The following is a 72089-nucleotide window of genomic DNA, read 5'->3' as shown; positions in this document are numbered from 1 at the left end:
TTTTTAAAATGTTTAAGATTTATTTATTTGAGGGAGAGAGAGAGAGAGCATGAGCAGGAGGGGCAGAGGGAGGAGAGAGAATCTCAAGCACACTCCACTCTGAGCGTGGAGCCTATTGTGAGGCTTAATCTCACGACTCTGAGATCATGACCTTAGCCTAAACCAAGAGTCGGATGCTTACCAACTGTGCCACCCAGGTGCCCCCCAATAAGTTGGATTTTTTTTTTTTAAAGATTTTATTTATTTATTTGACAGAGAGAGACAAAGCGAGAGAGGGAACACAAGCAGGGGGGAGTGGGAGAGGGAGAAGCAGGCTTCCTGCTGAGCAGGGAGTCCAATGTGGGGCTCGAACCCAGGACCCAGGGATCATGACCTGAGCCAAAGGCAGACGCTTAACGACTGAGCCACCCAGGTGCCCCTAAATTGGATTTTTAAATGAAGACAATAATCTTAGGATCCAGTTCTATCTTATGTAAAAATTGTTGGGAGCTTAGTGAATGCCTTTTAGAAAGTGTTGAATCCCTGTAAACAATTCTGCCAAACAAAGAGGAAAAGTCCCCACTCTCTGCTAGCAGTAAAGCATACTTTATGGAGTTGAAATGTTAAAGGTGAATGGACAAGTTTACTGCTGATACAGTGTCCTGTCTCTGCCATTTTCTAAAGCTGCACATAGTAAAGAAAGGAAGGCCTGTTAATAGGAACTGCCCCCTTGGAGCCATGGTTGGGGGTGGAAGGAGAGCTGGAGACTGAGCCGGGGGATGGCCATTTAACAAAACTGGCAGGTGTTATGAAGGTTGCTGTGTTAACAATGTGAAAAGGCCCTCCAGAGCCTATTCACAAAATCACTACAACAAAATAATCACAGCCACAACCTCCCAGGATAGTGAAAGAAGGGAGAAGAACCAGATGGTAGGCCCTCAATCACATCTGATAGGTACAATGGCAACTCTCCCTGAGCACCCTAACACCCCCCAGGGCCTTTCAGGGTCCATAGTCCTACAAGACTAAGTAACACCAGAGTTGGTCTTTATCTGATGTCTGTGTAGTTATGTGGACCCATATCTGAACCCTTCTCTAAGAACTGAGAATGCCCAAGTTCGAAGAGATCTACCCATTCCAATTAGTTTTGAAGATTAGCTAATGAATGCATTCTTCAACAGATACTTATTGAAACTCTACTGAGTGTCAGACTTCTTTGTCTCATAACCCAGAAAAGGTATTTATTTATTTATTGAGCAACAACTGTGTTCCAGGCATGATGCTAAATTGATAAGATGAACATAGGCCCTAGCCTTTGGGAGTTTTTGGTCTAGTGAGGATATAGGCAGTAAGCAAAAAATAAAACAAAACAAAACAAAAACAAATGAAGAATGTATAAATTGTTATAATTATAAGGAAGAAAACATCAAGTACAATATAAGATAATAATAGGAAGAAGGAAAAAACTGGGTACAAAATGGAACATGACTTGTTCTAGGTCACTCAAGAAGTTAATGGTTGACAGGCATTGCTTGTTGAATAAAATCAGTAAGTAGTTATTGATCTTTTACTATGTACTAGGTACTATTTTAGACACTAATGATATAGAACTGAAAACAAAACAGACTGAAGTCTCTAACTTGATGGGCCTTAAATATTATTTGAGGAGATAGCCAACAAATAAATGAGCAAATAAAACATACAGTATGTTTGAAATTTCTAATTATCATGGAGAAATTTAGAAAAACAAAGCAGGGAAAGGGGATAAGGAATACCAGATGGGGAGTGACTTGCTATACTAAGTATCTTGATTAAAGAAGGCCTTACTGATAAAGTGACATTTGGGCAGGTACCTGAAAGAGGTGAGGAAAGGAGCCATGTGAGTTTGTCAGAAAATAGCACACACACTACACAAGCTCTACGAGTAGGCACTAACTAAAGGTAGCTGTTTACATTTAAATCGATTAAAATAAACACAATTAAAAATTCAGTTCTCAGCTGTGCTAGCCGCATTTCAAGTGCTTAATAGCCACAGTTTTCCAGTGGCTACCATATTGAACAGCACAGGTTTAGAACATTTCCATGATCACAGAAAGTTTTATTGGGTAGACAGACTTATTTGCATGTAAAGACCTTCAGAAGAAAGAGAGGGCCTGGAGTGTTTGAACATAAGCAAAAAGACTGGTGTGGCAGGAGCAGAAGATTAAGTATGAGTGTAGGAGTTGGGGGGGGGTCATGGTGGTAGTTGGCAGAGTGATAAGAGCTCATATTGAGCCTTACTGGCAATTGTCAGCCTTTCACTCTGAGTGAGCTAAGAAGCCATTGGAGGATTTTGAGCTAAGGAATCATGTGCTCAGTTTTGTATTTCAAGAGGATTATTCTAGCTATCTCTCAAGAATAGAGTGTAAGAGGCAAGGGCAGGAGCAGCGAGGCCAGTAAGCAGACTCTTGCACTCAACCAGGCAATAGTTACTTGATTCAGGTGAGAACCAGTCTAAGACCCTATAGGATTCTCCAAAAATACAAGTAAGAGGTGATGGTGGTGTGGATTGGGTTTGTATTATTGGAGGAAGCAAAAGTAGTTGCATTCTGATTTTATATTGAAGGTAAAGCCAACAGGATTTGCCAGTAGAACATGTAAGTGATGCGGGGGAAAAGAGGAGTCCAGGGTGATTGGAGTTTTGAGGTTTGAATGCATGGAGGATGGAGTTGCTCTTAACTGATATGGAAAGGATTTGGGATACAGCATGTTTGGGGGGAAGATCAAGAGTTCAATTTTGAACATTGTTAACTTTAAAATGCCTGTTAGGCATCAGTATAGAGATGTCAAGTAAGCAGTTGTATGTTGAAGACTGGAATTCAGGACAGCGGTCTGAACTGGAGATAAAATTTCAGAGCCATGAATGTGCAGGTGACAATTTAAGCTCTGAGACTGGAGTGTGGATGGAAAGGAGTGTGAGAACTGAGCCCTGGGGCACTCTATTGTGAAGAGGTCAGGGAGATAGGAGAAACCATCAGCAGAGACAGAGAAGGACTCGTTATGGAAAACCAAGAAAGTATGGTGCTGTGGAAACCAAGAAGGAAATAGTTTCCGGGAGGAGGAGGTGATTGTTAGAAGGTGGAGGGGGAGGGACCATAAAGTATCCTTCAAACTGAGATGGTACTTTGAAACTGAAAAATGAAACAGGCAACTCCATACAGTTTACACAGTTCTGTTCAGGGCAATTTACTGACAGAGAGGGTCAGGGCTGATCCAGACAGCTCTGCAGTTGTTCTCTGTAAAATTTGGACCATAGCCTACAGAATTTATCTAGCAAGAGGATGTACAGGAGGACCTTGTAGTGAGGTCAAAGGGTCTGCATACACTTAATTGAGAGCTCACACTTAATGACCTTGTGGTGCATCTGTGTGTTAGGAGGAGGGCAGGAAGCAGAAACTATATTATCTCTAACAGTCATCTGAACAAATTTAGGGAAGACCTAAGAACAAGCCTCCCTGCATTTCAGTCAGGGTATACACTAATCTCCAAGGGGGCTAGAACACGTAGCCCTGAGGGAGGTCGTCGTGTGGACATGGACAGGGCAGCGGGCCAAAGATGGAATCTCTATTGTCAGCGTTCCTACAGTGGCCGACTGTGTCAAATGCTGCTCACTGTTCAGGTAAGATTAGGTGTTAAAATCAGCCATTACATTTAGCAGCATGGAGGCCATTGTTGTCTTCTGTCAAGACTAATTTCAGGGAGGTAGATTCAAAGGAGAATGAGAGAAGGGAAAGTAGATAGGAGTTTTGCTGTAAAGGGCAGCTGAGGAGAAATGAAGCGGTAGCTTTTCAGGGGGATAAGTGGGTCAAGATTGTTTTGTTTTGTTGAGATGAAGGAAATTATAGCAAGGATAATTCAGTAGAGAAGGAAATTTTCATAATGCACGAAAGAGGGAACAAGTACAAGGACAATATCCAAAAGTAGGCAAGAGGGGATCTACTGTATGATTAGAGGGAATAAATTTAGGTAGGAGCAAGGATAGTTATTCCAGGAAGCAAACAGGAGTAATGTGAGGGAAAACAGAGCATATGGACCCAGATGCAGATGGGTGTATAGATGTGGTGGTGAGAACATAATGGAGTTTCTTTTCTTTTCTTTTTTTTTTTTTTTTTTTAAAGAAAGGTTTTTGTTTTGTTTTGTTTTTGTTTTTTAAGATTTTATTTATTTATTTGACAGAGAGAGAGAGACACAGTGAGAGAGGAAACACAAGCAGGGGGAGTGGGAGAGGGAGAAGCAGGCTTCCCGCGGAGCAGAGAGCCCGATGCGGGGCTCGATCCCAGGACCCTGGGACCATGACCTGAGCCGAAGGCAGACGCTTAACGACTGAGCCACCCAGGCGCCCCTGGAGTTTCTTTTCTGATTGGGTCTGATTTCCCAGCGAAATAGGGAGCAAGGGCATTAGCTAAGAGTGAGGGAGTGGAGGAGTTTGGGAATGGGGGAAGAGAAAAAATATAAAATAATTCTCTCAGGAGAGGGGGAGAGGGAATGATTGGGAAATACAGTAGGTTTACAGATGACCACCAAGATCCTTTTAAGGGCCTTGTTCTGTGAAAGGGAGGTATAATATGCAAAATAATTTCCAAAGACCTCTGGAGCCATAAGACAGACAAAAAAGATGGACAAGTCCAGCTTGACAAGAAATGGCTTCTTAAAGGGATTTATAGACAGAAGCATGTCTTGGGTAGCTGCAAGACCAATAGATCTCCACAATCCCACTTCCCATAAGACCTACTTTTATAGTCCCAGAGGCTGGGGAGTACATACTGGAGGACCATCCACGAGGAAATGTTTAAGAATCAGTAATATCTCCAGAGCAGATCAAGGACATTATATCTCAGGGGTATACTTAATGGTGGGGTTAAACAAAACCAAAGAATGTTGGGTGCTCAAGAAGTCTTCACGTCACAGAGTGGTCATCACAGAGCGTTTGTCCAAGATGGTGTTAGTCTGGTTCACACAGTGGTCATGAACTTAAAGGCAGAGCATTTCTAGAGTTACAGTTTTTTCCCCAGCCCTGTTCAGCTACACAGGTATAAATTCAGAGCTGTAAATAGTTGGAGTTAGCTAGGGTAGGGTTTGGGTCGAAAGTATGAAAAGAAGAAGACGGGGCAAGGGAATGGGTGTTGTGTGTACCTCAAAGAATGTAATGATCTATCAGGAGTGTAAACTGGGTAAGGAGGAAATGACAACATGGGAGGTGTAGGGGACAGGAGAATGGCATTAGGACTAATGGTTTGCTTGTCCTGATTGTGTACAAAGAATTATCAGAGTGAGCTGGAATGATAGGGGGTAGTAGGTGGGGAGTAGGATATTTGAATTGAGAGTATGGAGGGTTGTTAGGAATGACAAGGTCCACAGTTTGCCTGTGGGGGTAAGTGCCTGAGGTCATGTGGGGAACAAAGTCTTTGGAAGAGAGGAAGGAAGCCAAGGAATTAAGATGCTATGCGATTGAAAGGGTTAGCACATGTGGATATTAAAGTCATCAGGAATTATGATAGGAGTTGTATTGGAGAAAGTGACAAGTGAGACAGGACCTAAGATCTCCAAGAATAATAGAGAGTGACCTTGGGGTCTGTAGAAGCCAGTAACAAGGAGAAGTAGTAAGTGGTATAGTCAGATATTGGGGTATTTTATAGAGGGAGGAAGGAAGGAGAATGGTCTTTAAGTAGAATGAAGCACCTGCCACATCAGAGCCCTATTCTTTTCTGAACGCTTATGACTTCACCTAGTTCCCATGAATAGGGAGTTCCTCCTAGGTGAAGGAAAAGGGATAGGTTCTGCTCCCCACCAGACAGAGTTGGCATTGTTCATGACTTTTGTCAGTTGAGAACAATAACTGTGTGCTATAACATTCTTGGGTCCCAAGGTTAAATAGACACATGATTGTAAGAGATGTTGGAGGGAACACAGCCCACTGGTGAAAGGTTTCATTTCCAGAACTAGAGAATCCTATATTCAAATGTCTCTTTCCCTACTTATTAACTATGTGACTTTGGGGAAATTGCTTAACCTATTTTTGTCCTCCATGTCCTCATCTGTGTAACTAGAGTTAATAGTAGTATCTACTTTATCAGATTATGATGAGGATTAGAGGATTAAATATTAAATCTAAGTTAAGGGCTTTAAATGTACTTTGTGTCGGATGAGTTTTACTATTATTAATATTCAGATTATGATGTTTATCTTCACTCAGCAAGATTTATTTTACAAAATGCATTCCTAAATTGGGAATTGGTTCATTTCTTTCAAAAACTGTACTTGTAATTCAGGTAGGTGCCATCAGAGGAAGTGAGGGCCTATTAGATTTCCCAGATACACCTCCCCAGGCTGGCTTGCTGATTATATGTCCTCTATTCAAAATTTGAGAATTTACTTCTGACCTTGAGCAAACCATTTAATCTATTGCACCTTAGTTTCTATGTCTGTAAATTGAGGTAATGACACTTCTTTTACCTAATACAGGATTATGTGAAGAATCAAATAACAAGTGTGTATTACAATGTAAACCATACTGTTATGTAGATATAAGAGCTTTATACTGTTATTATAACATTAGTCTTTCACTCATTTTTAATGAGTTTTCCCTCAAATATCTAACTAAACTGATGTGTTTGTAACTTGGGTTGATCAAGTTTTGCCCTTGTCCTCATGTGAAAGTTTTATGTAGATCTCAAATAGACAAAAACTCTGATGGCAACCTTGTAGCTAACAGTTCACTAGAAGACAAGTGCCATGAGGACAGAGAAAATGTCTTTCTTGTTCCTCATTTTATTTTTAGTGCTTAGCATAATATCTGACACATAGTAGGTGCTTAATAAATATTTGTTAAATCAATCGATCACTAAACTGATCAGTCAGTTGGTCAGTACTTGGAGGAAACCTACCTTTTCAGAAGCCTGGCTCCTTTCTCACTGCTCCCCATCTGGAAATCCATGCTCTTGTCATACCAGACTATTTGCATTTCTAAGAACATATCATTTACTTTTATCCTTCTGTACCTTGCTTCTATTGCTCTGTCAACTGGAATTTTACCCCTGCTTTTCCAAATGGCAAAATTCTACTTTGCTTTAAGGACCAATCATAAAATAATCTCTTTTTATGTATTATGTGACTAGATGGATTTATTCAGACACTTCAAGACTTAACAATGGCAACGAAAACAAAAACTTAGTTTCCATTGTATCCAAGAGCTACAGAGGGAAATGGGGTAAAATAATATCTCTGTGTGGTTAGCAGGTTAGCCTTTCAGGATTATTGATTGTTCCACTAAGTGAGCAATTAAAATGAAAACCTAAGAGCTGAATATCCACATACAAACAAATGCTTATTTGAAATTTTGTAAAGCAAAGACATTAAAGCACCTTCTATTCTTCAGCATTTCTTTGAAGGAAAAGTGGGATTCTGAAACTTGGTATATTCAGCTCATCAAATTTACAGACAAATACACATGGCCCCTAGAGAGGAAAGTAACAGGGGCAGGAAAAAATAAGACAAATGTGATCAGATCCAAATTGTGGGGCCTGATCATTTCTCAGAATTTTTAAGAGATTGGCTTCTAATTTTGTTGCAACTATCATAATTAAAGAATTTATGTTGAAATTGTGCAGTCCCTAAGCAATGAAAAAATTAAAGAATCTCCTAATTAAACTGGGTTGGAGGTGGGGGCCTACGACATTTAGAACAAGAAATGGTAGCCATAGGATTAATCTCCTTTTTGAAATATTCTCCATTGTCTTTATTAAAAGTTCTTCACTCCCTGCTTTCTCTCTCCAAGGTATTCTGAACATGCAGTTATGCTTGTATTAACCATATGTCATATTATAGTGGGGGAGTGAGGAATAAGCATTTTCATTGTTCTTTATGGGCAAAGATGAGTCTCATTATGATTGTATTCCCAATGGTTAGTTCAGTCCTAAAAGTATCTCAAAAGTAGTACATGCCTGAGAAATATTGGCTCTGTATATAGGTTGCAAGTAGGCTCTGTGTTGGTTATTTTATATGTATTATCTTTTATATTTTTACAGTTGTATCCTATGGGGGTAATTACTATTATTATCTTCATTTTAAAAATGAATGAAAAGACCCAAAGAGGTTAAGTTCTTGTCCAAGGTCTCAGTTAGTAAGTGGCAGAACCTGTATTTGACCCTAGACAGTTTGACTTTGGAGCCTCTACTTCTGAAAACTTTTGCAATTAAAATGAGGGTTTTAAATACAGCACTCTTGTCTTGAGCATCTCAAGTTCATGTTTCAACTGCCAACTTTGCAGATCACTTGTGTGAAAAATAGGATTTGCCGAAACTGTGCAGCGCAGAAGTCTGCTGTTTTCTCTTACATGGCACAGTTATTGCTGTCTCTCAACTTTATTTCTATAGGCAAAATTGAGTCACTTCTTTTAATCTCTTCTTGAAAAGTTAATTTTCAACTCCCAGAAGTACTGTGTTTCTGAAGAGTCAGGGGAAAAAGAGCAAAGCATGAAAGAGGAATTAGAAGAATAAGGTAATTAGAGTAACATGTGGCTGAGCCTTTTTCTATGTGCACAGTTTGGTATGAAGCAGATCCTAGGGGGTCATAGAAGAACCTTGCTTGATGTTTTCTTTGCCTTTCTGAGAAATTTTCCCATCCGTTCTCTCCTTCTTTGAACTCCTGATGTAGGAATCTAGATTACACAATGTAGTGTTTGACTTTGTATTGCCTAGATGTTTCTTAACTGTAAAATTTTCTAAAATTCTAAGGTTTTCAAGAGGGAGAATGTAAGTGACTTGCCTAAGTTCATGTAGCAGGCAAGTGACAGGGCTAGGATCGGAAGACAAGTCTGCTTGTTGTTAGACTAGGAGTTGGGCCACTAGATCAAACTACCTCTTGCCTTCTCAATTTGATTTTTAAAGATCTCTTAAAATATTTATTCTTGCATTTAGCTAACATTTATAGAATGTCTCCTGTGTGCCATGAATGCAGTAGATACTGAGTTACAAAGAATAAGTGATGGTGCCCCCTCAGAGTTCAGGTGTAGAGACAAAAAAATTCCCTGAAAACACATCCTCACAGGTAGTGAGCATTAACAGAGATGTGTACAGAGTGCTCCCAGGGCCTCTCTGTGTGCCCAGACAATAACCGGAGCAGGAGTTTCCCAGACACATTGGGAGGTAAAGAGCACCCTGGCAGAGGGATGGGCTTTGGCAATGGTGTGCTGCACGAGGGGATGGTGTGAGGAGGAGGTGGGCCACCTGGAGGGAGGCAGCTGCTCAGAGAGTGGTGGACAAAGAGGCTAAAGACTGTGGACAAGGGCCAAACTGTGAAGGGTGTAATATGGTATACCTAGAAGGACAGACTTTATCCTATGAGCAAATTACTGCAGGGTTTTAAGCAGGAAAATAATACGATCAGATAATGTTCCCTTTACTGTTTCTAAAACCCCCACATAGAGTCAGGTTAGTGCTGGGAATATAAAGACATGAAGCTAATTGACTTAAAAACAGAAACTAGATCCAATGATAAGTTTCCAATCACATATGCACTTTCTCTTTCAGGAATTTCTGGAAAATAGGATACATTGTAAAATTAACATTGTTTTTAGACAACTACAATGCTTTATACATGTGGTGGTTGCTATAAAAGTCACAGACTTTAAAGTAAAGGTATAGTCCATTTATTCTGTCTCTCATTTTTTTTTTTTACATTTTTATTAAGATATAATTCATGTACCATAAAATTGACCCTTTTAAACTGTCCACTTCATTGGTTTTTATTTGGGTATGTCTGTGAAGCTGTACATCCATCACCACTAATTCCAGTGGTGGAATTACTGTAGCTTTTTTTCTGTAGCTTTTTTTCTAGAGATTAGCCTATTCTGGACCTACATATAAATAGAATCATACAATATGTGGTCTTGGTGAATGGCTTCTTTCACTTAGCCTTAATGTTTCAAGGTCCAGCCATGTAGGAGTGTGTATACTTCATTCCTTTTTATGGCAGAATAATATTCCATTGTGTGTGTGTGTGTGTGTGTGTGTGTGTACACAGTTGACCCTTAAGCAACACAGGTTTGAACTGTTTTTAGACAACTAAATAAGTGAGTGCACTTATACATGGATTTTTCATAGTACAGTACTGTAAATGTATTTTTTCTTTCTTAAGATTTTTTTTTTTAAGTAGGCTCCACATCCAGCATAGAGCCCAATATGGGGCTTGAACTCATGACCCTGAGATCAATATCTGAGCTGAGATCAAGAGTTGGACTATTAACTGACTGTGCCACCCAGGCTCCCCAAGATCTTCTTAATAACATTTTCTTTTCTCTAGCTTACTTTTTTGGGAAGAATACAGTATATAATACATGTAACCTATAAAATATGTATTGTTTATATTATTGGTAAAGCTTCCAGTCAACATTAAGTGATTAGTGGTTCAGTTTTGAGGGTGTCAAAAGTTATAGATGAATTACTTATTTTGTGGGGGGGTCAGCACCCCTAACCCTGCATTGTTCAAGAGCCACCTGTGTATGTATGTATGTATACACACACACACACACACACACACACACACGCCATATTTGTTTTCTCCACTCATCAATTAAACTGACATTTGGGTTGTTTCCACTTTTTGGCTATTATGAATAACATCACATCTCTATATAAGTTTTTGTGTGAACTTATGTTTTCAGTTCCCTTGGGTGTATGCCTAGGAGAGAATTGCTAGGTCATATGGTAACTCTGTGTTTAACCTTTTAAGGAACTGCCCGACAATTTTCCACATCATCTGCATCATCTTATATTTCCACCAGCAATATACAAAACTTTGATTTCTCCATATCCTTGCTAACACTTGTTATTATTTATCCTTTCTTCATGTGCAGTGGTTCTCCACTTGGCACAAACACCAGAATCTTACTATAATACTGCCCTACATGCATGCACATAGATGAAGTAAAAGTGTAGAAAGAGACAGCATGGATTGATTAGTGGAAGATGCTCAAAAGGAACTTCAGAGATACATATTGAGCACTCAATGATCAGAGGTTTGACAGTGGATATTTCAAACTCACTTTGGCCTTCATTTCCCTTTGGGTTATTTCCTTATGTACTGCTTATATCCTACATTCCCTTCTATAGATAGTGCCATATAGTAAATTCTCCATTTTTTTTTAAAGATTTTATTTATTTATTTGACAGAGAGAGGCACAGCAAGAGAGGGAACACAAGCAGGGGGAGTGGGAGAGGGAAAAGCAGGCTTCCCGCTGAGCAGGGAGCCCGACGTGGGGCTCGATCCCAGGACCCTGAGATCATGACCTGAGCCGAAGGCAGACGCTTAACGACTGAGCCACCCAGGCGCCCAATATTCTCCATTTTTTAAGAGTATTTTTATAGACTTCTTTTGTGATTATAGTATAAATTAAGATCCTTTATTTTTCTTGGGCTTGCTCTGTAGGTGTTTAAAAATTGAACTTTTGTCTTATCTGTGATACTTGGATATTAAACATCTCAGGCGATGTTGCAAAGCTAGGTTTTATAAATGACACCAATGTATTATAAGCCCCTGTCCTTATCTAGGGCCTTTTTCAGGTAATAGACAAGGGCATTTATCTCAAATTGCCAAGAATCCATAGCAAGAAAGTAACATTCTAAGATGAGATTCACAGAGAGACATCAAAGTGTGATTTTGCCTCTTTCAATAATATTCCTCAATCCTTACTCTATGATTGAATTGCTGTGGCAGAAGAAAGGGTGTTTGCTGCTCTGGGAGGAGATTAGGAAATAGGCTGCAGTTTGGTGATATAATAGATGCCATCAGTGTTCCATCCTTATGTGCTGGGTGCAGACCAGCCTGAGGTATAGATGCCTACATTTGTATCTCTTTTTCTGAAGGCTTTTCTCACCTTAGTTCACTTACCTGCCTGCAGGCCAGAAATACTGGAGAATCAACACTCCAGGAACAGTCCCTAACCAGTGAGCTGGTGCTATGTATTAGTTTCCTCTTCCTGCTATAACAAATTACTGCAAACTCAGTGGCTTAAAACAATACAGATTTATTATCTTATAGTCTGGATATCAGAAGTCCAACACTGGTCCCATGGGGCTAAAGTCAAGGTATCAGCAAAGCAGTGTTCCTTCTAGAGGATCTAAGGGAAAATCTGTGTCCTTGCTTTTTCCAGCTTCCAGAATTGTTTGGCTTGTGGCACATCATTTTGACCTCTGGTCCCGTGGTCACATTTTCTTCTCTAACTCTGATCCTCCTGCTTCCCTTTTATCATGACCCTTCTAATTACTTTGGGTTTGCCAGAATAATCTCCCCATTCCAATATCCTTAACCTAATCACATCATTGAAGTCCCATTTGCCTTGTAAGATATACAGACTCTGGGAATTAGGATGTGGATATCTTTGGGGGTCATTATTTACCTCGGTGTGTAAACACCCCAGTTTCCTCACTCTTTGAGTGGGAGAACTCTAAGCATATGTTCTACACAGTGCCCAGAGTTTCCAGTGGGATTGAGCTCTATCTATTCACGTTGGTTACTAGCTTAATGACAAACTCTTTTCTAGTTTTTTTCCATTTCCTGTTCCACTGCTCCCCTATTTCCTGGAATAACCTCCCAAATTCAGATACTTGCATTCAAGTTTGCTTGTAGCTTATTTAACTTCTGTAAACCCTTAGGAGAGTGAATTTCTTTGAGTTCTCCAAGAATGATAGGAACAAACTAAAAGGATACAAGAAACAGCTGGGACAACTGGAGCATCAAAATAAATAATGATCATGAAGGATTACAACCTATTGAATAAATAGGTTGAATAAAATAAGATAAATAAATAAGATAAATAAAAAGATAAATAAGATAAATAAAATAAAATAAGAATCCATGAGTCCATTGATAAATAAAAGCAACAACAACAGACAAGAAGTGGAAACTCTTCATTATAGTCAAATGTTATAAATGTGGAAGGGAGGATGGAATTATAAATCATTATTTGGCAAACACAATAATAAATGATCCAAGCAAGAATATTCAATGGATGCTAAAACCAGGGAGTGAAAGGGAGAACAACAGGAATTAACATAATCTCAAAGTGTTTTCCTACAAGCAAGATCATTATAAAGGGTAAATGAGTAACTATGGTGGAAAAAGCTGGTAGACATTATCTTAACCAAATGATCTAATTGGTTAATGGGATGTATTCATAGCATGCGCCTTCTGATATATTGAAAAGAGCTCAACATCACTTCTATGGTATTCCAGCCCAAAGTGCATAACTTGGATCTAATCATGAAAAGAGGGAGGTTTATAAAATAACTGGCTGGTCCTATTCAAAAATGTCTGTGTCATGAAATGCAAGGAAAGATTAAAGAACTATTGCAGATTAAAGATATGAAAAACTAAATGAAGCATGTGATCTTGGATTTTTGTTTTGCTCTAAATAACATTATTAGGGCAATTGGAAAAATCTGAGTAAGGGCTATAGATTTATAGTATTTTATCAACATTAAATTGTCTTGATTTTGTAAATTGTACTAAGGTCATGTACAAGAATATTCTTATTTTTCTATGTTTAGAATACCTAAAAGAATATTCTGATTTTTAGGAAATGCATACTGAATTATTTAAGAATAAAAGGACATCACATCTGAAACTTATTCTTAAAACAGTTCAGTAAAGGGGGGTTGGGATATAAAACATATATAATAAAATGTTATCATTTGGAGAATCTGGATAAAAGTATCTGGGAATTCTTTGTACTATTCTTGCAACTTTCATGTATGCCTTAATTATGAGAAATTTTTAAAAAGTAAAAAAGTATAAGGGCTTTAAATCATTGAGTCATTGCCCTGCTTGCCAGCAGGCTGCTATCTTATCATTATAAGTAAAATGTCCTCAGCATTCTCTTTTTAAAAATATTTTATTTTATTTTAGTTTAGTTTTTAAAGATGTATTTATTTATTTGAGAGAGAGAGAGAGAGTTTGAGCAGGGGGAGGGGTAGAGGGGGAGGGAAAGAGAAAGAGAATCTCCAGCAGACTCCCCACTGAGCATGGAGCCCAATGCCGGGCGGGGTTCCATCCCATGACCCTGAGATCATGATCCTGAGATCATGACTTGAGCTGAAATCAAGAGTTGGATGCTCAACTGACTAAGCCACCCAGGTGCCCCTAAAATGTCCTCAGCATTCTTAAGTCACAGTGTCTCTGTCTTCACTGTGTCCCAAGGATGTGTTGACTATTGAGTAGAGTTTCTGATACCTTTAACAGAGCACTGGATTTAGAATCAAAAAACTGTAATTTGAATTCTGGCTCAATAGTTGTGAGACCTTAGAAAAGTCATTTTAATTTTCTTGGCTTCAGACCATGTCTGGAATTTTAAAGGTTTGAATTAAGTGATTCTTCTTCATCCCTTCCAGAACACTCTATGATTTTCTCATGTCCTTTGAATATTTAAATAACTGAATCTATTCTTCGGGATGTGGTTCATGATGACTGCGCCTTATAATAAATTCCACTTGATGTAACTACTGTGAATTTCCGTCAAAGGAATTTCCAATGTAGGGTCATTTGTTTGTCTGTTGTTGTAAAGAAGATAAAGCCAGCTGAAACATTCAACAAAATTATTCAGTTTGTGATTCCATTTACTAGATTTCTCACATAGGAAATTTTATAAGTTTAGGTAAACAAACTTCATATTAATGACTATTGGGAACAATTTTCTTGGTGTAACAAATAAGCCCTTTTGCTGAGTTGGGATTAAGCTGGTTTGCTTCCAGAACCTCCAGGCATGCGTGAGCTGCCAACTTATGCTGAAGGATAGAATGAACAGTCTAGTGGAAAAAGCTAGGAACAGGGGCTCTGAGCTCAGCTACAGCATCAACCCCACAGCTGCTTTGTTCCTTGATATTTGGCTGGTCATTGCCCTTCCTCTTTCTTAAATAGAGGTAATGAGGCTTGAACCTCTCTCTTGCCTCTCAGGAGTGCTGCAGTGATGAATGAGCATGCCATTTGCAAACTGCTGTGAGTCTTCTGCTAGGGAGATATTTAAGTAACAAAGCATCCTCATCAGACTACGGTTGGTTCTCACTACAAAGCCAACACCAAGGGATTTTTCATATTAGCATGATCTGGATTGTATTGTAACTAGCCATGCAGGAGGAAAGGAATGGACTGCCCTCTCCTACACCAGTTATTCTTATCTCAGTCTTTTTCTTCTTTATAGCACTTTATCATATGTGTAATTAATTAACTAATTCTTTAACTTAGTTATTCAAGTTGACTTTGTTCTTCTTGGGTCCCCAGTGCCCAGCATGGTGCCTGACAAATAGCAAGGGCTCAATAAAGGCTTCTTTAGTGGTCAATGAAAGAATTATGTAATCCCTGATACAATCTTGCTATTCCTTTATGACAGGATTTGAGCTTTCAAATTCCAATAACCAAATAGGCAATTTCCCATTTATGTGGTTTTAAAGATACCAGTTATGGACAATAAATACATAAGTTGACACATGATATGTAATATGTGGGCCTCTCATACATCAGTGGGAACCTCTTGAGCTTTAGCATATATACTTGGTAGCAGTAAAATGGATAATTCAGATCGTGGATTCTTTTTTGGTTTGGAAAGTAATTTGTATTATCTCTTTATTTTTCTGGTGAAAAGGCTCTCACATTTTATTTTGTTAAGTTGTTGTAAAAAGTGCATCGCTTTTATGTTAGTTTTGAGAAGCTAAATAACTAACACCACTGAAGGCAGAGAGGTGGTGAGGGAGCAGTAGGGATACACATTGGGATTACTCACTTGCCCTGATAATTCCCAACCTGTATACTTCTTCTATGGGTGATTGATTTTTGCTTCTATACAGCTTTAAAAGATGAGGCATTTTGTGTGTTTAACCTTTCAACAACCACCTGTGAGGATTTGAGTCATCTGTCCCTAAAGCTTTCTTTGTTCTGGTGCCCAAAGCCTGATGACCTGAAGCCATGCATGAAATGGGGGTGAGGAAGGATGGGGACTCTCTTAGTGACTACATCAATTCCTTAATGGTAGTTGAGATTGGGAAATAGCCTTTGTTCTTGAAAGCTGTGCTTTTTTCACTCTCTATATAAATTCTGGGGAGGTCTTTTTTGTATTTATTTTGGACACATGATCTGTGGTCACAGATCCCTTTGCCTTCCTGAAGAATGACGTTAATTATGTCATTTTCATTGTTCAAAATCTTTCACAGCTCCCCAACACTTGCAGAATAAGGTCTCAGGCTTTTACTCTGGCACTTGGTTTTCCTCCTAATCAAATTCTAGGATAGTTTTGTGGTTATGAGCATAGATTCTGGAATTAAATATCTGATTCTGTCTCTTGGGTGATCTTGGGTACATTGCTTAACCTTTCTAAGCCTTCCCATTTTCTCATGGAGAAAATAATGGAACCTAGTCATGGGGTTGTTTTGAAGATTAAATTAAATTATGCATATAGAGTGCTCACTGTTGTGCCTAGAACACTACAAAGGCTCAATAAAAGCTTATTTTTACCACCTCTCTCTCCTCATCCAGCAACTGAACTAATTACTGTTGCAAGTACTATTGCAGATACCCCATAATTTACATTTTCTTTAGCTGTCTTTTGCCTTATGCTTTTCCTTACTCCTTCCCCACTTTCCCAAGTTCAAGTGTTCTTCGTTCTCTGATGCCCTGTCACAGTGCTGCCTTCTCTCTAAATGCATCCACGAATGTAATTCCTACTTTCCTGCTCTCCACAGTTTTAAGTGATCTCTCCTTTCTCTAAATTCCCTCGACATTTTTTTCTGAGTTTGAAAGTGGCAGCCACTTGAATCAAGGATGCTCTTCTGGATTCTCACTTAGGTAGTTGAGATCTGGAGCAAATTTCTTCCTTTCTCATGCATCTCAGGGGTGAGGTAATGTCAGTCCTCCCTAGCATGCTACCTGACCCTAACTACTAAACACACCCACCCTGTGATCATGTCCAGCATATAATAGATGCTCAATATGTATTCAGGGAAAGGATCTTATGGAGTGAAAGGAACTTTTTGTGGTTATTACGTATATCACTCCATCAGAAGATCTCGTTTCAGCCTAAATTGAAATTCCTCAGGAAGTGTGTATAGTGAAATTCTGAGAGCTTTTGAGCTTTGAGCCTGGGAGGATTTGGTGGCATGTCGGATACATTTTATGATTCATGAATTTAAGTTGGTTTTGGGGATTCCATATGAGAGAGCTGAATCTTTTTGGATTAATAGTTCTTTTCTCTATGACAGCTATCATTTACAGTCATGGCCCAGGTTAAAAACGACTGCATGGGAAGCAGAGTGTTTTGGTATTTGAAAAGATTATGATGGATTATTTCTGTCTTGCCATCTTTTTCCATCACAAGATGGCAGGAAAAAATTAAGTCCCCTATATTTTTAATAAATGTCTCTTTTTAAGAAGAATAGAAATGACCTTAGGGAGGTGCTGCTTATGGTTTTGCTTAGCACACTGATTTGCACAAGATGTTGGGGTAAAAACAGAAAGGAACTTTCCACATATATTATAGGAGCTAAAAGTAAGATTTTCATAACCAGAACTATGTATCACCACAGATTATTCATCCTTGATAGACTAAATGAAATAAACCTGAGGCAATTATACTGATAATGCAAGGTAGAAAAGTCTGGGGGCAAATCTTGGTTTTCCTATTTCTGAACTAGGAATATTTCTGAAATAGTTTCAGTTTTTCCACTCACTGGTTGGGAGATCTTGGCCAGGTTGATATCTCTTTCGGTTTCTCCATCTGTAAGAGGAGGGTGTTAAGCTAAATCATCTGTGAAGGTTCCTACAACATTCATTTCTCACTAAGCCTCTGACGAGATGCCGTCAGGTCAGAGGCACCCATTTGATGAATGAGGAAAGCAAAATTCCCTTTGTATGTCATTGTGAAGAATGAGTTCACAGTGACAGCTGGCTAATTGTATGTACCTGTCCAAGCAAGCCTCCCAAGCAGGGCTGTTGTGGGCTGCATTGTATACCCCCCAAAATCATATAATGGAACCTAACCCCTCAGTACCTCAAAATGTGGCTGGATTTGGAGATAGGGCCTCTCAAAAGGTTTTAAGTTAAAGTGAGGTCATTAGGGTGAGCCCTAATCAAGTATGACTGGTGTCCATATAAAAAGACGAAAATGGGACACAAACACACAGAGAGGGAAGAGCACAAGCCTAAGTGCCCAGTCCTTGACGCAGAAGTTGGACATATATTTACTCATTTGGTTGGGGAGGAGAGGAGAAAACACCAATTAAGATGCTGGAGATTCATTAGTGAATAAGGACAATGTAGTTGCTCCCCCTGTATTTATTTTCTAGTGGTGCATCAGGTCAACAGCCTTTATGATTGCTAAGAAGAGAAAACAGGCTGATGAGAGAAGGTATAACAGGCCGAACTAACTTAATCTGAGGGTTTGAGGAAGACTCGTCTAAAGAAGCTGCAAGGAGAGAGTGAAGATTAAGTAAGGAAAGAGGAGGAGGTGTTCTAGGGAAGGGAGAGGCTGTGTGTGAAGCTGGGAAGGTTTGACCAAGGATCTGAAAAGCGGTATAGTGTGGCCCCAGTGCTGAGAGCAAGAAGCAGGAATGGGAAGAAAACTGAAGCTAGTGAGTTAGAAAAGATAAGCAGCTTAATGCTTTTTATAAGAGGAAGAATCCAAGACTGGGGCTGTGACTATGGGCTATTCTAGACCCTATCATTCATTCTGTAATCTCCGAGAGAAATAGCCAAGGGATGCTCAAGCCAACCATGTGCATTTTTTTTAGAATTCATGGAGAGAACTTTTGCTCTGGATTTTCCTTTTCATATTCCCTGGGGAACTGGCTGGTACAACTTAAAACTTGGAACTTAGGAACCTTAGGTCTAACTTGAAGTTCTCCTCACTCCCAGAATATGCATTGCCTGTGAAGAATGGTACCCAAATGAGAGAGGGATTAGGAGTAATTGCAGGAATATTAGACAGTTTTGCTTTGAGAAAATGAGAAATGGAGAGGGAAAAGATCAGTTTAAAAGGCTCTTCTTTCAGCCAACTTTAATTTGTCCTTTCTCCACTTCTGCCATGGTTGCATGGTACAGAGCTTTTAGGGAGGGAGGTAGATATCTGTCTGCACTCTGCCCCTACGAAGTTTTCTGTTCCTAGTGTCTGGCATTTCTGTGGTGGGTGGCTGCATGGCTTTTTTTCCAATTCCTCCCTTAGTATCATTACTCTTCCCAAAACTCCTCCCCAACAGGGCCATTGGCAGTTATGGAACGTGAGGGAGATTGTTTATGAATTCCTGCTAGTCTTTAAAGTGCAAGGTTTTCTGGGAAAAAACAAAACAAAAAGGATGGTTGTGCTGTTTTGAGTAAAGCTTTCAGAGTTTGGGGATTAGGAAAGTGTACTTCACTAAACTATAAAGAATATGTACTCATCTGCATGGGGAGTATTTGAGGCTACCATATCCACTGACAATTGTTAGATGTCCAGAAAATGTGAACTGTTGTGTCGTGTGTTCAGAATAGCACCTTGGGGGCTAAACACAAATCCCAACACAACACTTGTGGATCACCATGAGTGGCTCAGCCCAAGCAGATGTCCTGGGTTACACGATTTCCACAAACTTGGACTGAAGTTAGGGGAAAATTTCCCAAGCCTCAATACAGAAGAAAAAAAAAGGAAAGAAATGCTGTTTCCCAAATCAACCAAATGGCAGCTTGCTCTCTGCAGCAGTCTAAAAATCTATTACCAGACAAAACAAAATCTAACTAGAAAGATGAGTCTGCTTCTAGCAAAAACTTGTTATTCACTCCAAAGTCAAAGTTATGAATGACTTCATTCATTCAATAAAGCTCTATTGACTTTTGGATTGTCCAGTGTTTTTCATTGTCTACAAGATGGCTTGTCTCAATTTATGTTGCTAGCAGGAAGCTAACTATAACTTACATTGTCTGTCTGGGGAAATGGAATAGAATGAAGGTATCTGTAGAGTGGTTATTTGAATCTTTGTACAGAGAGAGACCAATAATTCACAGGGTGGGTTGATGGATTCTGAAAACAGGCTTAGACAAATCTCCCAATGATAAAAATGCCATTAAGTATTATATTCACCAATATACTTGTTAAAAGCAGAATTAGGGAAAAGAAACTTTCGTACTAATCTGTTCTTGCTACCATGAATTTCTATTCTCAGGAATTAATCAAATTAAGAATCCAAAGGAAATCCTGCAGGAATTGACTCTACATTCAGAAGTGCTTTGTATTAGGTTACACTACAATGTCTTTGACCTATTTTACTTTTGGGAACAAGGAGGGTGTAGTGTGTGAGTTTGGGAGTAGATGCATCAAAGTATGACTTGTCCTTTATTGCTATTCCCAGTGCAAGATCTTATTATGCCACTAAAAAAAAATCATATTTTTTCCCTAAATAAGTGAACCAGAAATATTTGTATTTAGTAGGCAAGGAGCGAGTGAGACAGAGGATTAATTTGTGCTTTACATCATCAGTTTCCATTTTCTAAGCATGCACTTCTGATTTCTTGGACACTACAGACACCAAAGGAAACCTATACTGACTGCAGGTCACTGACTGGGGTAAACGTAAGAAATTTGGGCAATCTCTCATCTGTTTACAACTTAAGTTTTACGTATTACCACAGCAGAGATTCCACACGGAGGCCACAGGGCTTGGGAGGTTTATCAAACTGCTCTTGCAAGCTTCTTTTATCTCACCAGGGAGGTACTTCCTCAAGAATCACATTGAATGGCTAAAAAATATTAAATTGGGAGCAAAGCTCTTTCTGGGACCCATAGCCTCCTTGTATTACTCAGCCTCTCCCTCTCATTTTTGCACAAAACCTTGCTCTATCTTCTCTCCTACGTCAACTTCCTATGTAGTTACTCTGTATTTTTGATAGCCTCTTTTCCATCACAGGAATGTCTCCAGAATCTCCAGTTTCTCTGGGAAGATTTCTTCCATGTCCTCCAAAGCTCTGTAATCAGGAGGATTTGCCCCCTCTGCCCAAGATGCCATCCCTCTGGATATTGGCTTGGTGAACACTCACCTCATCTTTTAATTCTGAGCTTAAATTGTGAGATTTGAAGTTTGGAGTTCCCAGCCTGACCCGGCTTCTTCTTCCTTGTGGTTTCGTGCCACCAATTCATCCTTTTGGTGATAGTTCTCATACTAGGTGGTCATTTACGTAGATGTCTGTCTTCCTCTGTGCCCTGGAGAGCATGGGCACAGTAGGCTCATTTTCATGCCCCTAGTGCTTGACATAGAAAAGATAAAATGCCCCCGAAAAGAAAGAATTGTTCAATCCTGGATATCTATGTAGTAGATGATTATACAGACTTTAACATCGTGCTTTCCAAGAATCTTTAATAATATGGAAAAATGCTTATTTTTTTGTGTGACAGAAAAAAAAACACTATACAAAACTATATACACCAGGATTCTAATTCTATACTCATAAACACATATTTTTATAATTACATGTATATATACATATATAACTATATGCACAGACCAGAAGAAAGTATACCAAAATCTCACTTGGTTTTTTGGAATTGTGGAATTATGTGCTATTTTTTCTTAATACATATTTTTCTCCAGATTCTCTATAGTGAACATATAGTACTGTTATAATCAAAAGAAAAAAAATAGCATTTCAAAATGAATGGCAGATAAGAACTGTCTTCTGATGTGGGGAAAGGGTCACACCTAAACCGGTTAGAATAAAATTAGGTGAAATCAAGCATTGTTTTAGTGTGTAATGCTCTAACAAGAAGGAAAATAATATGGGAGCATACATTTTAGTTAAGAGTCATAGTTGCCTTCTTTTCAGTTTCATCAGTAGAATGGGAGATACTTAAACCAGTTTGCCTCTTAGAAGATAGAGAGTAATATATTTTTTAATTAAGGGCTATTGAGATCACAAAGATAGGGGATTAGGTGTAAAACATCCCACTTTAACAGTTCTCCAGGGATTGTATCCTCCCTGCACCCCATACTCTGGAATGATTTACAAGAAAGTTAAGATTAGATTACATAGGGAATCGAAACAAGTCTTTGCTCTGAATAATGTGGAATAGCTTTAAAATATAGATCAGAGATATTATTAAAATGTGTGACTAACTTTAAGGGCTACAAAAGAAAAACACTGAGGCAGCATTTTTCCTCTTGCTTAGGCATTAATTAATTAATTAATTGCATTAATTCCATGTTAACAAACTTTTTGTGGGAAGGCCCATGAAAGATCCTAGACAGGTCAGGAAACCTACTCTTTTCCTTGTTTCCCACTCTCAGGAAAGAACTGAACCAGTCAAGCAAATGAGAAGGCCAGCCCAGTACTCTGAGAGCCTCTTCAGCTAGAAAAAAGTTTAGTAGTTAGTCTTGGGTCTTGGAATCTGACAGCCAGAGTTGAAACCCGGGCTTTATCACTAATGACTGGTGAACTGAAACTCAGCTTCTCTATGTGAAAAATGGAGATCTACCTACTCATAAAGTTATTAACAGTTACATGAGATAATAGAGGTCAAATGCTTAGCACATCTGGAATATGCCAAGTGTTTCACATAAAGCAATGCATGATATCTACTCGGACTTCCACCCCACCCCACCATTTTTAAACATTTTTTTCTTCTGCAGCTTCACTCTCTTCCATTTGTTTGTATGCGGCTGTTGTCACAAACTTTGAAAAGTTGTCCTTTATTTTTTCCTCTCTTTGGCTTGCTGTTATTTCCATGTATTGATCTCAGGTTTGGGCCTTAAATTAGACCCCTATAACTCAGATGCCTCATGGCTGGGCATTCCTTCCTTTGCTTCTTTTTTTCCCTTCTGCCTCAAGTGACAAACTGACTTTTGGGCTATGTGTTCTACACGCCAGATCCAGATTTAGCTTGCAGACCATTTTATAAGTGAACAACTATAAGTTTTAGTCATATAAACCCCAAGTTAAAATTCTGCCTCTTACCAGCTGGTTTCAGGTAAGTTGCTTGCATCTCTGAGGCTGAGTACCCATTTTTATCATTCTCTAATGTAGGGACAATAAGATTCACCTCCTGGGGGCAATCAAGAGGATTAAATGTAAATGATCTATGTGAAGCTCCTAGGGGAGAGCTATATGCAGTGTTTTCCACTCCTTATTCCTTCAGAAGTCACTATGGTAAATGGTTTGTTTTCCTTCCCCCACGACTACCCTGTTTTTCTGTTTATATTAGTGAGACATGCTAACAAGAAGACTGATGCATTAAAATACCACTTAATTCAGGACAGCCCCCTTATTAGGAATTCACGAGCATTCTGTCAGGGCCCAGGCTGAAATTTACCTTGTCATTTAATCCTATGGGACAAAGAGGGAGGCCAAGGAGGAGAGGAGAAAAGTAGCAATATCTGAACCAGGTTGTGCCTGGAGCTACTTAAGTGAGGTGCATGAGACTGGTTTTGCTTCATAAAAAGTAATATGTAACTGATGATGGGATATGTTGGGGAGGCTATTGCATTTATTTAAAAAAAGACACCTTTTTAATGTCCTATGGCTTCCAGATGGACTTATTTGAGGGAAGTTTCCTGAGTATAAATATCCCACAAACTTGGTGGATTGTACAAAAGCCTTTTGTTTCCAGATATGTCAGATACCACCCTTAAACTACCCAATTACATGAACTTCAAATTTCCCCACATAAGCTTTTGAGGTAAACACTGAGTTTGTCAGTGATTTTCCATTAGCCTTCCCTGGTTTACTGCTAAGGAAAGAATGAGCTTGGAATCTCCTCCACAAAATCTTTAAAACTTTAATTTTCTGAACAGGTAACAGAGAGGAGAGTATAGGGAGAATTGAAGATTAGAATTAAAATTTAGCCTGATATAAACAGTTTTGACGTGTAGCTCACAGATCTCCAGCACATAAAGCCTGTTAAGGGGGAAAAGAGAAGTGCATTTTAATACATAAAGAAAGCTTTCAATGTCCTCTCCCATTAGCTCTCCTTGGTGTACTTACTCTGCCTTACCCAAGTGCCCTGTGACCTCCAGCCTCTGCCTTTTCACAGATGCTCCTCTCTCTCCTTTAGAAGGGGGCTGGACAGAGGAAGAGGAAGCTAGAAGTGAAGGACCCCATCATGGTCACCACTTACAGAGCTTTATGGTGTCAGGCAAATGACTATTCCTATGGACCTTAGTTTCCTTATCTGTAAATTGTAAAGAATAATATCCAGTTCACCAGAATTGTTTTGGGGATCAAGTTAAATCCTCAACTTCTCAGGATCTGTAGGATGGAATAGTACCCTGAGACATACCAATGGTAAATGGCTGTGGGAAATGCTGTGTACTTTATATTAGTGCCATCAAGTCTCTGAGGCATTCTACAATACAAAAAACAAAACAAAACAAAACAAAACAAACCCATTTAGTTCTGTTAACCTGTGCTGGGCAATGCCGAACCAGCAAGTACAGAAATAATGAGTTCCATTGTCATCTCCTTATTTTTACCATAGGCCCTAAGTTTCTGACTTAGAGTTCAGAGAGAAGGAGCTGATCTCAGTGCATGTGGGGAAGGAGGGGAGGGCAGGGCAGAGAAAGCATGCCCACCCCAGAGTCCTGCAGAGATTTCAGGCCAAGATAATTCTACAGCTCTGGAGGGTGATTCTAAAACTCACCTTTAAAGAAATATTTTCCCTCCAGTTAACCACTTATGAATAACAATAATAATAAAGTCTATCTGCAACCAGGGTAAGAGTGAAAGGATGGAGGTGAAGAAAGCACTTTCAGTTGTAGTTAGAATGCATCAGAAGTAGTTAAATTCCCCTTTTCAATGACTAGTAAAGCAGAAAGTATGGTTTTCCTGGCAAAGTGCTAGAGATACAAAATATTTTTCTTCCTCCATTATAAAAATAGGAATGAAGAAAAGAAAATGCTTTGGAAGATGAATGCAGAGATAGAAAGCAAACAAGTAAAGAGTTGATTGGGGAGTTTTCAGCAAATGAATGAATGAATGAATGCATGAATGGGTAGAAACCACATGAGAGAAAATAATGGACTTTGGTAAAGTTTGCTAAAGAATGGAGATGATTCCTTTTTGCTAAACTAAACCCACAGCCAAATTAGAAAACTTGATAATCAAACATTGCATTTGTTTTATATATTCATGGCATCAGTTCAATTTGTCATTAATTAAACAGGCAAATTTGAGAATGCCTGTTTTAAGTAATACCCCCAAAATAACCTCGTAAAATCACGTTGAGATATATTATATGTCCTGAGGGCAGCAGGAAGCAAAAGGGAAAATATGAAATTAGAAAGTGACCTGTAATTGTCACTTCACTGGTAAAGGTGATATAACCTCCATTATCAATCAGGAACTTACTTTGATGCCTAATTTCACTGGCTGTCTAACTTATCAAATTGAATTAAGCACAAATGAAGAAATACTTGGCTAGGGAAAAAAGTACCATGCCATTTTGCTTTCTGTCAACTGAAAACCAACCCAATTAGGACAGACAAGGAAAAATAAGCTCAAAATATTTTATTGGAGGAATAAAAGTTAAAAGGGATTGTTTCCCCCAAACTGGCCTGGCCAAAGGTAGTTGACAAAAACACCAGGTTCCCTGGTGCCTTCTATATATCCAGAGTTGAAAAATGGTTGTTTTCCTTCATTTATTCCACTAATATTTGAGTGATGATAATGTGCCAGGTTCAAATCATTGCTTTATAGGATAAACGATGCCTCCTCTTTCCTCCCTGCTCTAAGCCTGATGCTTCAGTGTCACTCCCCTTTCCTTGTTTGCAGAATTACAAGGAGTTTGCTAGATGGTGTATACTACTCTCTGTAGATATTTGAAGACAAGAATCACCCAACAGGAAACTTCCCCAAGGTTGCATCCAAAGCAACATCAATTCTCTGTGTTTCCTACATGTACTTGGTAATATCAACAATGTAGAAGCTTTTCTGACCCTCCGGTTCTGCCCTTGTGCTGAATTTTGTCCTGAGTAAATAAGAACTTGAGGATATAGAGCATTTTTGAAGCAAGGGCACTAGAGGTTGTTGAGAACTGTGAGAAATGAGCTCTGCACGGGAGTCTAGAAAGCTGCAGGACCCAGAGCAATAGACGGGAGTGCAGAGTTCTCAATGGGCAGGGGAGTCTGACCAGGGCAAGTTACAATTCTTCTCTGGGTATAGGTTTTTCTCATCAAGAAATGAAGGCTGTGGGAAGAGATGCTTCTAGCTCAAATACTCGTTTTTCTGCTGCAGCTCATTTGCTTCAGCATATGAAAAAATTTCCCCTTTAGAAATGGGGAAAAAATGATCTTTTTTTCTAAACGATTCATGAAACAAGGAATTTTACAAAGAAAAATCCTTTCAGCTTGCCTCACCTGCGTGTTCTTTCTGCTCCCTTCTTCTTGCTTTTGCTCAGCTGGCATGTGCTAGCTCTCAGTCCCTTTTTACAATCTGATCATTCCTGGTGTGACGGCATGTCCCTGGCAGCAGGTGCCATCTGGAGAAGCTTTTCTTTATTTCTCTGTATTATTCATCTGCATTTTCAAATGGTTCCTTTTTCCTCTAAGTATATTTTCAGCTCTCCCCCCACTTCCCCCAACACACATACTTCGTGGAACTGACCTTCTACCTAAATCTAGCTTGTTTTCTGTCCGAAATTTCACACACACATTTCCCAGGAAACACTTAATTCTGCCAAACTGTCTCTATATATTTTTTTGGCTGAAAAATGCCAAATATACAGAAGTTGTTCTGTTTTCTATTAACCATTTTGTCTCAGCAGATATCTTCACATGGATGTATGGGCTAATATGAGTCTAAGCATATAGAAAGCCATTTAAAAAGGAATAACATGTAATATATTTTGGAATACTGCATAGCTCTATGTTTTAGACTTTGATGGAGAGTGTGGATACTACTAAAAAAATTCAGATTTTAACAAAACCCTTACAGAAAAGGAATGTGACATATCTATCTCCTTATAAATGTGTCTTATCTCTATTTTTTTTTAACCACATTTAGTGATGCATGGGATAGAGTAATATGCCTTTTTGTTCGTAAGGATGTTTCCCTCCATTAGGTCTGATCAGTAATATTTAAAATATAGAAATCCTTTTCATTTAAAATATCTTCACTAAAATAGATATTTCTTCCCTTAGAAAAAGAATTCAAAACTTTTTAGGGCCTAGTTTTAAAAAGCATCATGCTTTAGTTGATTCATTTTGGTGGTTGTTTTAGGGATGTGAAATATATCACCACTGCAACTAGCAAGAACTATAAATGATACATTATTGCAAGTGTTCTAAAAAAATCAGAACAAAACTAATTTATTATAGTTCTGTCTTCATTATACACCACATGTTGGTGAGTTAAACACAACAAAATTGTCTTTTCTTTTAAAAGTGTCTACTAAAGATAAAAAGAATAAGGTAACAATTAACATGTAGTTTGTTACATTAAAAAATCTGATATACATATTTCTATTGCCTGTTAGCTTATTCTTAGCCTCTTTAACTATTACAAAAAAAAGAAAAATCATTGTTCAAAGGCAAACATTCAATTCAGTTGATACAACATTACAGTACAGTCAACTAACATCATCCAAGGAAGGTAACAAGTCTAGCCTTAGCTTCTTGAGTTAAAAGTGTGTAGACCAGATTGCTACAAAAGGTTCAATGCTGCTTCACACTGTATGTTAGCTTTTTGGAGGACATGGTAATTTCTACTGATGGCTTCAGAAGAAGGGGTCATGCTATTGGTAAAAGCACAGGGGAACCCCAACCTGTCATTAATAATTTTATTGAGCATCGTAGTTAGAACAGCATTATTGAGTTTAGCACAACAACTAAAACAAAATAATCATAATCATAATCATAATAATGATAAGAATAAAAACCAAACACAAACTGGAAGCCTAGAGATGCTGCCAGCCGTGTCAAACCCTTGCGATACGCTATACTAAAAAAATTTGAAATATCCACCCGTCCTCTCCACTCTGCCACAAACTAGCAAAGTCAAAAATACAAAAGTCTTCAACTTGTTACTTTTGCAGAATAAAGCAAAAACGTCTTTGTGCTCCTTACTACCAGAAGCGAAATATCCACTGAGTTACCACATGTAATAGCTTCTGGATGTGTCAACCTGGGTTGGCTTGGTGTCTGCAGAACCATCTTTGTCTTTCTCACTGTCACCTTCCCAGAGGTTAATGAGTGGTGGGTATAGCTCATTTAGTGGGATTGAAGAAGTTTTTTGCATATACTTTTTTAATGAATGGTGGTAGTTTTTTCTCTTAAACCTTTTGGCAATGTACACAGCAATGGACGCAAGGCTAATGACGGCAAACATGGACCCCATTACTGCAGCAAGGGCCGTACTTGTTTCTTGATCAGAAATGTCCAGTGCAAAGGCGGCATTTTTAGTTGTGACATTAACACATGACTTTTGAGTCTGCTGATGAATATTGGACACCGTGAGACACACTTCATAATCTGTGGAAGGCTGCAGATGTGTTAGGTTGTACTCATGAACATCTACTGGGACCCTGGCAGTATATGTTATGTGAGGATTGTCAATCTTCATGGTGGCAGATGACCATTTTAAGTTTGATGTCATGACATTGGAATTAACTTTCCAGGACACTAAAATGGAATGAGATTCTGTCTGCTTGACATATATTTTCAGCACCTGGGTACCATCCAGAAGGGTTCCATTAACCTTAATTGTTACCACACGCGTGTCGGCCCCTTCCACATTCTGGGCAACACAGGTGTATCTTCCTGAGTCTTCAGTTTGTATGTTAGATATTTCTAAAGTACCTTCACTACTTAGCTTGTATTTCTCTGAAAGTGTATCCACAGTTATCTTATTTCCAAGAGGAGTGACCCAGTAAATTTCGGGTTCTGGCTCAGCCATGGCTCGACAGTCTAGGAAAACCGTTGTGCCGATATCCATGTTTAAATGATTTGGGAATGTGTCATGAGATATCATTGGGAGGCACTGTTCACTTGAATCCTGGATTAAAACTTCCTTTACCTGGTGCCCTCTATATTCAGGTGGCATGGCGCAAAACATGGACAAGGGCTCCATGAAGCGGATGTTGGTCTTGTTGGAGTTAATCCAGTGGATGACACAATCACACCTCAGGGGATTGCTGTGGATACTGATCTCACGAAGATTGGGAAGGGATTCTACCGTCTTTTGGTAAACGGCATTCAAGGCATTGTTGTTCAGCATCAAGCTTTCTAGGGCAGGAACACTTCGAAAAGCCAAGCGGTGGATATAAGATAATTTGGGGTTATTGGTGGCTTCTAACTTTGTGAGTTCAGGCAAGTTATCAAGGGCATAACGATCCACAGAAACGAGTTCCCCCATATTGTTGATTCCCAGTTCTTTTAACCGAAGCATATTTTTGAAATCCCCTTCTTGGATTTTGTGAATGGGGTTTTTGTTGAGGTCTAAGAATTTTAAATTTGGAACTTTTTGCAGGGCAAGCTGAGGAACCTTGACCAGTTTGTTATCATAAAAAGACAAGCTTTCAAGGCTGTCCAAGCCCACCAAGGCATTTCCAGGAATATCAGTGAGATACATTCCTGCCAAAACCAGGCTTCTCAAATTTGAGAGGGGTTTAAAGTTCATATCTAGAATTCCAATCACGGGGTTTTCCCCAATCATGAGAATTTCCAGGTTGGGTGTTGAATCAAACCAGCGGCTATCGATAACTTTCAATTTATTGGAGTTCAAATGAAGCCTTAAAAGATTTTTTAAGCCTGAAAAAGCATTAGCAGAAATAGTGCTAATCTGGTTATGGTTGATATAGAGTTCTTGAAGGTTGCTGAGGTCTTGCAGACAGTAATCAGTCATTTCTGTAATCTGATTTTCCTCCAAATGTAGAGTAGTGAGCTGGGTCAGGTTTGCCAGCCCTACCTCCTTAATATTTGTAAAGTTGTTTTGGGAGAAATCTAGCTCAGTCAAGTTGAAAAGCTGCTGGAGCTCATCCACGGTCTTTGCGATGTTATTGCTCTGTAAGAGAAGCACTTGGGTATCACTAGAAAGGTTGCTGGGAATCCTTGTTAAGCGGAGATCATTGCAATCAACAGTAGTGGCTTCTCTATATGTTGACTGCGGGGTAAACCAGGGCCTAATTTCACATACACAAAGTTGTGGACACTCACTATTTTGTAGGGAAGACCCAGTTAATGAAGTCATTAGCAAGCCCAGCACCAGTTGGCAAGCTGCTAAAACAAAGCTCATCCTAGCCATCCTGGCTTGCCAAGCAAGCTCAACTCCTGACACCCCTAAGTTTTAACAAAAGTTGAACACTAGATAGTGGTATGTAGGACAGCAAGCAGAAAATGTAAACATTCAAGCAAAGTCTTGGTTGAGATGTGTAAAATTCCGGAGTCCAAAGGTATGGTTTTCAGGAGTTTTCAAAAGGCAGGAAGCAATTGGGAGTCTTTTAACTGTGTCTCTCAATTCCAGGCATGCCCACAGCTCTGTGGTATAAGTTACTTCCGTCAAATCAAAGTCTGGAGATGTGCCTGAAAATTAGATTAGGACAGACGTTATGTTTTTTTCCATATACTTTCTATATTATAGATTTTCTTTTGTCTACTAAAAAGGCATAATCACAAATCTATTAACAGAATGCTCAAAGTAACTACACAAGCTTTTAAGTTACAGTATAGTTTTCTACATTCCAGTTACTACACTAAAAATAGTTACCACTTTTACAATTTAATTGGGTAAAATTGTCAAATGCACACACATACTCACATTTAATAGGGACACTCAGAAAAACATACAGATGTTATTTTTTAAAAAACAAAGTTGGCTTTAAAAATTGCAAGGCTCCAAAAAGTCAAAAGCAAAGCATGAAACGCAGTTTATAAGAGACTCAAAGTTCATTTTTGGATATTTATATTTTATTTTATTATTTTTTAAAAGATTTTATTTATTTATTTGAGAGAGAGAGAGAGAGCACGAGAGAACACAAGCAATGGGAAGGGAGAAGCAGGCTGCCCATGGAGCAGGGAGCCCCATGGAGCAGGGAGCTTGATCCCAGGAGTCTGGGATCATGACCTGAGCCAAAGGCAGATGCTTAACCAACTGAGCCACTCAGGCACCCTTAATTATTTGTATTTTAACTAATAATTGTTTTTATTTGTTTTCAGCAGTTTTTCTTTTCCAAATGGTATATTCTGTAGATATATTCAGCCAATGCTCTTCTAGCTCAGTTATTCTTATGCAAAAAATAAATTTAATACAACTACAAAAAGAAAATGTCGGGGCGCCTGGGTGGCTCAGTTGGTTAAGCGACTGCCTTCGGCTCAGGTCATGATCCTGGAGTCCCGGGATCGAGTCCCGCATCGGGCTCCCTGCTCAGTGGGGAGTCTGCTTCTCCCTCTGACCCTCCTCCCTCTCGTGCTCTCTGTCTCTCATTCTCTCTCTCGCAAATAAATAAATAAAATCTTTAAAAAAAACCAAAAACAAAAACAAAACAAAAAGAAAATGTCAGTTTTTCTTATATTCTAATAGTCACAGCTGATCTTGACTGAATAAAATAGTCAAAGGATTTTACCCCACTATTATCACTGATCTTCATGAAAAACACACACATACCTACACATGTTTCATTTCAACAATCTCATGGGAATGTCACTGGCCACTTAGTAGCTATAAAGCATGGATATATTGGATATGTTCTTTTTTTGGGATATATTCTTTAATATCTTTAAGCCTCAGCTTCTTCAACTATATAAGATAGGGTTGGTCATTAGGATTATCAAGGGAATTAAAGGAATCTCTATAAAGCTCAAAAAGTTATTTATATTTATTGTCATCCTTTTTTTTTTTTTTTTTTAAGATTGAGGGGCAGAGGGAGAGGGAGAGAATCTTAAGCAGGCTCCATGCCCAGTGTATGAGCTTCACGTCAGGCTCACAACCTGAGCTGAAATCAAGAGTCAGACACTTAACTGACTGAACCACCCAGGCATCCCTATTGTCATCTTATTATATCTCTCATCCATATTAGTTTTAGCTGAATAGTGGTTGTTAGAGAACAAGTAAATGAAGGAAAGCTGGGGACATTTGATTTTATTTAGTCATTGTCTATTGGTTTTAATAAGGTCTTCTGAGGTCAAATATGTATTGCTCATCTGCTTATAAAGATAATATTAGCAGTTAATGGTTCTAGTTTCCTGGATTCCAATCAGGTATAAAAAGCCACTGTGGATCCATTGTCTATCTTGCTTTCTCAAAATGAGGCCCATCATTCCTAAGCTATTAAAAGTAGAGTTATATATTTCCTTACATTTGTCTTTCTATGATGAACTTCAGCTTTGAGTCCTGAAGGACCTTCAGTGACTAGTGTTTTCTTTGGCCTCATAAAATTACTGTAAGGATTCAATAAAATACAGCATATAAGGTACTTGAAATCTAGTGTCCAACACATAGCAAACTTTTGATTCATATTTACTGCTATTACTTTGTACTTTGCAAAACATAGTTATCCTTGTGATTGACCAAGAAGCAAACTAATACAAGTAGCCAGTCCTAAAAGTTCTGTATTCGTCATATTTCAGTAGAAAGAAAGAGAAGTCCTACATTTCTGTTGTTGTTATACAAAATATGCAAATTAAGCTATGGTCTAACAAGATGGTATTAAAAAAAAAAATCACCCAACCCAGATTTGGCAGTTGGAGGAAGAAGAAGGAAATGAATGCGTTGCATAATGCTGATGCTGGATACTTGCTATTCTTTGTGGGGAGGAAACACACTGGCATTCTCCTCTACCTAATCTGGCTATTTTAGCATATATTATGTACGTACAAAACTTTTCAACATTATAAAACTACCTGATTCTGACTTTTATCTGGAAATTCCATAAAATAAAAACATATTTCAGAGAATAATAATTTTCCAAATATTATTGCCTCCACAAATTTATTCCACTCTTTTTGTTTCCGTTTAGAATAATCTTAAACATGTATAATGACTACAGTAAATTTTCCATTAAGATTTCTACCACATGTTATTGCTTAATTTTACGTCAAAATAGAAAACCAAAAAAAAAATCTACTTTTCATAACTCTGAGATGGAATTTCCACTAATATTTATGTTTTGACTGAATTTAAGGAAACATAGCAAAAAGTAAGTATGCGTCGAAGTTGTGTGAGACTCCCAAAACCATCTGTTGCCATTGAAAAATATCTTTTATGGGGCTATGCTTTGGATATTTTCATGAGTAATGCCTCCATTTTAGTTTAAAATATATGATGAGGTAATTGGATTGCAATACTCAAATTTCTGTTTGACATACACATTCCTCTTTATTTTTATTTATTTATTATTGTTATGTTAATCACCATACATTACATCATTAGTTTTTGATGTAGTGTCCCATGATTCATTGTTTGTGCATAACACCCAGTACTCCATGCAGAACATGCCCTCTTTAATACCCATCACCAGGCTAACCCATCCTCCCACCCCTCTCCCCTCTAGAACCCTCAGTTTGTTTCTCAGAGTCCGTCGTCTCTCATGGTTCGTCTACCCCTCCGATTTCCCCCCCTTCATTCTTCCCCTCCTGCTATCGTCTTCTTTTTTTTTTTTTCTTAACATATATTGCATTATTTGTTTCAGAGGTGCAGATCTGTGATTCCTCTTTAAACAAACCAACAAACCACACAAGTTGAGAATGTTCGACACCATATCAGACATAGAGGGAAGACATTTTCCTCTCCCAGCCTCTTTGAGAGTGGAGAATGAAACTTCCTTGACACAAAAGGAGGTGTTTTAAGATGTTTCTAGTTGTATGCCATTCTGATTCTCTTTAGCATATTTTCCAGCCTAATTTTTGAACATGACATTATACATAGAACAAAGCTTCATAGAGTGCTTAAACCATTTTGTATGTTTGAAACATAAGGCATGTCTCAGAAGTTATTCACTAACAGTGTTTAAAAGTAAATCCATTATCACAACAAGAGTAGAAAACTATAGACCAATGTCCCTGATGAACACTGATGCAAAACTCCTCCACAAAATACTAGCAGATTGAATTCAACAGTTTATTAAAAGGTTTATACACCATTTCATGATAAAAACACTCAACTGACTAAGAATAAAAGAAAAAACCATATATGAAAAACCCACAGCTAAAATCATAATCAGTGATGAAAGAATATAAGCTTTTCCTCGATGATCAGGAACAATGTAAGGATGCCCACTCTAGCTACTTCTATTCAACTTAGTATTGGAAGTCCTAGCCAGAACAATTAGACAAGAAAAAGAAATAAAGCATCCAAATTGGAAATGAAGAAGCAAAATTCTGTTTGCAGATGGTATGATCTCACATGTAGAAAACCCTAAAGATGTCACAAAAAACCCTAAACTGTTAAAACTAATAAACAATTTCAACAAAGTTGCAAGACACAAAATACATAAAATCAATTGTGTCTTTGTACACTAACAGTGACCAATCCAAAAAGGAAATTAATAATCCAACTTACAATAGCATCAAAAGAATAAAATACCTGGGAATAAATTTAACCAAGGAGGTGAAAGACTTGTGCACTGAAAACTACAAAACACTGCTAAAAGAAATAAAGTATTCAAATATATAGAAATATATCCCATGTTCATGAATTGTATTGTTAAAATGTCCACACTATCCAAAGTGATCTACAGATTCATTGCAATCCTTATCAAAAGCTCAATCACAGTTTTTGCAGAAATAGAAAAAAAAAATCTTGGGTGCCTGGGTGGTTCAGTTGGTTAAGCGTCTGCCTTCGGCTCAGGTCATGATCCTGGGGTCCGGGGATAGAGGCCCGCATCGGGCTCCCTGCTTAGTGGGGGAGTTTGCTTCTCCCTCTGCTGCTGTCTCTCTCTCTCTGTCAAATAAATGAATAAAATCTTTAAAAAAACCTTGAAATTCATATGGAATCTCAAGGGACCCCGAATAGCCAAAACAGTCCTGAAAAAGGACAAAGTTGGAGGCCTTAACACTTCATGAGTTCAAAACATACAATAAAGCAACAGTAATCAAGATGGTGGGTTACTGGCATAAAGAGAGACATATAGACCAATGGAAGACAGAGCACAGAAATAAACTCTTCCATATATGATCAAGTGATCTTTGATGAAAGTGCCAAGACTACACAATGAGGAAAGGATAGTCTCTTCAACAAATGGTGTTGTATATCCACATGCAAAAGAATGAAGTTGGACCCTTACCCTATACCATATACAAAAATTAACTCAAAATGAATTAAAGACCTAAATATAAGACCTAAAACTGGAAAACTCCTAGGAGAAAACATAGGGGAAAAGCTTCAGAACATTGGAGTTGACATTGATTTCTTGGAATATAACACCAAAAGCACAGGCAATAAAAGCAAAAATAGCAAATGTGACTAAAGCAAACTTAAAAACTTCTGCACATCAAAGGAAACAATCAACAGGTTGAAAAGACAATCTACCAAATGGGAGAAAATATTTGCAAATAATATATCTCATAAGGGACTAATGTCCAGTATATAAGGAAATCCTATAACAACTACCATAACAACAAAACAAATAATCTGATTAAAAATTATGCAAAAGATTTAAATAGTTCTCCAAAGATATATGAGTGGACAATAAGCATATGAAAAGATGCTTAACATCACTAATCATAGGGAAATATAAATTAAAACCATAATGGGATATGACCTCACACCCATGAGGATGACTACCATCAAAAGAACAGAAAGTAACAAGTGGAGGGAATGTAAAATGATGCCTCCACTATGGAATATAGTATGGGAGTTCTGAAATAAATTAAAAATAGAATTACCATATGATCCAGCAATCCCACTTCTGGGTATATATCCAAAAAAATTCAAAGCAAGATCTTGAAGAGATATTTGCACACCAGTGTTCAATGCAGCACTATTCACAACAGCCAAGAGATGGAAACAACCCATATGTGTATTAAGTGGATGAATGGAAAAAGAAAATGTGGCATATAAACAAAATGGAATATCATGCAACCTTAAAAAAGAAGGAAAACTTGTCATATCTACAATGTGGATGAACTTCCAGGACATTATCCTAGATGAAATAAGCCCATCACAAAAGGACAAATACTGTATGATTCTACTTATATGAAGTATCTAAAGTTGTCAAAATTATAGAAACAGAAATTAGAATGGTAGTTGCCAAGGGCTGTGGGAAGGGGAGGGGGGAATTTGTCCTTAATGGATATTTAAGTTTTACAAGATGAAAAAGAGAACTCTGTTGTACAACACTACTGAATTGTATACTTAAAAATGGGAGCTGGAAAGTTTAATATTATTTTTTTATCATTAAAAAAACATGAATCCATTATAATTCAGGCCAACTTTTATCACATACATACCAACTGATTAACTTAAATTCTGCAACAAATAAAAAATGGCTGGTAGTTTTTTTTTTTTTTTTTGAAAAGTGGAATTGCTTTCTTCTAGGGCTTACTGGGCTAAGTTGGTCAAATGTGAGAAGAAAATATCCTGCTAATTTCTAGAATGATGTTCCATAAACAAGTCTGGCAGTTTAAAGAAACAATCCCTTAAATAAAAACCCATATCTTTAAAGGCCCAGAATTGGCAAGGGATGCATTTCAAATAGGTCCACAAACAATTATATAATTACAATTGATGCTTCTTTTTCCAATAAGATATGTTTAGGACACTCTGCTCTGAATATAAAATTCCAAAGGAAATGGACTGCATGGTCATCACCAGCAGTCAATTTGGCACTGATCCCCATTTTCCCCATAGAATCATATGAGATGGGATGTTATTTTAACAAAATCACCGTATTTAGTATGACTTGGGGTTGGATCCTTATGCATTAAGTTCTTATGAAGTTGGGTGAAAGAAATAAGCAATCACAATAACATGATGATTAGGTTAATTCTAATTATATTAAAACCCAGATAGCTCTCAGTTTGTAGAAAGAATTCTGTCTTGGGGGATCAAGTGATCTGTATTCAGATTCTGACTTCTTCACTTACTACCTTGTATAAACTATGGAAATTCTCTCAGTTTCTGTGCCTAAATTAAGGCTAATTATACATATTTCATATATGAAAATTATGATAACTAAAGAGCCTGGGAAAGAGTCCAGCACGGAGTGAGCCCTCAGATACTTATTTGAATCTCTGGAACCTCATCAAGTTTGCTATTAAATTTCATTTTCACCCTGCAGGAGTATTGGGAGGTAATGAATAAGCAAATCTCTTTAAGACCTTTGGGCATGACAGGTGTTTGGAAAAAAGTTGTGGTTATTTTTTACCATTTCCATTATATTTTCAACCAGTATTATTGGAATTAAGTGTTAGAAATTCAGAGACCAAATATGGCACTGTGCTAAATTAAAACCCTATGCAGGCAAGCAAATTATGGAATACAAACCTCCAACCTGGAAATTAGCATCCTTTCATAGACATAGTAGTCACAGCAGTGAAAAACTAAATTTCTGACCCCCCTCCCCCCTCCCCGAAAATGAAGAAAAATGCCTTCTTAGGACATGTGCTTTTATGCGTACTGGCCAAATTCACTGCGTACGTGTTTAGGAAAATCAGTTTTTTAGTCTGTTGGTCCCCAAATAGATCCAGAGCTAATGCAGCATTCAAATTTGCTTATCTTCTTTTAGGTATGGCTTAATAATGGGACAATGGGATTTTTGTTCAATGAAGCTTTCCTTCTGGTTAAAAAATGCAGTGTCTCAGGGCACCTGGGTGGCTCAGTCGTTAGGCGTCTGCCTTCAGCTCAGGTCATGATCCCAGAGTCCTGGGATCGAGCCCCACATCGGGCTCCCTGCTCTGCGGGAAGCCTGCTTCTCCCTCTCCCACTCCCCCTGCTTGAGTTCCCTCTCTCACTATGTCTCTCTCTGTCAAATAAATAAATAAAATCTTTAAAAAAAAATGCAGTGTCTCAATACAAATTCTCCCTGTAGCCACTGTGTTGTGGGGGCATGGGAGCAAGGTGGAGCCAGACTGCATTCACTGGATTGACCTCCCAGAAGTAATTTCCTATGCTGAAGGCCACCTTGACTTCTGCTGCAGGTACAAGTGGCTGATTGTTAGGCTCAAAAGGCTATACTTTTTTTTTTTTAAGATTATTTATTTGAGAGAGAGGGAGCGCAAGATCCGGGGTGGGGGGCAGGCAGAGGGAGGGAGAGAGAGAGAGAATCTCAAGCAGACTCCCCTCTGAGCGCGGAGCCCAATGCGGGGTTCAACGCGGACTCAATGCAGGGCTTGGTCTCATGACCCTGAGACCATGACTCTAGCCAAAACCAAGAGTTGGTGAGATCGTGACCTGAGCCAAAAGCAAGAGTCAGCCACTCAACTGACTGAGCCACCCAGGTACCTGGCTATCAGCTTTTGGAAACAGGAGTTTAGAGTGAAAAGTGTGGCTTCTGGAGACAAACCTGGTTTCAAATTCAGTTCTGTGACCTTGGGCAAGTTACTGAAGCTTTCTTTCTGAGTCTCAGTTAATTTTTTTTTTAGAAAATGGAGATCATAAAACCTATTTTGCAAAGGTGGTGAGAGAATTAGGATGAGATGTTAAATGTAAAGCTTCTGGCAGAGGGCCTGGCACATAGCAAGTGCCTGAGAGGTGTTAGGTATTATTATTTACAGGTTTGATGTCTCACTGGATCTAGTCTTTCTAATGGGTGTTGAGTATGAAAGGAGTAGCAAGTTGAAATCAGCAGAGGGTACCTTTTGTGGTATTAGCAACCGTGAGTTCTGAAAAAAGCCTGGCGAGGCTTTTTTAACAACATAGATGGCTAGTGTAGGTAGAGCCAGACAGAGAGAGATGGCAGCAAATTCTTTCTGGAGGGTATATTTTATTTTCCTTGGGAAGGAAATAAGATCTTGCAAGTACATTGTGAACACTGAACCTGCAGGGGCTATTTTTATTTTTTTATTATTTTTTTAAAGTAATCTGTTCCCCCAACATGGAGCTTGAACTCTTGACCCCAAGATCAAGTCACATGCTCTACTGACTTGGCCAGCCAGGCACCCCTGCATGGATTATTTTTAAAGACATTAGTTTCTTGGACTTTTGTCTGGTCCCTGGACCTTTCTGAATCTTAGATTTCTTTCTTCAACCATTTCCTCAAATTATGTTCCTTGCTTCACACATTATCCAAACCAAAACACCCTGTAGTGTGTGTCAGTGATCACAGATGGAGGGTTCGTATGGGAGGAAGAGCTATAATAGTCTCCGTAACGCATTAAGGAAACAATAAAGTCTATCCCCTTGCAAGGACATAATGAAGCTTGCTGAGGCTCTTTTGCATAAGGAACTATTCCTGAGAGCCCACATTATTCATCAGCAAGCAGTGCAGGAGCATGTCTGAGTGGGCCGAGCAACAGAATGAGGACACCAGGGAAGGGATTCTTAATTTTGGCTTCACCACAAACTTCCTAAGTGACCTTGAGCAAGTCTAGTAACTTTGTGTCCTATTTTATTTATCTTATAGTAAGTAGGTTGAGACTAAAGGTAGTCATAACTTCCTTCCCAGGCTAAGAGGAACCTCAGGAAGTCATCTTTCAACCCATTCTCCTGGGTGTCATGCAAAACTACTTCTAGCCATTTTCTGAGAGGCAATCCTCTTCTTCCCTTCCTTTTCTGTTATTAAATTGTTATGGAGGCAACTAGCTTGATTATGCCAAAATCTCAAACTCCAGTGCTTTCAGGGGCTAGGTAGGTGAAGTCAGCTGAATCTAATACAATCATGTAAAAAGCTGGAGTGTGCATGGACTCCCAAAGTGTCCAAAAATGTTAACTGTGTAGGCCAGACAAAAACCATATGCTTTCCAAGGCCTTTTATGGCCTGTGGCCAGTTTGTAACCTCTGAATTATATATAAATATAATAATAATCATATCAGCTATAATGCTGAGCTAATGTATTTGATAAGTAGATGATTAAATATCAATTTTAAACTATTGGCAAATACTCCATATGTAAAAGCCTATAATTAGAGACTCATTATATCATAGTGTGAATCTTTGCTCTGAAGAAAATTTTAGTGGTTTAAAAAAAAGTGTTGCATTTACAAAAAATTCATTTTACACACTTTTCTTTTGGAAGACCTACTTTTAAAGGCAGGAAGAACCTTCCAGGTCCCCTAGGTGATCCAAGATGACCCAGTTACTTGGCAGAGAAATGAAATAAAACCCAAGCCTTGATCCCTAATTCAGCATTTCCTAATCTGATCACTTTAAATGCTTATGGTTTTCCTGGTTCCCAGAGAAAAATTTGATTGTCCGTTCTCTAGTTTTATTTTAGTTTCTTCTTTTTCTCCTCTTCTTCTTGTATTTATTATTATTATTATTAATTAATAAAGTCTCAAAAATTCTCTGGTATACTTGGGTGGTATAAATGCACTACTGTGCAAAGGAGAGGGTAAACACAAGTGATCTTTTGATTCCGCCTCATTTTCCTTCCCCTTTTGGTCCAGGGCAAATCCATCACACTGCAGGTGCAGTGTCGGGCAACATCTCTGGGAGAAACCCAAAGGTGCAGCTGGTCTCCAAACTGAGCATAGAAGCTGGGGTTACAGTTCATTCAGCTTCCAAGAGGAACTGGGCATGGACAGCACATTAGCCCTTGCAGGAGGGTTGGCAAGGCACAGTAAATGGCAAGGCTAGACTAGATGGACTAAAGAATTACAAAAGAAACTTTAAAAAAAGAAAGAAAGAAAAATGAAAAGCAAAAAGCCCAGACACAGCCAGCTGGCATAAATCCAAATCCAAGTAAGTGGCTTGGCATGGTGGGGAAAGGTGCTTGTGGAAGAGCCTTTACTTCAGATTCTCATTTGGCTTCAACTGATCAAAGGCAAACAAGCTGACCTCCCTGTGAAGTATGAGAAACACAAATTGTGAAAGTTGGAAAAGGCCTCAGAGATCACCTAGCACATCTAAAACAACTTCTCATTTTATAGAGGACACCTCAGGGAGGTGACGTTAGATATTTGGAAGCCAAACTTGACTCCATCCTACTCTCCAAACATATGATCCTTTACACTGTAGAACCCCACACTGCTTCACTTAGTGTAGGGTTAGTTGAAATTTATATTCTTGATCACTTGGGCAGGAACTAAAACTCTTTGAAGGATGTTAGCCTCTAGTGCTCTATTAATCAATTACCCTTTATTAGAAGCCTAAGAAAACATCATTCAATTTAGGGAGTAAAATGGCTTATTTAATAACCACTATCTTGACCTTGATTAGGTAGATCAGGGATAGGGTAGACAGCTCAGTCGATCATCCTGATGGCCAACTTATTCCAAAAAATTAAGTCAGGTCAGCTTAACCATGTTCATTGATTTTTTTTTTTTTTAATGTGGCAGTTAATTGATCATAGTTGATCTATTCTACATAAACATGGCCAAATCACAAGTTTAATTTTTAGAATGTATAAATTAAACTTCTCTTAATTTGACAATGGATAATGTGTTGCAAACTCTGTGAGGGCACAGAAATTCAAATGTAGGAAATGTAAAGTAGATTTGAACAATTAGTAGGAGTTGGAAATGGGCATTCAAGATAGAAGAGACCTTATAAATAATATAATACTAGGAATATAGCTAACTTTAATAACAGACTTAATTGAATAAAAGACTTACTATTTTTTTTTAAGATTTTATTTATTTATTTGACAGAGGGAGACACAGAGAGAGAGGGAACACAAGCAGGGGGAGTGGGAAAGGGAGAAGCAGGCTTCCCGCGGAGCAGGGAGCCCGATGCGGGGCTCGATCCCAGGACCCTGGGATCATGACCTGAGCCGAAGGCAGACGCTTAACCATCTGACCCACCCAGGTGCCCCTAAAAGACTTACTATTATTAACCGCTATAGTGAATGACTACATGTGTATGGTGTAAAGTATATCATCCCTGTTTTTCACAGAGAAGTTGTCACTTGTTCAAGATCTCAAATAAGATAGCAAGTCAAGGACATAGGGCCCATGCCCTAAAGCTATCTAGCTCAGAATCCCTGTCTGGTTTTCAGGTAGTTTGAGAGGTAGTGTGGTACAGAGACTGAAGCACTGGACCACCAGTTAGTGGGTCCTTACCTCTCTTGTTTTGCCTCCAACTCAGATCATGCAGGCTATCTGCCCTACCTGTAAATGTTGAGGTTAGGCTAAACCTAGATGATGTCTTAGTGCTTCTTCAGCTCCAGAATTTTAGGCATTTGATGATTCTTTTCCGAGTTTCTACTTTTAAATGCACCCATGTAAACAGCACTCCTTATGGCTGGGAGCAAAACATTTGGTCCTGGCTTTTAAAAAGAAAACAACACTGTTTAGTATTTTTTTTTTTTTTTTTTTTTTTAAGAAAAGGCATGGTCTCAAGAGGCAGACAGAGCTAAGTCCATATCCTGACACTACCTATGGTGCTTTGGATAAATTGTCTACCTCCCTGGGTCTTGATTTCCTTATCTGTTAGGAGATAGCTCTAGATCTTCCTCATGAGAGAACAAGGTTTGAGAAGTGGCTGGTACAGAGTAGAGTCTCAACAATCATAAATTTCCTTTGGAGTTCTCAACTTAGAAAATTAGAGTCAAGTGCTAAAAAAAAACCAAGTTAATATTTGCTCTTCCAACAAGGAAATTAATGGTTTTCTTGAAAATTATCTGGAACAGATATCCTTCCCTTCCTTCCTTCCTTTTGTTCTTCCTCTCCCCTCCCCTCCCTCCTTCCCTTCCTACCTTCCTTTTAAACCCAACCCTCATTTGGTGCCTTATTTTTTCTTCATAACATCCCTGGGAGGTAAGCAGTATGACTATCCCTTTTCACATTGAGGAAACCATGCATAGAGATAGTGAGTAACTTGCCCAAGACATGTAGCTAGACAGTGATAGAGCAGGATTCAGAGATAGCCTGGCTCCAAAGCCCATGCCCTAAACACTATCTCCCAAATGTCACATGGTCATCCCAAAGAACCTTCAATTTTGAAATAGATGAATGGGACTGTCAATGAAGTATCAGAAGTATAGATCAGGTGGCTGGGAACACTTATAGCTCTTGAAAGCAATGTAGAGTCTTTGACTGGAGCTCAACAAATCACAGTGAAGGCTCAGGGATGGTTCATCTCTTTGCCAAATAGCTTGGTTACTACTGAGAAATCCTCTGTCCCTCAGGTAATGATATAATAGATTTCTAGGATATGAGATTTCTAGAATACGAGAAAGGTTTTAAAGCAAAGGTACAGGAATATTTCTGCAGTTTGGTTTGCAATGAATTTTATAGGAGAATCTGGTAGGTCCAAGATTTTCATTTTATTTTATTTTAATATGATATTCAGGTACATAAGCAGGTGTCCTCCATCAGACAAACAATGGGCAGGGCTCAAAAAAATCTCAAACTGCCAACCCCCCCAAGTATCACATGACTGCCTTCGAAGTTCAATCGCCCCTCTTTTCCAACTCATTTCCAGGATATGTTTTCAAAGGCAATGTCATTTTTGGAAGAAAAAAGTCACACATTTATATTAATGAGACCATGCTAATTAAATCTTTGCACGCTAGTTACTTAGAATTCCAATTTTGCAGTTTAATGGTAAACCTCTTTAAAGGATTCTCCTTTGCCACTATGTTAAAAAGTATATACATCTCTAAGAGAGGTCGGATGACACTCAAAGCATTTCTGTTACTGCCTTGGAAAGAAGTGTCCCAAATGAATAAAACCCTGCACCAAAGAAACAAAAAGTAAAGCAAGAGATGGGCATCTAGCAACACATTTCAATCTTAGTTACTCCTGGTGCAAAATATAAACACAAGCAAAGGGAATTAAATTGTTAGGACAAAAAAAAAGACAGGAAACATCCTTTCCAAATAATGAGGAATTTTCTAGCCATATAAACACTTCCCATTATTTACATCTAATGTTTATTGCAGGGTCATCCTGGCTGAGTAGTAGTCATAAGAATAATAGCAGTTAGTACTTACTAATAGCACTTAGCTCTTACTATGCAGCATGCACAGCACTAAACACTTCACACAAATTATTTTATTTAATGCTTACAACCACATGAGGTGGGAACTATTTTCCCCCCTCTTTTTACCGATGATGAAATGGAGACTCAGGTATGATGAAGCAATCCGGTCAAGGTCTTGGAACCAGGAGAGTGGTGGAGGTTCTATGTGAATGCTGGCATCTGAGGCCAGAGCCCAATCATGCTCCTCCCATCCCAGCCTGTCTGGGCAGGGGGAGTCCTGCCAATATTTTAATCTGTCAGAACTAGAATGAGTATCACAGGGCAGGGACCCTGTTTCTGTTTTGTTCACAGTGAGTCATCCAGGGCCAGGCACTAGCCTGCCATCTACCTTGTGGGCACTCAATAAATAAATAACTGAATCAATTAAAATGTGCTTTCCAGGTACCCAAATATAACAATAATTTTAAGCTTGCAAATACAGTCCTGCTGGGTCTCTTCTACACTTGGGCTGATATAAAAACAAATAAAAACCCTTGCCATTTAGCACATATCTGCTCCCCATACATCCTAATCCTTGTGGTTTAGGAAAAACCTACTCTGATTCATTCTTTTCTCCAGACTTCAATGAAATCTAGACTCAGACTAAATGCAAAAGAGATCCAAACAACTGGTGCCTAATTTCATTAGAGTAACTAAACACTGACTGGGTGTTTACTGTGTCACAGGGCCAGAAAGACCAGACCCCACCCTTAAAGAGTTTATCATCCTGTGGGGAGAGAAGACAAATGTACAAGTGACTCTGTAAAAGCAGATAACGTGTCAGAAGGGAGGAATGAGTGAGTAGATATGTGGACCCTTGGGAAGAAGAGCAGAGTCGCCACCTGTGCTGGCTGTCAGCACTAGCCAGCCCAGCTCTCGGCAACGACGGACGTGTTCTGTGTTGGCCCTCCCTGACTGGGTAGCTCCTAAGTACTGAGTACTTGAAATGTGGCTGGTGTGAACGAGACATGGAATTTAAAATCTTTGAATTGTGAAACAAGAAATTTCTGCTAAACCAACCGATTTTTGGTATTTTGTTGCAGCAGTCCTAGGAAATTAATACAGTGCTCTATGTGCATCAACTACTCTCCTAATTATTTTTATATGAATGCTTATTTTATTAAATACTTAATATGCTGCCTCTCCTCACCCTCCTTCTCCCCACTGCATACCTACTACACATAAGAACTGATTATGAAAGGAGATGTTTTCTACTGTTGCCTGTAATCTTATGGATGGTCAGATACCCATTTCTTAATTTTAAAAGCACTGGTATACGATCCAGCAATTGCACTCCTGGGTATTTACCCCAAAGATACAAAAGTAGGGACCCGAAAGGCTACGTGCACCCCGATGTTTATAGCAGCAATGTCCACAATAGCAAACTGTGGAAAGAGCCAAGATGTCCATCAACAGATGAATGGATAAAGAAGAGGTGGTATATATATACAATGGAATATTATGCAGCCATCAAAAGGAATAAGATCTTGCCATTTGCAACGACGTGGATGGAACTGGAGGGTATTATGCTGAGCGAAATAAGTCAAACAGAGAAAGACATGTATCATATGACCTCACTGATATGAGGAATTCTTCATCTCAGGAAACAAACTGAGGGTTGCTGGAGTGGGGGGTGGGGTGGGAGGGATGGGGTGACTGGGTGATGGACACTGGGGAGGGTATGTGTTCTGGTAAGCGCTGTGAATTGTGCAAGACTGTTGAATCTCAGATCTGTACCTCTGAAACAAATAATGCAATATATGTTAAGAAAGAAAAAAAGAAGAAGAAGAATATAGCAGGAGGGGATGAATGAAGGGGGGGAAATTGGAGGGGGAGAAGAACCATGAGAGACGATGGACTCTGGAAAACAAACTGAGGGTTCTAGAGGGGAGGGGGTTGGGAGGATGGGTTAGCCTTGTGATGGGTATTGAGGAGGGCACGTTCTGCATGGAGCACTGGGTGTTATGCACAAACAATGAATCATGGAACACTATATCTAAAACTAATGATGTAATGTATGGGGATTAACATAACAATAAAAAAAATTAAAAAAAAAATAAATAAAAGCACTGGTAAACTTAATGATCTTTGCAGCTTCTTCTTCTAGGACCTAGGAAGCAAGACTAACACTTTTTATAAACTATCTCAGCTCTATGCCAAAATAATTTTTCCTTCAATATTTTGAAAGTCATATGCCAGATACACTTTTTAAAAGTCATATACCAATATTTTATTTTATTTTTTAAAAGATTTTATTTATTTATTTGACAGAGAGAGACACAGCGAGAGAGGGAACACAAGCAGGGGGAGTGGGAGAGGGAGAAGCAGGCTTCCCGCTGAGCAGGGAGCCCAATGCGGGGCTCGATCCCAGAACCCTGGGATTGTGACCTGAGCCGAGGGCAGACGCTTAACGACTGAGCCACCCAGGCGCCCCAGTCATATACCAATATTTTAAAAGTCATTTACCAGATACACTTGAATCTGTGGTCTTTCAAATCCCTTTTAAAAAAACGAAAATTCTGTGACGGACAAAGTAGGACCAAAAAAAACACCCAGATTTTTTTCTGTTTAAATCACTTGTAGGATCAAGAAAGTTTGGGTTTTTTTTCTTTCTTTATAAGAAATTAGCTATTTGCATTGCTGGAATCATAAAGTAGCAATTTAACATTATTGAATTGAGAAACTGACAGAAGGCTAAACAGAACAAAACATGAACCAACTGGGCTATTTTTATTGCTCCTTTTTAGTACCAGCAAGTGTAGTGATATAAAAACTACCATGAAATCAATTACTTTTATTCTTTTTACAAATTATTTTAATTCTCCTCCCATAATATGTCTATATGAAATAATTGCTTTGCAATTACTGACATAATTAAACGTTAAATAAATGTAAAATCTTCAGTTTGGCAGCCTTATATGCCTAGAAGGCTCAGTTTCATCACTTCTTTTTAAGTACTTCACAGTATATTGCTTAGTATTTTCACTGCAGACATAGATTTTTACCATTCCACATTAACAACTGTTGCATAAGGAGCCAGTTGCTACAATGGCTCCTGATTATACATTCAAAACTTCAGATAGACCAGTGAAATAGCAGACTTATCATAGTTGGTCCTAAAAGTGCCAATATGTAGGCTGCTAATACCAATACCGTAGATTTTTGGATGCTAACCAAGTAAAGCAATTCCATTAGACTGTATCAGATTTGCTTTTGCTCCCAGACCAAATTAAAGTTTAGTTCATAATAGTGAAAATAACTTCTCATCAAGAAAATGACAAACATTTTCACATCCTTTCCAGATTATTTACTGCATTTTTCTTTGCTCAAAATGAGTTCTATACCTATTTTGTTATATTTTTTAATCCACTAGTAATCTTTATTAACTATCTGACATTTAAACAAAATTTTTACTTAAAAACATGAAGTATCCAATGTCGTTAAGATGGGAGCGTATATTTTTAGCTCAGATCTATATTTCTCTAAAGAGTCTGACTGCTTAGAATTTGCCAATTAGGAGACTAAAACTTTAGACAGAAAATGTCAAAAACATATCCCTTCCACATTAAAATGTTCCTTTAACATGTGGAGACTGATATATGGAAGTGTACATACGTTTAGCATTAAAGCTCCTGCTACTCAAGGTTAAAGACAGCCCTGTTCGGGTAAATGACAGTACTTGTCCTTCAACTTGATAGACCTCAAGCACATTGTATTTCTACAGAATGCCATCTCTTTTAAAGAAGCAAAATAAGGCCATCTGCCCCTGAACTCTTAAAATAAACCAAGTTCTTTTTCTGTTATGTTTTTATGACTGTTCTAATAAAGGAGTTAAAGAACTTGATTTTCTTCATCATCAGGAGAATGAATATAGTAAAATGTGCCTGCCTGTTCAAACCTCTCTGAAGGCTGGGGGCTGCAGTAGCTTTCTAAGGAAGCGTCACAATGGCCAAAGGACAGGGATAGAGAGGATACAGAACAAAAGGGGCCGCGCCATGGAAAGTGCTTTATGTTCGTTCTCACAGCACCCAATGGAGGCAGATGTGGTTATTCTTGTTTTATAAATGACTTCAGGGCTCAGAGATTAAGTGACCTATCAGAATTCTCACAGCTAATTGGTCAAAGAGCTGAGATTAAATTCAAGTTTGTTGTGTTCTGAAGTCAGGCCTTTTCTGTGATACCACCTGCTTAGATCGTCTTACTGGATTTCCAGAAAGATTGTGAGTGCATACAGCATTCTCTTATGTACATACAAGAAAACTAACTTGTAGAGTAAAACCTGGGTTAGCCAGAACATTAAGGGAATTTGCAAATTTTATTTTCTGGGTTGCTGAAGGTTTCCTAGAAAGCTTTTAGTTTCAATCTTTAATACCCACTTTCTTGTTTTTGATAAGGATATTTATGCTTTAGGTGTTTTAAAGACATTTTTCTTCAAGCCCTGATAATGAACTCATATTGGAAATCTTATTTTCCCAAATGTAAAGTCTTGGTTATTAACTTATTTTCTTCCAATTTTCCCTTTTCTCCTAAAAGTGCACTCCAGAGGAAAAAAATTCTAGTTAATTAGAATTTCTGGTAATCAGGTTTTAAAATTGTTTTGGTAAATGAAAATCAGGTGAAAGCTACCTCCCTGAATTTGAAATTGTTTCTTATTATAGGTTCTTCATGATGCCAGTGTGTTCCCCTACGTTAATATGCATTTGAAACTAATGGTCCAATACTCAAAGTGCTCAGATCCTTGATGACCTGGATACCATAAATCCACCAGAGCACATTACTGGGATGGTCCTTAATTACACAGTTTAGGCTTTGTGTAATCAAATGGTGCAAAGGAACAGCTGAGAACATTAAAATGCCAGCAGGCATTATAAATCATAGTGCTTTCTATAGTCTTTCTTTAACTCACGTGTTTTGTTAAATTGAAAGTAAAAAGAATAATTTTAGTTGAATATCCATATTGTCATTTATAGCCATTAAAACATAAAATAATGCAATGCTATTAAAAGATCATCTTTATTATTTACCTCCTAGTTGCCTAATAAAAATTGCAGTTATTTTTTAAACTTTAAATATAGGAATCATTTTTGTTAGTGAAACAAAATTAAAGTTATCTCTTAGAAAGGTAGACTAAATAAAAAGGCTATTTTTAAATAAAATAAAATTTAGATAAATTGCAGTGCAATCTTATCTATCTAGGACTAACATGCACCTTAAAAGTTTTCTGTAGAGTTTTAGGTTTAAGGGGACACAATTTAAATTGTGGAATATTCAAATTGTTATAATGGAGAGGAACTATATTTTAATGGTGTTTTATTACTTTAAATGATATTTAAATGAGGATAATGAAGACCATATTTGAAAACAAGCCCAGCAAATGAGATTCATTTTCTTGGAGAATTAAGTAACTTTAAGTAGTAAGCTTCAGTAACTTGGCATAAAATGTGTAGCTTCTATTTGCTTCAGGGCTTTTAAGTCTCCAAAATCTAACTAGCACCCATGTTAGCACTCAAGAGAAAATTCTGGGTTAAGAAGTATTACCATCAGCATGTGGCTGGTAATTCAGTACCATTCCAAATGCCCACAGGAGTGATAGAAATCAATCAGAATGGCTTACTGAGCAGGTGTTCTCTTTAAGGTCCTGGGGATCATGGGGCAGGAAACAGGGCATTCTTGGTGAAGGGGAAGGTGTATGCAAAGCAGTGGTGTCCTGAGTCAATTGTCAGCATTTCTTTCTAAATCCAAGTTTAGAAACATCATGTCAGTAGCTTGTGGGTGTATTTACACCCCAGAAATTGGTGAACATTACAAATGAGGGCTTTATGTTTTTGGAGAGCTGGCTGTTAAATATTTACCAGCACACCACACAGAGGAGCTTGAATAGGTACATGGAGCAGGAACTATTTCGTTTTTAATGGGATTTAAGATCTGCCAAGCTAGGAATGGAAATCAAGACAGAAAGGTTGGATGGGGCAACGCCTGGGTGGCTCAGTTCGTTAAGTGTCTGCCTTTGGCTCGGGTCATGATCCCAGGGTCCTGGGATCGAGTCCTGCATCAGGCTCCTTGCTCAGCAGGGAGCCTGCTTCTCCCTCTCTCTCTGCCTGCCACTCCCCCTGCTTGTGCTCTCTCTCTTTCCCCCTGACAAATAAATAAATAAAATCTTAAAAAAAAAAAAGTTGGATGGTACCTAGATATGGAGGGCCTTTAATGCTTCACTAAGGAGTTTTTTTTTTCATCTATTATCCTTGTTCAAGACCTAGCAGAAAACAGATGGTACGTTCAAAAAGAGTGACTAAAGCAAGTTTTAAAAAGGGACCATTTACAAGGCATGGACAAGGTTAAGGTAGATTCACAGACGATGGCCAAACACCCCTGAGCTAGCTGCTGCAAGAAGCAAAAGCCAACAAGAAGCCAGATGGCAAAGGACCCCACTGATGCAGTCCAATCGAGTCTGATGCCCAGAGTACAAAGAAAAGTGGAGAAGGGCAGGATGGCTCTGGAAGGGTACAGAAAATATCCAGCACAATCCCACAGCAAGTGGAGACCACTAAATGTCTTGTAATGGGAGCTACGGGCTCATTTCTATAATTTAGAAAAATTTATCCATCAGCTATGTGTAAGACAGACTGGAGAGGGAACATGATGGATATAGGGACACCCATTAAGAAGCACTCACAATAAGCTAAATAAGAGGTAATGGAACTGGGATTTTGGCAATAAGAACAGAGAAGGGTCATATTTAGGAAACAATGGAAACTTACAAGTGGAGAGGTAACTGTTAGACATTACACTTGACTAGATGTAGAAATGGGGGAGGGAAGAGAAAAAAAATAATATCAAGGTGTTTAGCCTGTTTGACTTTGATGATAGTGGTTGCCAAAACGAGATAGCAGCATGCAAGAGCAAGAGCTCACTTTGAAAGTGGGTTGAGTTTCCATTTGTCTGATTAGAGGGTGGGAAGAGAAAGGTTAGAGCACACTTTCCTCCAGTTTTCTCCCTGCTGGGCCAGTTTATGGTGGATTTGTTCCTCTGCAGAAGGCTATGATATATTCTTGTACAGCCATAGCTCATCCTGGATCTGAGAAACCACTGCATCCCTTTGACCCTACGGTGATGTGATTTTTAGGGTGAAAATAGCCAGGAGGCATTTGGAACAAAATTAAAGTTATCTCTTAGAAAGGTAGACTAAATAAAAAGGCTATTTCTAAATAAAATACAATTTAGATAAATTGCAGTACAATCTTATCTATCTAGGACTAACATGCACCTTAAAAGTTTTCTGTAGAGTTTTAGGTATAAGGGGACACAATTTAGATTGTGGAATGTTCAAATTGTTATAATGGAGGGAAATATATTTTAATGCCAGTTGGGAGTGAAGTTATAGAGAAGTTGGATGTTTTTCTCATGAAGGTCCAGTGTAGAAGACTTAAGATCTCAAGAGGCATAGAGAGAAAATGAAAGGGCTCAGGGGAGCCAGAGATGTACTACCATAAAACACAGTAGAAGGTGAAGGTTAAGTTTGCATCTCACTGAAAAGTAAGTGATTATCTCCACCATTTCCTTTGATAACTACTTGGTGATAGTGTCTGGATTTAGTTATATGTCAATACAAAGATGGAGCTAAAACAGATTATTATAGGGCCATGCATTAGCAACTCAGTGTTGAAATGATCTCTGTATTATGAACCATAATAATTGAGATGAGGCAGAAAAGTAGATCTCTCCATGGAGGACAAATCAATAACAACTAGGTTTTATGGTCATTAGTGCCCTAATGAAATTACTTACCATCTAAATCTCTTCGAGGGTCTTGAACATTCAACATCCTTCACCTCTTTTATGTTAACACCAGCCAGATGTGGCTAAGTACAATTTACATAATGGAGATCATGAACAAAAATAATATTTCATACATGAAGCATTTGCATGCCAAGCAAGAGGGATTTTTTAAAGATATCCCCAAACTAGTACTAAAAAAAATTATGTCTGTGGGCAAGACAGGTGATGTGCTATATCAATTAGCCAGTACCTTAATCAGGGGTTCATCTACAATAAAAGGGAAATGTATTACAAGGGGGGGAACAGGCAATAGAAAGCAAATAATAAAAGAAGGTAAACTAAATTACTAGACCTTATGTGTCACTTTCACATACATTATATCTAAGAGTCACGCAGAAAATGAAGGAGAGGTTTTCTTCCTCATGTGCCCTTTGGCTCTTGGAGCTTGGCATGTGCCACTCCAAACATTCCAGGCACTAGCTTGCCACCCAACCAGCCAAGGCCCCTGAAACCTTGCTTATGTGATTCGTTTCTCCAGACATTCAAGCCTTCTGTCATCTTCCCCCTTCCATGACTAGATTCAACACATCCCATCCCTCCCATGCATAATGCACACTCTCCTTTTGTGGAACATCATACTAACTAGCAATTCTGTTGTCTCTGAACTCCAAGTACACCTTGGAGGAAGGGGCAAAGGAAGGTTTGAGATGAATGATCTCCCTTTTTTTCTATTCTAAGCCACACTGGTCTTCTCTCTGTTCCTCAAACCCATCAAGCTCCTTCCAATGGCCAGGGCTTGGCTGGCAAAGGTCTTCTCTTGCACTCCCCATGCCTGAGCAACTCACTTATAACTTGAGATTTTGATTGAAATGTCACTTCCTTAGGAAGGATTTCTCTTAGAATCCTCCACATAATATTCTCTTCTGGCCTTGTGTACTTCTCTTTCACTGGACTTAACACAGTCATACTTCCACATTTACTTGTGTGGTAATTGGATTAATGCTGTTACCCCCATCAGATGGCAAGCCCCACATGGGAATGGACCACATTTCATCTGTTTTGCTTGCCACTGTACCACCAGCTCACAGAAAAAGATCTGCACAGAGGTGGTGGTGTTGATATCTGCCAAATGACTGAAATGAATTAACTGTCATGTTCTAAGCACTGTCTCAAGTGCTTTCCCACATATTCTCATAGCAACCCTGTGGGTTCATATTATTCCCCCATTCTATAGATAAGAGAGCTTGGGGGTCAAAAAAATTGAGTCTTTTGGCTAAGATCACACAGCTAGCATGTAATAGAGTTGAGATTCATACCCAGACCCATCTCATCTGAGCTCTTTTCTTTCCTTTTTGTTGTGGAATTTCCATAGATGATCACTTAATTATTTTATGTCTTGTTTCTATTCATTCTCTCCCCACAGTGAGTCTCAAAACACATTTGGGATGGAAGTAACACCATGTACATTTTTTTCATCCCCCACATCACCCTTGTAATAGCACTTGATATTCTACATGCATTTAATGAATACTTTTTGATTAATAACACCTCCTTGGCATTAATATCATAAAAGCATCCCCAAATGAGTTCAGCTTTCTGTAATAACCTCTCTAAAATAGTAATGCAGTACATCTCTGATATAATACAGGTTTATAATCTACTCATTTCTACCAAACTATATAGGAAATAATTTTGTAAAAAATTTTTAGAAAAAGCAGTATGACAAAATGAAATAGGATATGAAAATCCCTTTCCTCTTTCATTCACTGACTATCTGCTAAGTGCCTATTCCATGTGCCAAGTGTTCTTCTAGGTGCCAAGGATCCAAGTCTAAGTAAGTCATAGTCTTCCCTCACGGAGCTGTTGTTGGTGGTATTATTAAGGAGATGAAAATACATAATCCTGAATTAAGATAACACATCCTATATTTGAAGTGAGAACAAGCAAATGTGGGAAAATCAAGGACACTGTGACTAACTCAGCCTGGAGAAAAACCAGAGCAAGTACCTGGTCCTATATACTTATTAGCTCTAAAATATTGGGCCAATTCCTTGTCTCAGGTTTTTTCATCTTTAAAGTGAGGATAATACCTCCCAGAGTTGCTGTGTACTTCTCTCAGCACACTTAGAAAGTGCTATTTATTGGCCTACAAGAGTTGCCAGAGATGACTAGCTTGGTGGTTGTACTAGCTGTCCCCAAGAGCTAAGAGTATAGATATCTCCAATTACCTGTAAATGCACTCACCTGTCAATTGGGGAACTTTGACTAGGAAGATTAAACAAGACAATGAAAATGAAGTTCTTTGTAAATAACTATTATTTCCAGCTCCAAAAGAATTCAAAGAATAATGAAACAGTTAATACATATTCTCAATGCTCTCCTTCATGTGTATATGAAAATCTGCTAGCTGTAACAGGGTAGAGGCTAAGTCTCCTTAAGGGTTACCCAATTTAGCTTGCCTGGTGACCTTCTCTTGCTTTGTAATTGACCCTGCTGCCAAAAGGACTTTTGGTTACACTGCACCGGGTTCTAATCTGGTCCCAACCAGGAGGCTTGCAGTTTGGTCCAGCAAAACAATGATGTTATGAAGATGATGATACCAAGAATCAATAATAACAATGGTAGCAGCATGATTTATTGAGCACTTACAAGATGCTAACCATTGTTCTAAGAGTTTTACAGGCTCCAACAACTTTATTACTGGATCCCTCAGCATTGAAGCTTTGGGGTCTGCTAGTTTTGACAATGTCTTGAATTTAGTTCCTGTTTGAGGAATGGTAGCTCTGAACCAAATCTGTTCTCTGGTTAGAAAATGTGATTATATGAATTACAACTTAGGGGCACTATAATACTTCCAGAGTGAGAAAAGGGAGAGTGGATACAGAACATAATATAGAAACAAAAAAAAGGCTGGAATGTATTCATCTGTCTGGCTTTTCTTTTAAAGCACATCAGCTGACTTAAGATTTCTTGAATGGGCAAATTGAAATCTCTCTTGGGGTCCACCACAAAGGTGTGGTGAATTACTGACTTCACAAACATCTAGTCTGAATCTTGTCATCTCTTAAAATCCCTCCACTTTTCTCTGAGTGAGCATCCTTGGAATGCAGACAGCATACATTCAGAAAGGTCAGATTTCAATGTAATACCACTTCTACTAATTGGTCTTATTTACAAAGTACTTACCTTGGTCCAGGAACTGTGCAAAGGGCTGTAAATGCATGATCTCATTGAACACGTCCAGTGATTCTATAAGGCAGGTTCTATTATTAACTCTATTTTACAGATGAGGATACTGAGGTTCAGTGAAATCACTCCAGACCACACAGCAAAGATGCAGTTTTGGAACTAATTCCTCCCAATTCTGAGTCCTGTCTAGTTATCCACTCTTTTTGCCCTGCCTTGGGCTATACATCCTGTAACACTATGGTAGTGACTCACACTATTCTGATGTATCACTTGCATGTCAGAAAGGTCCCTTAAAGCAAAACAATCTTTAGAAGCAAACTCAAGTGGTTTTTAATATTGCTAGCAGTTTTAAGCTCTTGTATCATTCAATACTTTTCATTAAGAGTCAGCAATCTAAATTCTGCAAATATCAAAGATACTAACTTTTCTCAAAATTAATATTTTACTTCTTTTTTCTGTGTAACAGAAAGGTGCTTTTCAGTTTTTAGAAACCTTCTAAATTTAGACAATGATGATGTAACACGATGCAATGTGATGGTAATGGTTAGAAGAATGCAATCTTTATGCATTTCTATTCATTAAAAATTTTTTTAATCTTAAATATGATTTAAAAATATGCTGTTAATGAGGCGCCTGGGTGGTTCAGTTGGTTGAGCATCCGACTCTTGATATTGGCTCAGGTCATGGTCTTGGAATAGTGGTATTGAGTCCCTGTGTTGGGCTCTGTGCTCAGCAGGGAGTCCACTTGCGACTCTCTCGCTCTGCCCCTCCCCCCGTTCTCTCTCTCTCAAATAAATAAATAAATCTTTAAAAACTATGCTGTTAATAATGCCAATATAAATTTAAAGACTAATTCAATGATGATTGGTTAAATAAAAATACCAAGGTAGATTTCAAAATTTAAATAAAATGCATCGTGTTTTATTTTATATAAACCTCACTTTAATAGTGGAATTACAGAATTTTTAGGGCCAGAAGAGCTACAAGAGCTAGTCTAGTCCAATTCTTTTGTTTTATAGCTGCAATTAAAGATGAAGAAACATAGCCCAGTGTTTTAACAGTGAAAGTTCAGAGTCAGATAGACCCAAGTTCACATCCTTGCTCTGCCACTTACGAGCTCTGAAACTATCTGTCATCCACAGTCACAGAGCCAGTTCTTGCAAATGCCCTGCCTAGAAAGCAGGACTGCTATAAACTGAGAACTCAAATAAAAGACTCTCTCCTCTAAAACAGATGTATATTCATTCATTCATTTGACAAACATTTATTGAGTACACACTAGTTGTATAACCTTGCACAAGTTCCTTGTTTTGTGCCTTAGTTTCCTGCACTGTAAAGTGGGTATCCATATTACAGAGTTTTTGCAAGGATTAAATGAATTAATGCATATAAGATGCATGGGATGGTTCCTGGCACAGTGGAAAGGCAAACAATGTTAGATATCATTACCTTTCTCCTACTGCTACTGCACTCTATATTAGGTAATATAGCAGGGCTCTGGGGATATAATTCAGGAGCCCTATGTAATATTTTCCTCCTAATTACTAAGACATCTCTTTTCCATGGAATGAATCTCTCACTCCATTGTCCTCCTGAGGGTAAAGCCATTTGTAAGCTTCTTTTCTAGGGTTCTGTTTTGACAGTGCTATCCTTCATGCATGAAGAGAAAAATATCTCACCAGCATTTGCCCACATACTTTGTGTTTTTCTTTCAGATGACTTTGAAGACACTCAAGTTTTTTGTTTTTTTTTTAACCTGGTCTCCCAGGTGAGAAATGATGAGTTTGCGAGTATGTGAGGATGTTGGCTGGGATTCCAGAGACGGGTTGCCCCCAAAGGACATAGTAGAACTAACTAGTCCTTTGGGGGTTTTAAACCTTACATGTAGTCCTCACTGCATAGAACCATAATGAGCTGGAAGAACAAGCAGAGAAATCCAGTTAATTGCCACTCCAGTGTCTTCAGTGGTTCTATCATGGCTGGATGAGTTACTATGGATTCCATCAGTGTTCTGGAAACTCTCAGGACATGGGCTGAAGTCCTATGTATCATGATCTTGGAAATCAGAGAATTGTGAAGATGAAAAGAACCTTGAGTGGTCATGTGGCTTCTCAGTCTTGCTTCTCACAAGCAAACATTACGCCATCACAGAGAAGTGCAAAATTAGATCTTTAAGACCTTGAGAGAAGGCTTTTTACAAAACTCATTTTGATGAACAAGTCTTATTATTGAAAACAAAAACATAAACTTGTCAGTATGGAATCTGTCTCCCCTGTTTGTGTATGTGTGTGCACATGTGTGTGTGTACATACACACAAAGTTAAAATACCCCTGCCAAACACAACCAGAAAACCATTGCCACTATTGCTTTTCTTTTGTAGGCAGAACACCCTCAGTTCTTCCAATGTTCTGGGATAGCTCATTTTCTTATCCTACCCATCACTCTCCTATGAACCTTTCTTCCCAGCTTGTCACAAGTATTTTTTTTTTTAAGCTTCTAAGGTCAACTTAAGGTAAGATATTAGAGAGAAAGTCTGGTTAGTCCTTAGGTGTCTGGGAAACCCAGCTTAAATTTCCCTGCATGATACATTTTAATTGATACATCCTAGATCCTCACTCTCCTTGGTAGCCCAAACGCTAGAGTGCTGAGTCACTGTCATATTACCTGTTCTATCACACAGTCCAGGAATCAGCAAGCAGGGAGCCTCGGGTCTCATCCCAGATCCAGTCTTAGGCTAGATGTATGACCTTATGTAAATTCACCTTATGCTAGAAAAGTGAGAGTTGCAACCCTTCTTCTTTTACAGCGCAACCTTAGAAATTTATTAAGTGACTTGTCCAAGGTCACACTGAACCTGTCCATGGCTCTCGGTTCCTTAGTTATTGAAAAAAGAGAGAAAGAATGATACTTGGGGTCTCAGAATGTTACAGGTCAAATGAAATACATATTTAAGAACTCTGCAAAATGTGAAGTTCTAAAATATGAGGCACTATTCACTTTGTCAATGAAGCCCATCTTCTCTTAATGCAGCATGTGCTGTTATAGGTTTCTTACAACTGACTTTCATTCTGTTTCTAGCTTCCTTTCCTGCTTGCTCAAGACACTGAATTCTAACCAGTTTAGAGGGGTCTACCCTCTTGTAAGCAACCATCCCACTCATTTGTGTTCAATGAGACTAGATTTAAAATTGTCTCCTGCCCAACACTTGTGTTCCAGGTGAAAGCCTATTCTGTGAATTAACCATAAGGTTTTTAAAAGACTTTGCTGATGGCCAAAATCTGAATTAAGGCTCCTGTTTCTATACTTTTGTAGCTCACACTTTTGCCATCAGAATACACAGAATACACTCCCCTTTCTGTAACCCCTAATGGGCTTTAACTCCGTGAGGGCAGAGCCAATGTCTTTTAGAGCAGGGTTTCTCAAAACCTTGATACTATTAACACTGGACCAAATAATTCTTTGTTGTGGGGGAACTATCATATGCATTGTAGGATGTTTATCAGCATCCCTGGCTTCTACCCACTAGATGCCAGTAGCATCCTCCACCTTCAGTTGTGACAACTGCCAGAAATGTCTCCAAATATTGCCAAGTTTCTCCGGGGTGGGAGCAAAATCACCCCCAGTTGAAAACCCCTGTGCTTGATCCAGCAGAGTGCCTTTTTCACTCCATAAATATTTGTAGAATACATGACTGATGGAAAGAAAATGCTTCTGATGGATTTAATGTACAAGCTGCAGAAAAATCAAGCTAATTTCTTTTGGTTTTAGTACCTCCTATAATGCCTGGCACACAGCTGGAGCTCAGTATATATTCATTGGGTGAACAAGTGTTCCAAGATCATAAACAGCTTCCTGTATCCCAGGTAAAATTATTTCCCTCAAGAAGGCCCAGGTGAAGTCATAGGGAACTGTCACATTAGGGGGAGAAAATTTTTAAAAGAACAAAAAATTTTCTTAGCTGTGGGATTAGGAACCAGAAAAAAATACCTTGCAGAAAAGAGCATCATGGCTATGTTCCCCAGACCTTTAGCTCTCCATCCCATTGTGGCATTTAGGGCAGAAATAAAATTCTTTGCAGTGGTGATGCTAAAAACATCTAGCATTCCTGCATCTTTTAAAACAACTCAGTTAGGGACATGAAGCACCAGGAGGGTTGCAGGACATCTAGAAGGTCACACATTCAGTCATTAGTGTCAGAGCTGGGAAATGAGCCTGTGCCTTCCTGACTCCCTGTACAGTACTTGATTACAGTGATTATTATGGATGCAAATTAAGACTTATTACTATTGTGAAATAACAATGCAGGTTAATGATATTCTTTATTGCCATGCTAACATTTTTTCTAGAGGGGAAAATTATAGGCATGAAACCAATTAAGCAACCTTTCTTTCTTTGCAAAGCTTTTTAGTGTTCCTAAATGAAGATTCTCTCTTTGTGCTTACTGCTTAATAGTGCAAACTGATTTTTTGTCTCCTAGGTCTTAGTGAGATGGATGCTAATACTGGTGCTGTCTTTTCTTCCTGTATGAATTGAAAATGACTATGCTAATACATTACCTCACAAAGGGCAGTCATAAATAGGAAGAGCAAATATTTTGAAATGAATATTTAATGGGCATCCTGCTATAGAGGTTAGGCATTTTTGGAAATACCTCCCCTTGGAAATCTTTGTGAGCCAAAGTCTTGCAATTGCCCTTTCCTGGACACAACTGAGGGACAGCTCTCCTCTCATGATTGAAATGGTGGCTCCAGAAAACAATGGCACATTAATTGACGTATCCCCCAAACTTTACATAGTGGTCCTTCACTCCTCATTCTACAAAATACAAAAACCTTCACGTAGAAGGATGTCATGTCACATGTACATTGTTATTGTAACTATGGGAACCAAAACATGCCACCAGAGTGTCTGTTTCATACACAAATGAGGGGACAGCTGTGGAGTCCACATGTCTGCCGGTGGTAGAATAGATGTGAGGTAGGATGGCCTGGGTCAGAAAATTACAACTCATTTATATTAATCAGAGCTTTCAAATGACATCCCAACCCCTTTGCCATAAGGAGCGTAAATGGAAGGCAATAAGCCACTGTAAAAGCAGTTTCATTCCATAGCTTTCAAAACCGTGTTGTAAGTAGATGCAGCAGCATCTTCTGAGAGGACTCTCAAGTCCGAGTTGACGGAACTTCGTTGTGCATCACTGAAAGTTTAAGCTTAGTTTCTTTGCATGTCAGGGATGATTTTTCAGTAAGTATAATAGTTCCATCCAAGTTAAATATTTGTTAGTTATGTTATTGGAAGCACGGCTTCCACAAACCCTATAGCAGTTTCACTGAGTAAGTTAGTCCTTCCAGCTCTATTCACTCAACACTATCAGGTTACAAATGAGAAAACTGAGGGCTGGCAGGGTTATGAAACATCTAAGATAACCCAGCTAGGAGTGGATAGTAGCTTCCTTAGCAACCAAATAATGAGTAAAATTGCTAATAATATCCTACCTTTGCTAGACCTTTTGAAAATACCCAAAGAGTAAAAAATAAAATAATATGTAACCCAAACGTTTCTCTTGAAAAAAGTGTTACATAAAATAGCATATATTTTAATTATTGAATAATATACATAATGGTTCTATAGGTGCCATAGGTCTGGAAATATATACTATATTATTTTATCATGTATTATAAATGCAATGTCAACTATTTATTATGCATTTGTCTATGTTTTAAGCTTTGGAGGCCATACCCTGTAATATATCTATATAAAGCAGGCAGATGGTAATATGTTAAAACAAAAAATTTAGAAAACAAACTTCAGTTAAGATTTGTAGAGCGAATGGTTCCCTTGGACAGTAACTATTGAATTTTACAGATTGGCTTTAACTTTTGTCTCCATTCTATACTTTAAGCCAAAAACAAGAGTGGATACATGTTTTCCTGACTTCATCTATATAATTATATTCTCACCCTGAATAAAATATTAATCAAAGCTCTATTCATGAGTCAAAGAAACTTCCATTGTTCCCAGAAGCCAAAATATGATTCTAAAATGGAATTTGCTTTATCTCCTGACTGGCTTAACCCCAAATAGGTATTCAGCATAATAGTTTTGAAAAATTAAATATAATATTTAAGCAACCTTATGTTAGTGTTCAAGTGAATCATTCAAAGAACTATTATTTTGTAGCTGAAAATAAATTTTAAGAAAGCATTATGAAAGGCTCGTAAAAAGTGACAGGCAGATCCTATAATTTACTATATTTTATTTATGGTGTATGGCTTATTTATGGTGGCATAAAAAGCCCACCATTCTGTTTATTTATAGTCATACCCAACTGGCTTGGAAAGTAGCAATATAACTCTATAGAGGCAGATTTTCTTTAGTACCTACCAGTTTGTTCCCATGAGTGTCACTGCTTTAGGATATATGGTAATTGCTCCAGCAATTCAGGTCAAGAAACTAGCCTTAGCAGGGCCTAACCGGAGAGAGTGGTTGAGTTTTCCCTTGCTTTTTTTGAATTCCAGACACTATCCAGAGCTATGCGTATTATCGTTCAGGGCCAGAGTCTGCAGTTAGATCTGGTCCAAGATTTTATTTAGCACAGTGATTTTTTAAACCAGTAAGTACTTTATTACTTTTATTTACCAAGGAATGAGCTCTAATCTTCCCTTTTATTAGAATTGCAGAATAAAGATTTCACAAAGGATAATAACCAAAGTTCTCACAAATGTGAGGCTGTGGTCATTTTAAAGTTATCTGGTTTGTTTCAACAATACCTAGATACTTAACAGTAAAATCGTTTATAGCCTAGTTTAGAAAAGTCAACTATTTTATAGTTAACCCTCAAATCCATAATGAGGACAGAATCTCAGGCTTCAGTCACTATTATTATAATGATTTGTTACTTTCTGACTTCTTGATAGCTTTAAGACACAAATGTAATCTTGGCTATAACATTTTCTTACTGAAATTTGACTCAATTCATCTCTCCCCTCCTGGGAAAATACTGCCTTATGTGTAAAAGTCACTGAACCAGCAAAAATAACTTAAAGGAAACACATAAAATAGCAGACTAACATCTGTTGTGCACCCCTCCCCTGCAAACACCAAGCCCTCAAAACAATGTTGTCTTTTGGGTGGGGGGGAGTGGTATTTTACCGTCCCTTTCAGTGAGTATATAGAATACAGGGGCAAGCACTGTTTAGTGAATAGGTTCTTTTTCCCTTCAACAGTGTTTCAGACTGACAAAAGAAGAGGCCAAGGGGGCTGGCTTGTCAGTAGGTATAATCCCAGGGCTTACGTGCAGCCCACACCACCGGCCTTTTGTTTGGTGGTCACACTACTCCAGGAGGTGAGCTGCACAGTGGTCTATTAGCTAATGTTAGACAAGGCAGAAATTTCCCTAGGTTGGGGTCCAATGCATGACTGCCTCCCATTCATTGTTTGGTCCTGTGACCTGAAAACCCTTCAGGTGACTAGGAACATGATGGTTTCATCACCTTCAGTTCTACAAGTTTGCCTTAACAACTAAAATAATTTTGATCTAATAGTAAACATTCTTCACGTCAGTCAACTACAACTATTTTTCCCATTTGTCTATCTCTGAGGATGGAGAGAAAAGGTGAGAAGGGGGTAAAATTACTAAAAGACAAAAAAAAGAAACTCTGAAAGTTAAAAGGTCAATTCAGTAATCACCTCAAACCACTAGAAATGGATTAAAGTTACTGCCTGCTTCATATAAACATTTTCCTCACTATCCAGCTCAGAACATCCAGCTTGAATGTTGCACAAAAATACTCAGCCAGGTAAAGAGCAAGTAGTACTTTGAGCTTTCAACACAATAGCACTCAGAGAATTTGGCTCTTGAATAAAGGTGTCAGCAAGCCATGGAATTCCTAAACAGAAAAACTCACACTGCGCCATTATTCCATTTTCTTAAGGTCTATTGTTAACTAAAGACTCCTTGTCTTTTCAAATTCCTTCATGTGAATGGATGAGGCCAGACATCTGCCAGGATTCGCTCACATTTGCATGCAAATCAGAGACTTTGGGACACACATGGCCAAGGAGCCAACAACACCACTTTTACTCTAGACTTATACTGATCAAAGTGTCTTCCTGAACTTTCAACATCTCTAGTCCTAGCTCTTAAAAAGAAAGTAATGAGCATATATTATATTATTTAGACCCTGGCGGCAAAGCATACTGCAAAACAAAACAACATACTGTCTTTCAGAAAATCCTACAAGCAAAAGCCCAAATCAGCAATACCTGTTCCCTCACTTAATCTGGCTTTTCCTTTATTATGTAGGTCTGGAAATGAACATGCTAATGGTGACATAAGATTTAGGGAAGGATCCATTTTCTTGGACTCTTGACCTTTGCCTGTGTAGTTCAAATGTCTCAAAACTATTCACACCCCGTCATTCATTCATTCATTCATTCATTCACTGCCAGGCACTGTACTGGTCCCTGGGGCTACAGCGGTGAACCCAACAGACAAGATCCCCCTCTCCCAGAATAGGTACCACCGCCGAGTCTCCCACTCCGCGTATCTACCTCGACTCCTTCGCAAGGGTCCCGGGACGGGTTTTCCACCAGTCCTGGGTGCGTGGCTCCGCTCCCGTGGTTGGATCTTTCTACAGCACCCCAGCCTGCCAAGGCAGGGGACTCCTGCCGCGGGAAGCGGTCGCGACAGGGCCCCGCGAAACGCCGAGTCAGGGGCTGCCCACACCCCTCTACACGCAGCACGAACGACACTCGCTGGCAAACTTTCCTTGCTCCGACCCCGGCCGAGCGGGGAACTCAGCACCGGCTCGGTTCCTGGAGCGGACGGAGACTTGCCTGACATTTCGGCACCCCTGGCAAGCCTCCTGAGGCTGCTGCTCCTGGACTCAAAACGTGTAGGGTGAGGTCTTTTCCCCATTTACACTGCCCGACAGTTGAGTAGATTCTTCCGAATGCTCTGACTTCATTACACTCAATGCTTTGTGAATTGCGTCCCTTGCCCCTTTCTTTATCAACAAGGCCACCACCAAGACATCCTTCCTCTGATCTCTTCCCACTACCTGCCACCTTCCTTTCCCATCTCTTGGTTCTCTTTCCAACTCTCCAGACCCCTTTACCCGCTCTTCTCCGGCCCCGGCTGCCTTACCCGTTCACATCCCAGCAGCCCCTCCTTCCTTTGGATTCCCGGGCACCACCCTCCCCCGCTTTGATCCCTGAAATTCAGCGGGCTTGCCTCCTGTCACTGCCTTTTGCCCATTTCTGTCTGGCCTTCATTTCGAACTATCGCTGTACCGCACCACTGTGGAGGGTTTTTTGGGAGCGGGGTGGTGAGAGGGTAGGGAGAGGGTTACTAGATTCCGTTTCCCCGACTTGGTCATTTTCCCCAGCTCCGTGAGCCGCGCCCCCTCGTCCCCCGTAGGCCCGCAATCTTATCCCGCGGTTCCCCAAACCCTCTCAGGCCCGCCCCGCCGCCAAGTTTGCCTCGACTTCCCCTAGCTGCTGCCCAAACCTCCCGCCATCGCCCGGCTAGGCGAGCGCACTTACCCCGAGGCCCGGCTGGCGGGGGTGTGGGGTGCGCACGGACCCGCGGCGGCAGCAGGAGGAGGACGACCGGCTGAGTGGAGCCTCCCTGCCAGCCCGCAGCGCGCACTGGCTCCTTGGGGGGTTCCCAGCAGAGCACCAAGACAGGAGGAGAGGCAACGACACGAGCAACAGCTGCTGCGCGGGCCTGGGCTCAATCCGACTCTCGGGGGTCGGGGAAGCGGCAGGCAGGATTGGGAAGGAGGGCTGGAGAAGTGGGGTGCAGAGGGCGAGGCAGAGAGCGGCCAGGTCCCGAGGAAGGCACCCGGGGCAACTAGGGATGCCACCGCGCGGATTCCAACGCCTGGGCTAACGCCACCAGCCCCTCTCCCCAACCGGAGGGCGCTGCGGGCGCTGGCGCACGGGCCTCGCCTAGCTCCCCGGCTCGCTGCCGGCGCCCTCGGTGCGCCCCGCTTTGTGCTCCCCGCAGCCGGCGTGCACCTGGTGTAAGCAAAAGCGGTCAGCTGATGGGCTGCGCGCCGATTGGCTGCTTCGCGGTCTCCTCCCCTCCCTCCCGACCCCCTTCCTGGCCTCCCCCTCCCGGCCTCCAGCCCCCGGCTCAGCCCGGTGCTGGGGCACCATCTGTAGCCCGCCCAACAAAGGCGCAGCGCCACGGGTCTCGGGTGGCCCTGCCGTCCTGCGCCGCCTCCGCGACCGCTGCAGGGAGCAGTGGGCCGCCGCTTTTTGTCTGGGGGACGACAGGCTGCGGCTGGGTCAGGGAGGCAAAGCATACTGTCGTTTCTTAGCAAAAGACATTAAAAAAAAAAAAAAAAAAAAAAGAGCCCTTGTTAGGAGGGCCAGCTAGGTACAATGGGGCCCAATCTGCGCAACGTAGAACTTGGGCTCGGAGGCTGAGAATCAGGCAAAAATCAACCCAAGAGAGAGCCAAGTTTCAGTATGAAATCTGACCTTCCTCTTAAAATGCATGGCGATTACTTGGGAAGCAGCTCTGCTCACCACTATTCCACCAATGCTGCACTCATGGTGATTACTTGGGCTGTGTGCTTGCATGTTTAGGTGGCTGTGGAACTGGCTCGTGCCCTTGTCGTGGGAAGTAGTATTTGCGGACACTTAAATGAATGGTGAAGCCACTTCTGATTTAGGGAGGCTTCAGAAAAACAATTCCGAAACTTTGTAATTACACCTTTCCGATTTGTTAGGTGTGAAAGTGTGTTCAGACAACCGGAAGGTTGGGAATGCAGTCTCTTCAAAGTGGGGGGTGTCTGAGAGCAAGAAGTGGAAATGGGTTTTTGGAAACCGCACATGAACCTGAATCTCAACTTCCAGTGACCAGCTTAGAACCAGGCTGGAGAGAAAGAAGCCTTTGGTACTTTTCACTGGGGAATCTGCTAGACAATTATTAACCCCTCATTACTGAACAGCTTCGGGCAAGAATGTGGTGACATTTCCTCATGATGTCCAAGCTTAGAACTTTTGGAGAATTTGGAAGGATACAGTATTACAGAATCATCTTTTGAATTCCTTGACGACATAGTGTAAATTTAATAACAATAACTTCTATGTTGGTCTCTATAGCATTTCTTGATGTCCTTCATAGATGTCTGATAAATACTGATGCTACTAATGTTCATCTCTTTATGTTATTTTGAAACTATCATGGAGATACCAGTGGGTCACAGCTCTAGGGAAAGGAGATGTTAGGATTTAGGGTAGAAGGTAAGTGAAGAGTAGAACAGCTATGAAAAAAGGCCCATTGCAACTAGGGTAGGAGGGTACTGCCTGTAAATAAGATTTAAGAACTTTCTAAGCAAGTGGAGTCTAGAAACTTTCCCAAGATTCATATTTTTATCTCTTTTCCCTTTCTCATACTGATTATATGCAAGTTAGAGTTTGTCTGAAAGAAGGCATGCCTCTGGTGAAAATATGGAACTTGGATGATCAGGGAAAGATAGAACACAGTTTTCTTAGGGAGTCTCCTTTAGGTTTTCCAACCTATCTTTCTGGGAATGGAGGGGAGTTGATGCTGTACCCTGCATAGTGGGGCTTTACAGAGGTATGTCGTGGGGGGCAGTTGAAGCAATTAATGGTGTGGAGAATTATCTTTCTAGGAGGCAAGACTGATAACAGCCTCTGGGTTTTGGAAGAGACTTCATGAGAATGGTATGAAGCCCAGCTAAGAAGAAACCAAATCAGGCACCAGTGTGTGAGGCCAACACTGCTTTAAATCTCAGCACTGCAATTTATGAGATGTGTCCCTCTGGGGGAGCCTTAGGTTCCTTGGCTGTAAATTGGGGTTAATAACAATACCTATCCCAAAGGGTTATGCTGATTGAGAAAGAGTAAGCACATAAAATGCTTAGTGCAGTTCTTGGTATATAGTAAGTAATCAACAAATGTAAGCAGTAGGCATTATTAGCCAGGTAGTAAAAACTGAAGCCAAACATCAGGTCAGACAGGTGGAATAATTAATTCACAAAAGTGACACAGGTGACAGAATATTTTAAAGGCATTAGCACCAACAATGAGAGAAACAGACTTGTCTCCCAACTATTCAATTCATTTCTTTTAAAATCAGCATCTCATTTACTTAAACTTATTTCCTTCTTCCCCAAGGCAAGAGTAAGAGTGGAAGCTCTGCCTATTTCTACTTGACCAGTGCATTTACTTGGCTCCAGAGTATTATCATTATGAAGAAATGCTTGTGTCAGAGATGGGGAGGGGGCTTGGGCAGAAGGATGGGGAATGTTTTGTGTTGGAAAGATTGCTGTGGGACAGAAGAGGACAAATGTAGGCATAGCAATTACAAAGTAATCTGAAATTTAGTCTAGTGGTTGGAAATTTAATAAATTGCCTGAATGGTTAACTGATCCAAATTTTAGAAACTGCCATTTAGTGACTCTGTAAAAGGTTTCAGGATTATTTTACCTATAGACACTTAAAAGCCCTTTGTCATTGGGGTGGATGAAGAGGAAACACCCAATCAATGGACCAGGATAACTAAACCAAACTCAGTTATTTCTTTTTTAGAAGTCTATCTGAATTACTCCTAGTGAGCTCACCCAGTCCTGGGGTTCTAAGTTTATTAGTGGAAAAAGACTTTATCTCAATACTTACTTATTTGGGGCATTGTAGAAGACCTTGGAGGCTTTGGAGGACGGTGGAAATGGATAGAAGGGCCTATGAGTTCCCAAGAGAGCTGGCTCTTACTACTGATGTAAGGAGGAGTTCTTGGCCCTGGAGCTGGCCATGTTGAGACACTACAAATCCCTCTGGGTTCCCCCAACATCCCCTTGAGGTTCTTTAGCTTTGGTTTGAAGAAACATTATAATTGGTATTAGCCTAATTGTACTGATCTCTGTGGTAAATGAGGGGAAAAAAAGAAAAATGAAACTGTAGATGGTGATCATACTAGAATAATCTTTAAAAGAACATCTGTATTTTGAGAATAAAATTATAATATGCCATTTAAAACCACAATTTTTAAAAGTTGAAAATATGTCTCTCTCTAATTGAAATATTAATAGAGTGCTGGTAGTCAGTGTTCTTTACAGCCTCTGAATTAATATTATAGTTTTAAAACACACACCACCAATCTCTTAGAGGATAATGACTTTACAGCTCATAATTATGTGACTGTTGTGATTATTGTTAAATTTCATACCAAATGTGTTGTTTCTCTAAAAAAATTTTTTTAAGACTTTTTTATTTTAGAGAGAGAGAGAGAGAGAGAGAGAGGGTGTGAATGAGCAGGGGGAGGGGCAGAGGGAGAGAGAGAATCCCAAGCAGTCTCCACACTGAGCTTGGAGCCCAACTCGAGGCTTGATCCCAGAGCCCTGAGATCATGACCTGAGCTGAAATCAAGAGTTGGGTGCTTGACTGAGTCATCCAGGTGCCCCTCTTTCTCTAAAAATTTTTGACAGTTGAGTGGGTTTACTACACATATGTAATTCCTATTCTTCCAGTTTTGTTCTGCATGTATACCAACTCATTCCAACACAAAATCATTCCAACACAACACAAAATTGAGGTTTCTGTAATTTAAATTATTTAAAGTCTAATAATTTGGCATGAAACTAAGGTACCAACCATCTCAGTTTCCCTGGGACTGTCCAGGATTTAGTCCCCAAAGTCTCACATCTCGGGAAACACCTCAGTCCAGGCAGACCAAGATGGCTCTTTGTCCTAAATGGAACTCACATTAGTAAGTGTATGGTACGGTATGCCTGATGGATCAAGTATCTTGTTTTCACTCGCAGAACTTAATTGCTGCAGAGCCCTTGACAATGATCTAATTTAACCTTATTTTATAGATAAGGAACGAAGCCCTAGAAAGAACTCTGCCAGTCTGTTGACAAAGCCTATACTAAAAAGCTAGACTATATATATTGTTGGAAGGCAGAGACCAGAGGGCTAACTCCTAGCCCAGCATTCAGCATGTGTTAAGTACTCATGAAACATTTTTGAATCACTGAATTGAATAAATTAAATAAATGAATGTCTTTATGTAATTGGAGCACATTATAGCATAAGCATTTTCCTCATATCATTAAGAAAAGTCTTTGAAACTATAATGCTTAATGACTATATAATTACACAATCTTCTGTTGATGAGAAATAAGGGCTTTATCAGTTATTTTCTATGACATATTATAATAAACATACATGTTAGAAATGCCCATTTTGGTTACTGAGCTATAGATACATACACAATAGTTTGGATTAGCAATTTAACATTCAATTTTTTCCATTTTTATTACTATTTACCTTTAGACAGCTAGGCCTTACTAAAAAATAAAAGGTCATTTAGCTTTTTTGCTTTTATATTGTAAAGATTTTAGTTGATAAGAGGATTTTAGAATCAAGTTTCTTTGTTTTCAATTATTTGCTCTCCATTTTGATTTCTCTTTTCCCTGTATAATAATAGCTAACATAAATTAAGTACTTTGTGCCAGGTACTACACTTAGTAATGTTTCCTCTATTGAGATAGGCACTATAGTACAATGGTTATAAGCTAGGGCTCTTGATTTGTGCTTCTGAGGTTTATACGCCAGCTCGACACAGCTGTATGAATTTGAACAAGTTAAGCTCTGTGTTTATAACAGTACCTATATCATGGGGTTTATGAGAATTAAAGAGATGTGTATGTGCCTAGCATATAACAAACATTCACCAAATAGTAACAAATTAGTTAATAGACTGCTAGCTTAATCAACCAAAGAACGCTGGTGGTTTAAATAAGGCAAGTCTTTTTGTACTCGTGTAAGGGAGTGTGTTCCTCGCTGAGTGGACTCCTCATGGTCATTCAGGGCCTAGGCTGCTTCCATCTGTTGGTTCTTCCTCTTCTATTTCCACAGACTTCTTTCCCTTCACATAGAGGCTGGGGAAAGAAAGAAAGAAGAAAGGACCACAAGGGCAAATTTTATGGACCTGTCTAGGAAATGGCTTACATCGCCTCCACCCACATTCTGTTAGCAAGAACTCCCGAGGAAAGGCTGCATATAATAGCAAGGGAACATGGGAATTGCAGACCAGGTATGTGTCTAAAAGGGTGAGGAAGAAATCTTGCAACATATAATGATCTATATTAAAAATATAGCTACATATGTTAGCAATATAGCAATCTCTCCTACTGCAGACTCTCATCTTACTTAGTCTGAATCACAAGTCTGATAAACTAGGAGGGAGGAAATGACTGGATCAGAGTCATATGGCAAGTAAGAGGCTATCATTACAGCAAACAAAATATACTTGAAGCAACTACTAGGCAGGGCTTTCCAAATATCAATTCCTTTTAAAACTGTTCTTGGGTGATTGCCAACTTGAATATTGTCACACATTACCTTTCTGAAGTTCCTAGAGACCTATAGCAGGGAGAGGAAGACCATTACCTGCCTCACCAGCGGCTTATACTCCTTTTTCTTTCAGTAATACCCTTTTTCTTTCAGTAATCATAAAACTTTAAGGTAGTTCAGAATCGTTCCTCATAAGAAAATGCTTAGAGACTATTGCACTGGAATTCAGTGCCCCTATTATCATAAATTTAATATCCACATTTACTTTTGGTCCTAGGGACCTACCAGGCTATAAAAGAGAGATTGGGAGGTAGAGTAAGTACAACCAGTTTATATACATTCTGCAGAAACACTGAAGCTCACAGAATTTTCCCTACATTTCATCTAACACCTTCCTCTGTCAGGTTTGTCTGCATTTTTCTGCATTTCATTTTATTTTTATAATAGAGATGCTCACACTTTTTATCTTTGAGCATGTTAACAGTCTCTTCTGAGTGAAGCATTGCCCAAATTCCACTTTCATGGATAACTAAGTACCCATCTACCAGACTAATCATCTGTTGGAATCCTTATTCTCTTAAATTTAATTCACATTGTGCCCTTGACTTTGTATCCTTGTCCAAAACCTTGCACTGAATGCGTGCTGTCTTTTGGAAAAGGGACTTTGGTTTTGAGTTTTGTGACTTTGGGAGAAAGAAAAGCTGCAGAAAGATATGTGATGTATAAATGGTGACTTATGCTAGTCATGAGAAGAAAGTCCATACTGCAGTTCATTTTAGCAAATACCATTGGAATTGAGGACTGAAAAAACCTGAGAGATAATCTGGCTCAACCCTTTCATTTTACAGATGAGCAAATCCAAGTCTCAAAAACACTAACACTTCCATGTACTTGAGAGCATCTGGGAAATTTGAGTAGATTTAAACCTTTACTCAAAGTCATAGTGCTGGTTAATAGGAGCACCAAGCTTAAAATCTAGTTCTCTAGATTTTCAGATCAGGAATCTTTTTCTAATATTAGTGTAACCTTCCCTGGGATCCTCAGACCTTCCAGAAGTTTGTGGATATAGTCTCAAGAGTCTGCTCTGCTGCTATAAGAAATTCATATTTGTTCTAATTACAATAATAATATGAAAAATAAATATAAGCATATTCTGAATATCTGAGTGACTTTCTTATAATTGAATGCAGAGAAATGATATCTAGTGCCAGCATTCTACATTTGTGTTTATGATTATGTTGATGCCAAGCAGTGCCACTTAAAGTATTTGGAACTAATGAGAAAAAAACAGAGTGGTTTTGATGTATAAATGATGTCTTCTCACCAGTGAAGGCTAGATGATGTCTCAGCACATTTTAAGAAAGAAGGGTCCACAGAAATTTCATGACTTAAAGGTGATGGGAGAAAAAAAGGATAAAAAACTGAGTCACCTCATAATATGGAGTAGTCTAAGCATGTAAAAAAAATGGAAGAGAGAGAGAGAGAGCGATTGGGCAACCAGTACCATATTCACACTTCAAGAGATGATTTAATTTTAGAAAAAAGAAAGAAAAAAGTTCAATTATTACATAAAATTGACAGTTGAATTTGGGTTTAATTGTTTTGGTAGTTTTTTTCATAAATAGTTTTATTTAAGTGTAATTGCTGGTATGGGTTGACTTGTGTCTCCCACAAATTCATATGTTGAAGTCCTAACCCTAGTACTTCAGAATGCAACTTTATTTGGAAATAAGGTCATTGCAGATATAATTGTTAAGATGAGTCCTACTGGAGTTGGGTGGGCTC

General features: G+C 39.1%; 1 protein-coding gene across 2 annotated transcripts; it reads right to left on the bottom strand.

Annotated features, from left to right (window-relative positions):
* Positions 1–23720: 23720 nt before the first annotated feature.
* LRRN1 (leucine rich repeat neuronal 1) lies at positions 23721–65011 on the bottom strand. Of its 2 annotated transcripts, none has more exons than XM_032411819.1 (2): positions 64515–65011; positions 23721–30527 (listed from the first exon to the last, which is right to left on the bottom strand). In XM_032411819.1, the coding sequence occupies exon 2, from the start codon at positions 30247–30249 to the stop codon at positions 28099–28101; it is 2151 nt and encodes a 716-aa protein (XP_032267710.1). In that variant the 5' UTR covers positions 30250–30527; positions 64515–65011; the 3' UTR covers positions 23721–28098. The 2 variants fall into 2 exon arrangements, with proteins under 2 accessions (XP_032267710.1, XP_032267711.1); XM_032411820.1 differs by lacking the exon at positions 64515–65011 and adding an exon at positions 63522–64491.
* Between the last annotated feature and the right edge of the window lie 7078 nt (positions 65012–72089).

The sequence above is a fragment of the Phoca vitulina genome, unplaced genomic scaffold (genome assembly GCF_004348235.1).
Source record: "Phoca vitulina isolate PV1807 unplaced genomic scaffold, GSC_HSeal_1.0 scaffold13, whole genome shotgun sequence".
NCBI lineage: Eukaryota > Metazoa > Chordata > Mammalia > Carnivora > Phocidae > Phoca > Phoca vitulina.
This window is presented reverse-complemented; position numbering and strand designations above follow the sequence as displayed.

Bases quoted from the DNA above. Each gene is read 5' to 3' on its own strand.
- LRRN1 (XM_032411819.1), bottom strand. From the start codon at position 30,249: ATGGCTAGGATGAGCTTTGTTTTAGCAGCTTGCCAACTGGTGCTGGGC.